The sequence below is a fragment of the Cherax quadricarinatus genome, chromosome 99 (assembly GCF_038502225.1).
Source record: "Cherax quadricarinatus isolate ZL_2023a chromosome 99, ASM3850222v1, whole genome shotgun sequence".
In the NCBI taxonomy this organism is placed as follows: domain Eukaryota; kingdom Metazoa; phylum Arthropoda; class Malacostraca; order Decapoda; family Parastacidae; genus Cherax; species Cherax quadricarinatus.
In genome coordinates this window covers 6,074,049-6,146,137 of record NC_091390.1, presented here as the reverse complement: position 1 = coordinate 6,146,137, position 72,089 = coordinate 6,074,049, and the positions used below count along the sequence as shown (strand labels likewise).

Sequence of the window (72,089 nt, the reverse complement as noted above, 5' to 3'; positions counted from 1 at the left end):
TACTGTACAATTCTACACTACACTAAACTACACTACACAAAATTGTTTCACGAAACTACTCTACACAAAACTACACAACACAAAACTACTCTACACAAAATTGCACTATTCAAAACTACACTACACAAAATTTCACTACTCAAAATTGTACTATACAAAACTACACTACACGAAACTACACTACACAAAATCACACAACACAAAACTACACTACACAATATTGTACTATTCAAAAGTACACTACTCTAAACTACACTACACAAAATTGTGTTATGCAAAACTACTCTACACAAAACTACACTACACAAAATTGTACTGAACAAAACTACACGACAGGAAACTACACTACACAAAACTACACTGCACTAAACTACACTACACAAAATTGTACTATACAAAACTACACTACACAAAACTACACTGCACAAAATTGATCTATACAAAACTACACTACACTAAATTACACTACACAAAATTGTACTATACAAAACTACACTATACAAAAGTACACTACACAAAACTACACTACACTAAACTACACTACACAAAATTGTACTATACAAAACTACACTATACAAAACTACACTACACAAAACTACACTACATTTAACTACACTACACAAAATTGTACTATACAAAACTACACTACACAAAACTACACTACACAAAATTGTGCTTCACGAAACTACACTACACAAAACTACACAACACAAAACTACTCTACACAAAATTGTACATTACAAAACTGCACTACACTAAACTACACTACACAAAATTGTACTATACAAAACTACACTACAAAAAACTACACTTCACAAAATTTGCTACACGAGACTACACTACACAAAACTACACAACACAAAACTACTCTTCACAAAATTGTACTATACAAAACTACACTACACTAAACTTCACTAATCAAAATTGTACTATACAAAACTACATTACACAAAACTACACTACACAAAATTGAACTATACAGAACTACACTACACAAAACTACACTACACAAAATTGAACTATCTGGAGTTTATCTGGAGAGAGTTCCGGGGGTCAACGCCCCCGCGGCCCGGTCTGTGACCAGGCCTCCTTAGGTCAGTGTCCCAGGATGCGACCCACACCAGTCGACTAACACCCAGGTACCCATTTTACTGATGGGGAACATAGACAACAGGTGGAAAGAAACACGTCCAATGTTTCTACTCTGGCTGGGAATCGAACCCAGGCCCTCACCGTGTGAAGCGAGAGCGTTAACCACCAGGCCACCATACAGGCCACTATACAGAACTACACTACACAAAACTACACTACACAAAATTGTACTATACAAAACTACACAACACAAAACTACACTACACAAAATTGTACTATACAAAACTACACTACACAAAGCTGCACTACACAAAATTGTACTACACGAAACTACACTACACAACACTAAACTACACTACACAAAATTTTACTATACAAAACTACACTACACAAAACTATACTACACAAAATTGTACTTTGCAAAACTACACTACACAAAACTACACTACACAAAATTGTACTGTATAAAACTACACTACACAAAACTGCACTACTCAAAATTGTACTATACAAAACTACACTACACGAAACTACACTACACAAAATTTTACTATACAAAACTACACTACACTAAACTATACTGCACAAAATTGTACTATACAAAACTACCGTTCACAAAACTACACTACACAAAACTACACTACACAAAATTGTTCTACACGAAACTACACTACACAACACTACACAACACTAATCTACACTACACAAAATTTTACTATACAAAACTACACTACACAAAACTACACTACACAAAATTGTACTATACAAAACTGCACTACACAAAACTACCCTAAACAAAATTGTACTATACAAAACTATACTACACAAAACTACACTACACAAAATTGTACTATACATAACTACACTACACTAAACTACACTACACATAATTGTACTATACAAAACTACACTTCACAAAACTACACCACACAAAATTGTACTATGCAAAACTACACTAAACAAAACTACACTACACAAATCTACACTACACTAAACTAAACTACACAAACCTCTACTATACAAAATTACACTACACTAAACTACACTACACGAAATTGTATTTACAAAAATACACTACAGAAAACTTCACTACACAAAATTGTGCTACACGAAACTACACTACACAAAACTACACAACACAAAACTACTTTACGCAAAATTGTACTATACAAAACTACGCTACACAAAATTGTACTATACAAAACTACACTACACTAAACTACACTACACAAAATTGTACTATACAAAACTACACTACACTAAACTACACTACACAAAATTGTACTATATAAAACTACACTACACTAAACTACACTACACAAAATTGTACTATACAAAACTACACTACACTAAACTACTCTAAACAAAATTGTGCTATAAAAAACTACACTACACAAAATTACACTACACAAAACTACACTACACTAAATTACACTTCACAAAATTGTACTATACAATTCTACACTACACTAAACTACACTACACAAAATTGTACTATACAAAACAACACTACACAAAACTACACTACACAAAATTATGTTTCACGAAACTACTCTACACAAAACTACACAACACAAAACTACTCTACACAAAATTGCACTATTCAAAACTACACTACACAAAATTTCACTACACAAAATTGTACTATACAAAACTACACTACACGAAACTGCACTACACAAAATCACACAACACAAAACTACACTACACAATATTGTACTATTCAAAACTACACTACTCTAAACTACACTACACAAAATTGTGTTATGCAAAACTACTCTACACAAAACTACACTACACAAAATTGTACTGAACAAAACTACACGACAGGAAACTACACTACACAAAACTACACTGCACTAAACTACACTACACAAAATTGTACTATACAAAACTACACTACACAAAACTACACTACACAAAATTGATCTGTACAAAACTACACTACACAAAACTACACTACACAAAATTGATCTATACAAAACTACACTGCACTAAACTACACTACACAAAATTGTACTATACAAAACTACACTACACAAAACTACACTGCACAAAATTGATCTATACAAAACTACACTACACTAAACTACACTACACAAAATTGTACTATACAAAACTACACTATACAAAACTACACTACACAAAACTACACTACACTTAACTACACTACACAAAATTGTACTATACAAAACTACACTACACAAAACTACACTACACAAAATTGTGCTACACGAAACTACACTACACAAAACTACACAATACAAAACTACTCTACACAAAATTGTACTATACAAAACTACACTGCACTAAACTACACTACACAAAATTGTACTGTACAAAACTATACGACACAAAACTACACTACACAAAACTACACTACACAAAACTACACTACACAAAACTACACAACACTAAACTACACTACACAAAATTGTACTATACAAAACTACACAACACAAAACTACACAACACTAAACTACACTACACAAATTTGTACTATGCAAAATTCACTACACAAAACTACACTACACGAAACTACACTACACAAAACTACACAACACTAAACTACACTACACAAAATTGTACTATATAAAACTACACAACACAAAACTACACTACACAAAATTTTACTATACAAAACTACACTACAATAAACTACACTGCACAAAATTGTATTATACAAAACTACACTACACTAAACTACACTACACAAAATTGTACTATACAAAACTACACAACACAAAACTACACTACACAAAATTGTACTATACAAAACTACACCACACAAAACTACACTACACAAAACTACACCACACAAAACTACACTACTCAAAATTGTACTATACAAAACTACACTACACAAAACTGCACTACACAAAACTACACTACACAAAACTACACTACACAAAACTGCACTACACAAAACTACACTACACAAAATTATAATATACAAAACTACACTACACAAAACTACACTACACAAAACTACACCACACAAAACTACACTACTCAAAATTGTACTATACAAAACTACACTACACAAAACTGCACTACACAAAACTACACTACACAAAACTACACTACACAAAACTGCACTACACAAAACTACACTACACAAAATTATAATATACAAAACTGCACTACACTAAACTGCACTACACAAAATTGTACTATACAAAACTACACTACACTAAACTACACTACACAAAATTGTACTATACAAAACTACACTACACTAAACTACACTACACAAAATTGTACTATACAAAACTACACTACACTAAACTACACTACACAAAATTGTACTATACAAAACTACACTACACAAAATTGTACTATACAAAACTACACTACACTAAACTACACTACACAAAATTGTACTATACAAAACTACACTACACTAAACTACACTACACAAAATTGTACTATACAAAACTACACTACACTAAACTACACTACACAAAATTGTACTATACAAAACTACACTACACTAAACTACACTACACAAAATTGTACTATACAAAACTACACTACACAAAATTGTACTATACAAAACTACACTACACTAAACTACACTACACAAAATTGTACTATACAAAACTACACTACACTAAACTACACTACACAAAATTGTACTATGCAAAACTACACTACTCTAAACTACACTACACAAAACTGCACTAAACAATGGTACGAAACAACGCTGTTTTACGTTCATTCCTGAGATCCTTTTTGAATATTTCGTCTGTCTTGAGCTCCTATTTGACTATGTATCTGAAAGTCTCTCCGAGAGTAGATGTTTTTGCAATAACATATATAGGAATTAACAATAAGTTGAATTACCTGGCCAAAAATGTAATCAGATAACAATGAAATGTTCGGTTATAGTGACCAAAAATTTAGTTAAGCTCTGAACCAAGTCGCCAGTGAGTGGGTTGAAAAGCCTCTTCCTGGGGCTTGGAGGATCCCCTATCCACTGAATATTCCACAAGCAGTGGACTATGCTCGTGCGTCTCAGCTCACTGAAGAACGCGTCGAATAAGTCTAAATAACGTAACCAACAGGTGACGTCTTGGATACCCTTATGGAAGTGACAGACGAGGGTCTTGAAGGCCAAAGTAACTCTGTTACTGATCCTCGACTAGGTCCACTGATTTATAATAATAGTCTTGTGTGTCCTAGTTGCCAGTTTACAGATTGTCCTGGTCATCAAGGTTATATTGACCTCGGAGATTATTTCTTCATTCCAGGCCAATAAAAATTTTGTAAGAAGATACTGGAAAAAATCTGTCTTTATTGCAGAGGGCCTGCATCCAGGTGTATATGGAACGCAATGCTTAAATAAAGTCGTAGAAAACTTAAGAGGGGGAAACGAAATAAAGCAAATTACAGAACCGTTATGAAGAGGATTAAAACTGGTGGTGGTTGCCACGCTGTACAACCAAAGTATAGTGTGGTGAATATTGCAAATGTTCAACTTATATAAATAAGTCACCCAATTGATGGTATATAAATAATACGCCCATCACTAATTAAAAAATACTTTGATGAAATTCCGTCCAAAACATGGTAAAACTTGAGGATGAGTAACCCATCAGATAAAATTTTTACAAGATACTTGTCCATTATAAAACCCTGTCTTAGGTACACGAAGGAGAAAGATGGAGAGCCTTCCTTACATAGTTTAACCATAAAATATAACGAAATTATTCGTATGAGAGGAAAACTTGACGATCTCGAAAAGAAAATTGACTTAGTAGAAAGTAATTTTGGAAAATTTTCTTGTATGTCGAAGTATATATGGACACTAGTAACAGAGGTCGTTCTTCCATGTCAAGTAGCGGCCCTGAAAAAGGCTCATGAAGACGAACCCAATTAATGGGTAAAACGTCGGCGTATTAAAAAACGAGCAAAAGTTTAGTACGTAGACAGCAGCAAAAGTAACGACGACGACGAGGACGATCCCCTGAGACCACATACAGGACACTTCCCCTTCCACGCAGACTCTATCTAAAATCAATCAGGTTTGGAAGTTGTGAATGAAAAGAATGGAGAATCCGAGTTATCAAATGGATACACTTATTCAGATGGAGAAAAATTTAACTCCTCTTTCTCTGATGAAGATAAATAGTCGTCCTGTAGCGAAACTGACTCAGAGAATGAGGGTTATTTCGATTTGGAGAATTTGAAAATGAAAATAGAAAAGAAAGCCGAAGATTTTTATCCTCGCAGGAACCAGGTCTATATACACATGGTAAAGTTAAGGGACGAAGTGGTGGAATAAGCGACCCAAATGATTAGGTCAAAATAAGGATTATTGCGGTAAAATCTACTGGGTAAGCGTATTAATCAGTGTGCGCGTGCAGTGTTTACAGGAGATAATACGCTTCCTCTTGGTACAGTGGGGGTTCCCAAGGAAATTGCTTCCGCTTTGTTCCGTTACGAAAACGTTTACGAAAACAATTTGGTAAGGCTTTAGAACCTACTAAATCATTATCCAGAGTTTCCCTGTGTGGTGAGTGTCACGAGGAAAAACTGTAGAATAAGGATGGAATCCGTAATTTTGAACGACTCAGATAAGCAGGTTTTCACTCTTCGTGTTGGTGATAGTGTCAAGAGACACTTAATGGATGGAGACGATGTTGCTGTGAATCGTCAACCAACCCTAGCAAAATAATCTTTTATATGTCACCGGGTATAAATTACCACTTGTAAAACTTTAAGTCTAAATATATCAATGACGGATAATTATGCCGCTGACTGTGACGGTGACGAATTAAATATTTTTGTTCCAAACGCAGATTAGTTCTCCAGAATCCTTTTTTCTGCTGCATAAAACCAGTATCTTAACAAAAACGGATAAACCGGTATCAAATTAAAACAGGATGCCCTTCGAGGGGCATATGTTTTAAGTTTAAAGAACGTTTTCATTGAAGAAAAATCATTTAGAAATATCATGCCTTGTAAATGCCCCATGCCCGTGCCAGCGATGCTTAAGCCTCAGCGGCTGTGGACAGGCAAGTAACTCCTCTCACTCGGTCTCCCAGCTGAGTTAATTGTACAGTCAAGATGTGAGACACTAGATGAGTTAATTATCCGTCACGGGCAACTCATTTCAGGAGAGTTCAATAAAACGGCATAAAATTAAATCTTATCAACATGTAAAATGTTTTTCTCAAATTCCTAAATACAAACGATTTTGAAAAAATTGCAAAAAATTGCATAAAATTATGTTGTAGAATTTGGTGCCCCAGGTAATTCTGTAGTAATGACAGATCAACCTGGGAATAAAACAAAAAGGTAATTTAAAAATAAAATAATTAAAATGATTAAACAAGCTTCAAAAATAACAAATCCGGAAGAGAAAATTGCAAACTTGCAGGAAATTTCAGCTTAAGTAGCTGAGGAATTGCAATAAATTCTACCTTGCACCAATAACTATCTGGCTTAGTTGAAGTCTGGGGCTAAAAAACGACCAGAGAAACTTGTACAGACGTCACTGGCAGTCGGCCAGCAAACTATAAAAGACAAACTTCCCCCTAAACAGTTAGACATGAAAAGGCTTTTTCCGTATCAAGATGGCGATAACCTTGGCCCAGAGGATGAGGGGTTCATTATGTCCAACTACACCGAGGGCGTCACAGAAGCAGGGACCTTCATCCTGGCACAGGTTTCCCGTGATGCTGTGTATAGGAAGCACTGTGCCACTGCTGAAAGTGGTTATATATAAAGAAGACTGGGGAAGCACCTAGAGGATCTGACCGTAAGACACGACGGAACCGTAAGAAACGGTAATGACGAAATCATTCAGATTCTCTACGGCGATGACGGGTTTAACCCCGAGCGATGTGTCCCTGTGGAACTGGACACAACCCCTTTCAACCAAGAGGAAAAAACGAAATATTAAGAATTTATCAATCAAGATAAATTTTCTGAATAAGAGAAAAAATCAATGAAAAGTGAGATTAAATAACTCGAGCGAGATAGAGAATATCTCTCGAAAAGATTTCCAAAAGGATATTCTGGGACTTTACCAGTAAATGTCCCAGCTTTACTAAATTACGTTTCTCAAAATGTTCCCCCTGAAGGAGGTTCCCTGAGTCCCATAGATATAATTACGTCTGTAAAAAATTTGTATAAACATTTTGTACAATTAGTCGAAAAACCAAGTTATCCCCAGGACTCAAAATCGAGGGAAATTTCAGAAAAATATAAAACTGAAGAAAGAGAATGTAATTATTTTTCCCCAAGGAAAGGAAAAAATAGAAAATTTAGCCTATATAATTTTAATAGGGAAGAAGATTTCGAAAATACGGAAAAAAATCCCCGTCCTTTGTTAGGTGATCCCCTAATAATATTTAAATGCTATCTAAGGTAGACATTATGCACGTTTAACGTATTACACTAATACGACATACGAAGTGCGTAGTTCGCTGCCTTGATGGAGACACTAAAACTTAAATTTTATGAGAGCAGGCAGATGGCAGGAGTTGGTGTTGGAATTTTAGCTTCTCAAGCTTTGGCCGAACCATTAATGTAACTTACACTCAATGCCTGCCATAGAGCCTCCATCAGTTCAGATGCTGGTGCCATCCCCCGTTTAAATTCACTCTTGTGTATTACTGCACAAGATTTGTTGTATGAGTACAGTATGAGAGGTCTACCATACACTAGACAATACCTCACTGAGCAAATTCAAGATATTTATGAATCTCATGGGGAAGATATAGACATAAGGCACATAAAACTGGTTGCTGATTATATGTTAAAAGATGGTGAGCTCAAAGGCTTCACCCGGTTCAACAACAATCGTTAACAAAGCTTTTTGAAAGCTTCGGCGTTCGAGCAGCCTTTAGAAAAGCTCCACGAAGCCAGGAAAAAAAATTAAATAGATTATGTGTAGGGTGTAAGTGAGAATATTCTCACTCATAAACAAGTAGCCGTAGGACCTGGAGTTTTCGAAAAAGTGTAAGTGTTCCTGGTAGATGATGTGAAAAACCTGGAAAAGAATAAAAGCTCCTCGGGGGAAACTGATCTAGAAAACAAGAAAAAGTATGTAAACGATAAAATCGAAAGTCATAAAAGAAAACGGGGAAGCGACGACATAAGGAAATCTCCTACGAAAAGAATAAAACATGAATTAGAAGATCAGGATAAGCCAAGAAAAGCTAAACGAGAAAGGGAAGATGATCAAGAAATTCGCTCTCAAAAGAAAATAAAATAGCATCTAAGTCAAACCAGACTTCAAGACGAGCCTAAAATAAATAAACGAGAGAGGAACAGCGATGAGACCAACAAGTTTAATAAAAAAATAAAATTGGACAAAACTGAGAAAAGCTAGAATGGCAACAAAATTAATAATGCTAAAAGAAAAAGAGAAAATTGCGAGACCGGTGAAAATCGTTAAAATAAAAAATGAAGTGGAGAGAGCGCTAGTTAGAACTCACATTGAGCTCTCACTGATAGCTGTTCCTCTTCTTCTCCTTGTTGATTCACTAGCTAGTTAGAACTCACATTGAGCTCTCACTGATAGCTGTTCCTCTTCTTCTTCTTGTTAATTCACCAGTATTCTCCCGGCCCGGGCCTTTCCAAGTGGTGGCCCGGCCTTGGTTCCCTGTCTAGGGAGTGTCTGAGACCTAAGTCTCCCATAGGAGGAGGCACAAGTACCCCCTCATTGTTGGGACCAACTGTCCCCAGACCTAGCCACATTCCCAGCCCTCACGGGGCTCGTTGGGAGAAGCTAGACCCCTCTGGTCTGCCATCCCCGCCCCAAGGGGGCTAATGGGAATGACAATCTTGTGAGCTGCAAGCTCTGGCTCAGGTACCTGCCCGGCCCTTAGGTAAAGATTAGCCGGTATTCTCCCGGCCCGGGCCTTGTCCAAGTGGTGGCCCGGCCTTGGCTCCCTCTTTAGGGAGTGTCTGAGACCTAAGTCTCCCATGGGAGGAGGCACAAGTACCTCCTCATCTTTGGGACCAACTGTCCCCAGGCCTAGCCACAAGCTAGGCCTCTCTGGTCTGCCATCCCCGCCCCAAGGGGGCAAGGGAATGACAGTCTTATGAGCTAAAGGCTCGGGCTCGGGCACCTACCCTACCCTAGAAGGGTTAGGCATGGTGTCGATGCCCGGCCCTTCATGGGCTGGGTATAGTACAATAGTGTCTCGCACACTGGATTACCCACGTGGGTTATTGATATATAAAATTATTATTATTATTATTATTATTATTATTATTATTAATAATAATATTTTCGTTTATTATTATTATTATTATTATTATTATTATTATTATTATTATTATTATTATTATTATTAATATTTTCGTTTATTATTATTATTTTTATTATTATTATTATTATTATTATTATTATTATTATTATTATTATTATTATTATTATTGTTATTAATAATATTTTCGTTTATTGTTATTATTATTATTATTATTTTTATTATTTTTATAATTATTATTATTATTATCTATTATTATTATTATTTTTATTATTAAAAATATTTTCGTCCATTATTATTATTATTACTATTATTATTATTATTATTATTATTATTATTATTATTATTATTATTATTATTAATTCTAATAAAATTGTCACACTATGGTATAAGAGGGCACTCCCTCAACTACCTCAAGTTATACCTCAGCAACAGAAGCCAATATGTGTACACAAATGGGGCAAACTCTTCCGCTCAACCAATTACAGTTGGTGTCCCACAGGGAAGTGTCCTTGGCCCTCTTCTCTTTCTCCTATACATAAATGACCTACCAAATGCTTCGCAATTACTCAAACCCACACTTTTTGCAGATGACACCACATACGTCTTCTCTCACCCGAGCCCAGTCACGTTAGTCAATACTGTAAACACCGAATTACAGAAAATATCTACCTGGATGAGGACTAACAAACTTACATTAAACACTGACAAAACCTACTTCATGCAGTTTGGTAACAGAGCCACAGATGTCCCTCTTAACATAACGATAAACGGATCACCTATCACAAAGCTAACAGAGGGAAAATTCTTAGGAATCCACCTTGATAATTGACTCAAATTTCATACACATATACAACAAATTTCTAAGAAAATTTCCAAGACTGTAGGCATACTATCGAAGATACGGTACTATGCTCCACAGTCAGCCCTCCTGGCCCTATATCACTCTCTTATTTACCCCTATCTCACCTATGGAATTTGTGCATGGGGCTCAACAACAACTAACCATCTCAGACCACTAATTACCCAACAAAAGGCTGCAGTTAGAATGATAACAAATTCTCACTACAGGCAGCACACTCCACCAATATTCAAAACACTCAACCTACTCACCATACAAAACATCCATACTTATTATTGCACTTATTACATACATAGAACACTTAACTCTGACATAAACCCTCCCCTCAAACATCTCCTTACCAACCTCAACAGAACACATGACCATAACACAAGACACAGATCACTCTTTGATGTTCCTCGTGTCCATCTCACACTATGCAAAAACTCAATGCACATAAAAGGCCCTAAAATCTTGAATTTATTACCTGTAAATATAAAAGAAACACTACCTGTTTATAAATTCAAGTCTCTTCTCAAAGTTCACTTACTCACTCAAAACCAAATAAATACTGAATAACTGAACCATATAAATTGTATATCCTAAATGTTACTCACAATTATATCACACAAATGTTAAACCTAACTTTGTTATTTTTTTTTAAATACACTACCTAACAGAATACTCCATTCTACTGAATGAACAGCAATGCATGCAACCATATGACCTGTCTTTGTAATACTCATTTGTGCTTTATAGTTATCTGTTTACAATAATGTCTTATCACTGATTTCACCATTGCTTAGTTAATCTTAAGTTAATTTTAAGCCAGCCCGTAATGCTATGCATATAAGTGGCTTTGCCGTGAACTGTGACTAGTGATATACCTAGTGAAACACAAACATGTTGATTTGAAGTGGCTGTAGGAGGCTACACCTTCACTCCACCTCGCCTGTCTCCCCTCCTTCCTCGATTTGGAACTCAGCCATTCGCCTCTATTTACTTATGGTCTAGAGGCGGTTTTTGCCAGACCACATAAATGCTTGAGTGCCCGTGTCAGTCCTCTGTGCAGCACTCCACTCATCTTACGAATATGTCTCCTGTGTGCCTACCTGCCTGCTACAAGCAAATATCCAAGTGGTTGACACGGGCTTAGCAAGCACATTCAAGCAAGCTTGAAAGCAGCATTCCAAGCTAGCCAGGACAAGCTAAGGCAGCCTGCAGTTACAGTTCCTGACCCCCAGCATGTCTACGTATACGTTCTACAGTGCTGCTGGCATACCAGTGTTTCCTGTAGTGGCTTAGTTAAGAACAATTTAACGAGCATTGCAGTACTAACTTTTTAAGTGGGACATGCCAGAGGTTCACCTATAAACATAGTAAGTTTGTGCTAGAAGTGTTAAGTGCTGCAGATTTGTTGTAACTATTTGCACGAGTGGATTTCACTGACTTAGGACATTGTGCTACCATCAGTACCTACGTAGGCTTAAAATGAGTGAGGAATGTCTGGCCTGCTGGGTGACCTTGAAAATTGCACTATAAGACCCGCATGCCACTTACACCCATACTGCGTGTGTCTAGTGAGGTGAATGTCCCTTCCTCGACTTTCCTATTCACCGGTATCCCTTAACTCGTCGCCATTATCTACATATGGGATAAGGGCGAGTTTAGCTGATCCAGGCTAAACAGCGCTCCAAGCCAGCCTTTGTGAACGTTCTACAGTGTTCCGGCCGTACCTTCGGTGTTGTGAGAACTAGTTCTTATGTAGTGAAAATTTGTCTGTCATTCCAAGACACGTGTGCTAGATGTGTTAAGTGCTGCGGGTTTGGAGTAATTAACAAGTAGTACAGGGTTGGTAACTCTCGAGACGACTGTGGGCCCAGTGAATGACCTTGAAAATTGCACTGCGACCTGCAGGCCACTACACCCACATTGCCTGTGTATAGCGAGGTGAATATCCCTTCCTTGTCCCTTCTCTTTCCTCGATTTGGAACTCAGCCGTTCGCCTCTATTTGCTTGTGGTCTAGAGGCGGTTTTTGCCAGACCACATGGGTGCTTGAGTGCCCGTGTCCTCTGTGCCGCACTCCGCTCATCTTGCGAGTGTCTCCTGTGTGCCTGCCTGCCTGCTGCAAGCAGGTGTCCGGGTGGTTGGTGCGGGCTTGGCGAGCACAGTCAAGCAAGCTTGAGGGCAGCACTAAAAGCTAGCCAGAACAAGCTAAGGCAGCCTGCAGTTATAGCTGTCCTAGGGCCCAGCATGTCTGTGTATACGTTCTGCAGTGCTGCTGGCATACCAGTGTTTCCTGTAGTGGCTTGAGAACAATTTGACGAGCATTGCAGTGCTGACATTTTGAGTGGGACATGCCAGAGGTTCACTTACAAACATAGTAAGTTTGTGGTGATTGGCTTGTACACAGTGAACATTCATCTGTCATACGTGTGCTAGAAGTGTTAAGTGCTGCTTTCCCCAACAGTTAATTGTCATTTGTAAGCCTGTATTAAGACTTTAAAAGGCTCAGAGTGTGCTTCGGTGTAGCAACTCCTGACATTTGATAAATCAGTGTAATACATGCTCTGCTCAGTGTAACTGAACTATTAAATACGGTTATATAATTAAGTTGCTTGTCCTAGTGTCATTGCTGTGTTTTCTAATACATTTTCTCGTTCAGACTGAAACTTTACTGCTAAATTCCCAGTAATATTTCAAATTGCAGTGTTCATCTGTGATGTGAGTGTGTAACTTATGCTTTGTATTTTTACTGTGAACAAGCTTACTGCTGCATAATGTTCAGTTTCATGAATACTTTCTTACTTGAGTAATTCGGTTACCTTTCAACTGTGTTAAGCAAGAGTCAGCCTGTTAACATCTATGTTCCTTGCCATCTCATCTAGTGGGTCTAGCGCCTAGTTAAAATTGTAATAGTAACAATTTGCAATCATTATACTTCTAGTTATACATTGTGTAAATTGTTTTAGACTATTTGATCAACTGGATTGTAGTGTTTAACTTCTGATACACCAATTTAATGACTGCAGACACGCACTGACACATAATAAACACATTAAAACGCTGGTAACTCCAGAAGCTGGGCCTAGTGTGTGACCTTGAGAAGTTCAGTGTGTTTATTATGACCAGCGGTGTACCACTCTCACCTATATTTACATCAACAAAAGTGTATTCTAAGTGATAAAGTGTACACTTGGTGTACTTGGTAACACTTGTCATACATAGTAACGCGTGTGTAAGTGAGATTGTTTAGGTACTGGTTCATCTATCTACAGCTGAGTGTGTTTTTGGTGGGGTGTGTGTCGTATTGAGTGGTGGTGGTCTGGGTTGAGTATGGTTGGAGGTGTTCATTGAACTTGAGCACTTGTGTCTTGTGACCTATTTTGGACTTCTGACTTTGTAGTGAATATTTGCTCTTGCATAATTTATAAGGGAAAGATAAGCGAGGAATTCTTGTGTTGTGAGTCTTACACCAGATATCATCACTGGCAAACATGGCAACTGTCACAGAGGAACCTATTTCTGCAGGTGATGGAAATGATGATAGCTTCCAGACCTTTAAAAGTAAACAAAAGAGAAAAAGTGAGAAAGGGCTAGAGCGTCGACGTAGTCAGACTCACTTGACTCGTACACAATGTGACACTAAACGTCCTTGGTGCACAGAGGCTGCAAGAAGTCTTTCTTCAAAGGAAGAATGTGTTAAGCTGAACTTCCCTGACAACACCCCGCTGCCTGCTAAGTGTGCATGGCTAATGGCAGCTGTAAACAAGCATCCTAACTCAAGGATCCAATTTAGGAAAAACACACACAACTTTGTGTTTGTGGAACAGAATAAAGAACTGATCAATGATCTACTTAGTACACCTTATGGGGGTATTAAGCTGCTCCGACCTCCATCAGACACTCACCACTTTAAAAAATGGGTCAGTATCATAATCTTTGGATACCCTCCCTGCATGGACCCATCCCATCTGACTCTCAGTGAGCATATCATCAAGCCTAAAAGACTTAAAGGAAAATCCCAAATTATTGCCAGTTGGGTGGGTCCTGTGCCCCTCCCCCGGAATATCTGGGTGCATGGTTTACGTTTCCTAAACATCGAAGTGTACCTACCCCCTAAACGTAGGTGTTACAAATGCCAGCACTATGGCCATGTTGCAGTAGACTGTGGAATACTACATTCTTGGTGTGGTAAGTGTGCTGGGAAACATTCCACTAGAGAATGCACAGTAGGCCCTGACAGCCAAAAATTTAAGTGTATTAACTGTAAAGAAGTTGGGGTTACAGTTTCCCACAAGGACTGCAGTCAGAACCCAAACAACCTTCGAGGTAAACCTGATAACAGTCCTTTAATGGTAACTGAGGATGGGGCCATCCAGTCTACCACAGCCAGATCTGAGACTGAACCTCTGCAAAGTGTGCAAGAACACCACCTCACTGCAAACAATTCTGGTGATACCAGAATGCCATCACACACACCAGCTGTGGAGGAGCTAGCCATCCCTGCTAGCACATATGGAACTACTGGTCTGCCACTACAGATACCTATGGCTACACCTGAATATGGGGATGAGTTTGTCATTTCTCCCAATACACACAACTACAACAGTCAGACGGACACCACACAGGTAACCCCCCTGGAAATTGGAGATGAGTCAGATGCACAGGACCTATCTGCAATGAATGATGAAACAGAGAACACTAATGTAACCATGGTACCTGTTAAGGTGATAGGTGTTAAAGGAAGCACTAACCCAGAAGTGCCATCCTCCGGAGAGGCATTGGATTCGCCTGACCTTCCTCATATTATAACAAATTTCCAGAAAAAAATTGAGCATCTTGAACAGATCCTGACAAGTTTAATAAATATGTGTAATCAGGATGATGCTCTTGAGCATGGTGGTGATGTCAAAAGTGCAGGAATCTCCGTTCAGCTTCCAGCAATTTGTGAGAAAGAAGCCCATAACTCTTGCCTTCAAGACTTGCCTTATATCTGGCTGCCAAAATGCCGAAAAATGCTTAAAAATAAAGGTCCTGAAGATAAAGACGTACAAACTATGCTATTTGCTCTTAAGTGTCTGCACACTGCAGTCAAAGCATAATAGTCTTACCATCTCATGAGCAAGAGATTGTAATAACTCACTACAATGGATACATTACAAATCTTTTCATGGAACATTGCTTCCATCAGGAAGATGCTGCCTGACTTACATCATATTAGTGCAACCAAGAATATTGATGTCATCTGTTTGCAGGAATGTAGATTGAAAGATGGAGCACCTCCACCAAACTTGCCTGGATATGCAGCTTATAACCTAAGGTCACCCAACTGTTGTGTGATGTATGTCAGAAAGAACTTGCCACATTCACTCCTTTCCTTGCAGAGTCGAGTTAACATGCAGTATCATGGTGTCAAAGTATATGCAGGCGATTTTTCCATAAACATTTTTAATCTCTATGCCCCAGCGAACCAGCTTCGACCTGATGCTTTACCAGATCGCATCAATAGTGAACCTACCATCATTCTTGGAGATTTTAATGCCAGACATAAGAATATTGGTGGGTCTATTACAAACACCAATGGAACTAAACTAGTGAGATTGCTAAATGAGCATGATAATGTTCGAATTGTGGGCACTACTGAGCCTACTCACATATATGGTGGCATACTAGATCTGTGTCTTGGATTTAATACATCATATACGATGCATGACTCTGTCATAGTTGATGATCTTCTATCTGATCACTTCCCAAGACTAACAACTGTCAATCTTGATCACATCTCCAGCAATCAAGGAGCTAAATACAGAAGGAGGAAACTTATTCTCAAACCAGAACACAGAGACAACTTTATTAACCACTTGGATCAATGGTATAAGAATTACGAGCCCATTGGCACACAAAAATTTAATGATGATTTAATTACCACTATTGAGAGTGTTCTCACAGATCAAGTGGGCAGGAATAGGAAACAAAAACCCTCCACTATAAATAACAATAAAAACCAATGTAAATACTATAATGATCCACAGCTGCGCAATCTAACACATGCAGCTAGGAGGATTGGTAAAGCATACCGTGAATGTAGAACCCCAGACCTGCTCAGAACGTTCCAAGCTGCACTAACAAATGCAAGGAATAGAAAGGAAGAACTTAGGCAACAGGAATGGGAACAGTTTGTTAGTGGATTAAATAGGTCCACCCCTTTGAGTTTGGCTTGGAAAGGTATAAATAAAATAACCAGGAAAAAGACTGGCAATGTTGCTCATCCCTTTCCTCTTGAAAAAGCAAATGACCTCATAAATGACTGGTCCAAAACATCCAGGCATAAAAGCCTTCCATCTCATATTAGAAAAAATTTAGAGAGTACTTCTGAAGAAATGTTGAAACTGATTAATTTTATGAGCCAAAATATTGATGAGAGTGATTGCCTCTTTACCGAGTATGAATTAGATAATGCATTAACCAAAGGTCGATCAACTGCTCCTGGAGAGGATGGTATAACCTATGATATTCTCAGAACTCTAAGGCACGTGCCTGATAACCCTTTGTTGGCACTGTATAATCTCAGTTACATTGAGGGCGTTCTTCCTACTTCCTGGACCAATAGTCTCATTGTGCCTATCCCTAAGCCCCAACAGCCTGATACATTTAGGCCGATCTCCTTAACTAGTTGTCTTTGTAAAACTTTTGAAAGAATGATACTTAACAGACTGTACTACAGAATCAGACACCAACTTTCCCCCTACCTCTATGGGTTCATGAAAGGTAAAAGTGTGCAGAACTGTATTTCCACCTTTCTCACTGCACACACCTCTACTAGTTTTACCACTTTTCTTGATCTAAAATCTGCATTTGATATTGCAAACAGAACCGTTATACTACATGAACTAGCCAAAATGAATATTGGTGGTAGCTTACTCTGCTGGATAATAGGATACCTGTCAAATAGAGTATCCTCTGTCCTTTACCAAGGCTTCAGAAGTGATTCTAAAGAAATGTCTTTAGGTACACCGCAGGGAGGAGTTCTTAGTCCCATGCTATTTAATATTCTGATTAATGCTCTCCTAAATGCTCTACCTGCCTCACCTAAACATATAGCTATAAGCTATGCTGATGATATCATGATCCATACAACAGGGCATAAGAAGATGAATACCATTCTTAATGAAGTTCAAGCAATTTGTAATCGACTAGGCCTCATAATATCTTCCTCTAAAACAAAAATCTTAACAAGCAAACGACATCCCCCACCCATCTATTTGCAGGGTGAAATCATTAGCTACGTTAAAACTTACAGATATCTTGGTGTAGATGTACCCTTTAACAAATCCACTATACCACAACTAAACAAGAAATGTAAAGCTAGGCTAAATGCTCTCAAAGCTGTTGCTGGCTACAATCCCAACTATGGTGCTAATGTGAGAATCGTGAGAATGATGTACATAGCCTATGTTAGGTCCTTAATTGATTATGCTGCTCCCATGTTGATATTAGCTAGAGAAAGTTCCCTCCGACCCTTGGAGTTAATGCAAAATGAAGCTCTCAGGATTATTCTTGGCTGTCCCAGATCTACAAAAGTTCTTAACATGAGGAAGGAGCTTGGTATTTCTAGTATCAGTGATAGGATTGTTGAAATTAACACTGTACTCGGTATTAGAATGTTGAGAAACGAACCAGACACTGCCACAGTGAATCTTACCAAGTGTCTAGAGGTAAATACACACAGATCTAAATGGATTGTGAAAACGTGCAATTGCATTAAGTTTTATAACCTGCATGAACTGTATCACTGTAGGCAACAAGAGCATTTCACCCCTCCATGGAAGATGTGTTCATTTAATATCACATACCTACAAGTCCCTCCCAAGAAGCTCATTGCTAGTAATCCCTTCCTTAAATCTCTTGTTAAAGCAACTGCTCAAGAAGAAATTTTTCGCCTAGCTGGTAGTAATAAGTTATCACAAGTTATATACACTGATGGATCTAAACAGGAGTCTTCTGGCAGGGCTGCATCTGCTCTTGTTGCCACCTCCCTAGTTAAGAACGATAATAAATTTGTTGAGTTAGGCATAAGAATTAACAACTGGGCGTCTACACTGCAAACTGAATTGTTTGCAATCCTAATGGCGCTAAAGCTAACCTATGACACTGAGCTTGACTCTATCATCATTACTGATTCTATGTCATCATTGAAGGCTCTTGGCTCATATAATGACTCCAACAACATGCTCATTGGAGAAGCCAGGTATAGATACTCAAACATTAGGGACAAAGGAATTAATGTACAATTGCTATGGATCCCATCACACATTGGATTACTCCTTCATGATAAAGTTGATATGTTAGCCAAGAAGAGTATCCAGAAGGAGAACGTAGAATATAACTTTGGTATAACTGTGTCTAGCATTAGGAATAATATTAGGAGAGAAGTAAATAATGAAAATGATTGTTATAGGAATGCAGTTAGAAGCCTGAGTAGATCTATAACCCACTATGATAACATGAACGTAGATAAGTATGTTTATGGAGCAACTTGCAATGTGAACAGACTGACTGATGTTGTAGTGGCCAGGCTTAGGCTTGGTTACAAGTACTTCTGGCAGTTTGGGAGACACACAGATGATGATCAAACTAAATATAAATTATGTGATCAGGCATATGGTCACTCTCTTGAACACTATGTGCTTAATTGTCCACTTATTGAGGAATACAGAGACAGACAGTATAATAACCTATGTGACATGTCAAGATATCTTATTAATGAAAATAAGATACCAGATATACTAAGCAAATTTCCTAAATTTGCTTGTAACAGATAAGTGAACTATAGATATGTAGATATAAATCCATATGTATTCCTGTTAACCCTTTGGGGCCTAGTTCCTAGGCCTTTTGTGTATCCATATGCTCTTGCGCTACCGTCCACAGGATGGATATGGGGTGCACAATAAACTAGCCACTTCGGTGGCAAAATCTAATCTAAATAAATAAATAAATAAATAAATAAATGATTCTCCCCTTAGCAAATGGAGAATCGAACCTCACTCCTTGAAACTAATCACAAGAGATATTCACAAGTCATCACATAAAATCTAATATAGATTTTTTCAATACAAATTAAGATATACACAGCAAACATAATTCAAATTTCCCACCAAGAAACGTCATCTTTGATGGTAAACTAGAGAGTCTCGTCATCTTTTATTTCAAAGATACCAGTATCCTAAACTACACCAGCACATCAAGTTTAAAAACGATCAGAGGTTGTGTCATTAATCAGCACTGAAGGGTTGAAGTCAATCGGATGAGTCATTCAGAGATAATCACAGGAAAAGCACTTTTCCAATTTTTTTTTAATTTCTTCCATTAAAAAAACGCAAACTGGGACATAGAGGCTAAAATAAATCCAAACTTTTCTTTAAAAATGACTGGCAATCATTTAATATTAAATCAGGCAAATAAAAACAATACTTGTAATATTAGTGGAGTTTGTGGTAGTAGTTTACCTGGAGAGAGTTTCGGGGGTCAACGCCCCCGCGGCCCGGTCTGTGACCAAGCCTCCTGATACAAGTGATACAAGTGGTAGAAGAAGTCAGCTTGAACATGAGTAAGAGGGTCATTAAAGCTATTTATGTATTTATTTATTTGAACGTGATACAGAGAAGTACAAGGAATACAATTGTAATCAGTATTCTCAACTGCATCAGAGACCTCTCCATCTGAATCAAGAAATTAAGTAGTTTGGACGTAACTTCCCTCTTCACGAAAGTTTCTATCACACAAGCCATAGACATTGTGCTACGTGAAGTCAAGCAGAATCTTAATCTCCCTCTACCTCCCGGAGATTTTGTTGACTTGACTGAGCTCTGTATCAATTTCAACTTTTTGTCCTTCAACCACAGGCTCTTCAAAACAACCATGGGATGGTAATGGGGTGTCCCATCAGCACCGTCTTAGCCAACTTGTATATGGAACACATAGAAACTAAACTCTTCGCCAACACCATCCTAACTGTCATGATTGTGACCAGACCTACCTGGAGTTCATTACCTTTGTAAATTGTGAGTTCATTATCTCTGTAACTTGCTCAGCTATCAAAACTTTGGAGTCCAGTCCCTGGACCCATTATGTACCTCTGTAATCTTATGACTACCGCCCACAGGATGGGTATGGGGTGCACAATGAACATATTAAACTAAAAACAACACCATCCCCACCAGTGTCACTTGGTGATGTTACGTGGACGACGTCCTCGTAATAGCTCCCAAACGTCTTAATAAGCAAATCTTCAGGCAAGACTCAATGCAGTTGAACCGGTGATCCAGTTTACACTCGAAGAAGAATCCAATGACAATCTACCTTTTCTGGACGTCATTCACATATAAAAAAACCTAAGATTTCAAGTTTGCGGGAAACCTACAAACAAAAATGATCTCACACATTTCTATTCTGGTCAAGATATTGAGACCAAAAGAGGCATCATCATCGGATTTTTCCTAAGAGTTTATTTTTTTTAGTTTAATATGTTTATTATGCACCCCATACCCATCCTGTGGGCGGTAGTCACCCCATACCCATCCTGTGGGCGGTAGTCACCCCATACCCATCCTGTGGGCGGTAGTCACCCCATACCCATCCTGTGGGCGGTAGTCACCCCATACCCATCCTGTGGGCGGTAGTCACCACATACCCATCCTGTGGGCGGTAGTCAAAAGATTACAGAGGTACATAATGGGTCCAGGGACTGGACTCCAAAGTTTTGATAGCTGAGCAAGTTACAGAGGTAATGAATTCACAATTTACAAAGGTAATGAACTCACAATTTACAAAGGTAATGAACTCCAGGTAGGTCTAGTCACAATCATGACAAGTTACAAAGGTATTTACAGATTACAGAGGTACACAATGGGTCCAGGGACCGGGCTCCAAAGTTTTGATGGCTGAACTAGGTACAAGGTAATGAACTCACAAGTTACAAAGGTAATGAATACTGTAAGAATGCATACTTACGTGTATACATGGCTGCAATCATGAACAAATTTTAGAGTAATGAGCAATTCACACTTCCACACAAGGTCACAACTGTAGTGAGTTATTGGTGCAAATGTTGATTGTTGAGTCTCTCTCTCTCTCTCTCACACACACACACACACATACAAATTCATACACACACACACATAATCACACACACACACACACACACACACACACACACACACACACACACACATACACAAACTCATACACACACACGCACACGACATGATGGAAGGGTTAGACTCAGAAGTGTCCTTGTTTGCAGATGATGTGAAGTTAATGAGGAGAATTAAATCTGATGAGGACCAGGCAGGACTTCAAAGAGACCTGGACAGACTGGACACCTGGTCCAGCAAATGGCTTCTCGAATTTAATCCTGCCAAATGCAAAGTCATGAAGATAGGGGAAGGGCACAGAAGACCACAGACCGAGTATAGGCTAGGTGGCCAAAGCCCCTCAAGGAAGGTTCCTTGATGTTGGTGAGGGGCTCTTGATTTAGGGAATTGGATCTGTGCTCCAGTTCCCCGAATTAAGCCTGGATGCCTTCCACATCCCCCCCCCCAGGCGCTGTATAATCCTCCGGGTTTAGCGCTTCCCCCTTGATTATAATAATAATAATAATAGGTGGCCAAAGACTGCAAACCTCACTCAAGGAGAAAGATCTTGGGGTGAGTATAACACCGAGCATGTCTCCGGAAGCACACATCAACCAGATAACTGCTGCAGCATATGGGCGCCTGGCAAACCTGAGAACAGCATTCCGATACCTTAGTAAGGAATCGTTCAAGACACTGTACACCGTGTATGTCAGGCCCATACTGGAGTATGCAGCACCTGTTTGGAACCCGCACTTGATAAAGCACGTCAAGAAACTAGAGAAAGTACAAAGGTTTGCGACAAGGTTAGTTCCAGAGCTAAAGGGAATGTCCTATGAAGAAAGATTAAGGAAAATCGGCCTGACGACACTGGAGGACAGGAGGGTCAGGGGAGACATGATAACGACATATAAAATACTGCGTGGAATAGACAAGGTGGACAAAGACAGGATGTTCCAGGGAGGAGACACAGAAACAAGAGGCCACAATTGGAAGTTGAAGACACAAATGAGTCAGAGAGATAGTAGGAAGTATTTCTTCAGTCATAGAGTTGTAAGGCAGTGGAATAGCCTAGAAAATGACGTAGTGGAGGCAGGAACCATACACAGTTTTAAGACGAGGTTTGATAAAGCTCATGGAGCGGGGAGAGAGAGGGCCCAGTAGCAACCGGTGAAGAGGCGGGGCCAGGAGCTAAGACTCGACCCCTGCAGCCACAAATAGGTGAGTACACACACACACACACACACACACACACACACATGGAGAAGATTATCAGGAGAAGAGTGGTGGAACACCTAGAAAGGAACGATCTCATCAACAGCAGCCAACATGGTTTCAGGGACGGGAAATCCTGTGTCACAAACCTACTGGAGTTCTATGACATGGTGACAGCAGTAAGACAAGAGAGAGAGGGGTGGGTGGATTGCATTTTCTTGGACTGCAAGAAGGCGTTTGACACAGTTCCACACAAGAGATTGGTGCAAAAACTGGAGGACCAAGCAGGGATAACAGGGAAGGCACTACAATGGACCAGGGAATACTTGACAGGAAGACAGCAGCGAGTCATGGTACGTGGCGAGGTGTCAGAGTGGGCACCTGTGACCAGCGGGGTCCCACAGGGGTCAGTCCTAGGACCAGTGCTGTTTCTGGTATTTGTGAACGACATGACGGAAGGAATAGACTCTGAGGTGTCCCTGTTGGCAGATGACGTGAAGTTGATGAGAAGAATTCACTCGATCGAAGACCAGGCAGAACTACAAAGGGATCTGGACAGGCTGCAGACCTGGTCCAGCAATTGGCTCCTGGAGTTCAATCCCACCAAGTGCAAAGTCATGAAGATTGGGGAAGGGCAAAGAAGACCGCAGACGGAGTACAGTCTAGGGGGCCAGAGACTACAAACCTCACTCAAGGAAAAAGATCTTGGGGTGAGTATAACACCAGGCACATCTCCTGAAGCGCACATCAACCAAATAACTGCTGCAGCATATGGGCGCCTAGCAAACCTCAGAACAGCATTCCGACAACTTAATAAGGAATCATTCAGGACCCTGTACACCGTGTACGTTAGGCCCATATTGGAGTATGTGGCACCAGTTTGGAACCCACACCTAGCCAAGCACGTGAAGAAACTAGAGAAAGTGCAAAGGTTTGCAACAAGACTAGTCCCAGAGTTAAGAGGTATGTCCTACGAGGAGAGGTTAAGGGAAATCAACCTGACGACACTGGAGGACAGGAGAGATAGGGGGGACATGATAACGACATACAAAATACTGAGAGGAATTGACAAGGTGGACAAAGACAGGATGTTCCAGAGATTGGACACAGTAACAAGGGGACACAGTTGGAAGCTGAAGACACAGATGAATCACAGGGATGTTAGGAAGTATTTCTTCAGCCACAGAGTAGTCAGTAAGTGGAATACTTTGGGAAGTGATGTAGTGGAGGCAGGATCCATACATAGCTTTAAGCAGAGGTATGATAAAGCTCACGGCTCAGGAAGAGTGACCTAGTAGCGATCAGTGAAGAGGCGGGGCCAGGAGCTCGGACTCGACCCCCGCAACCTCAACTAGGTGAGTACACACTCACACACTCATACACATACACACAAACACACACACACACAAACACAATGCAAATTATGGAGAAGATTATCAGGAGGAGAGTGGTGGAGCACCTGGAACGGAACAGGAGTATAAATGCCAACCAGCACGGATTCATGGAAGGCAAATCCTGTGTCACAAACCTTCTGGAGTTTTATGATAAAATAACAGAAGTAAGACACGAGAGAGAGGGGTGGGTTGATTGCATCTTCTTGGACTGCAAGAAGGCCTTTGACACAGTTCCTCACAAGAGATTAGTGCAGAAGCTAGAGCATCAGGCGCATATAACAGGAAGGGCACTGCAATGGATCAGAGAATACCTGACAGGGAGACAACAACGAGTCATGGTACGTAATGATGTATCACAGTGGGCACCTGTGACGAGCGGGGTCCCACAGGGGTCGGTCCTAGGACCAGTGCTATTTTTGGTATATGTGAACGACATGATGGAAGGGTTAGACTCAGAAGTGTCCCTGTTTGCAGATGATGTGAAGTTAATGAGGAGAATTAAATCTGATGAGGACCAGGCAGGACTTCAAAGAGACCTGGACAGACTGGACACCTGGTCCAGCAAATGGCTTCTCGAATTTAATCCTGCCAAATGCAAAGTCATGAAGATAGGGGAAGGGCACAGAAGACCACAGACCGAGTATAGGCTAGGTGGCCAAAGACTGCAAACCTCACTCAAGGAGAAAGATCTTGGGGTGAGTATAACACCGAGCATGTCTCCGGAAGCACACATCAACCAGATAACTGCTGCAGCATAGGGGCGCCTGGCAAACCTGAGAACAGCATTCCGATACCTTAGTAAGGAATCGTTCAAGACACTGTACACCGTGTATGTCAGGCCCATACTGGAGTATGCAGCACCTGTTTGGAACCCGCACTTGATAAAGCACGTCAAGAAACTAGAGAAAGTACAAAGGTTTGCGACAAGGTTAGTTCCAGAGCTAAGGGGAATGTCCTATGAAGAAAGATTAAGGGAAATCGGCCTGACGACACTGGAGGACAGGAGGGTCAGGGGAGACATGATAACGACATATAAAATACTGCGTGGAATAGACAAGGTGAACAAAGACAGGATATTCCAGGGAGGGGACACAGAAACAAGAGGCCACAATTGGAAGTTGAAGACACAAATGAGTCAGAGAGATATTAGGAAGTATTTCTTCAGTCATAGAGTTGTAAGGCAGTGGAATAGCCTAGAAAATGACGTAGTGGAGGCAGGAACCATACACAGTTTTAAGACGAGGTTTGATAAAGCTCATGGAGCGGGGAGAGAGAGGGCCCAGTAGCAACCGGTGAAGAGGCGGATAATAACAGATTCAATCTTTCCATCCGGATATCAAATCTTCAGGAAAGACAGAGGGAGGAGAGGGGGAGGAGGAGTTGCACTGCTCATTAAAAACCAGTGGGGTTTTGAGAAAATGGAAGGAATGGATGACATGGGCGAAAGGGACTACTTAGTAGGAACAATCCAGTCTGAGGGACATAAGGTGATAATTGCAGTAATGTACAACCCACCACAGAACTGCAGGAGGCCAAGAGAAGAATACGATGAGAGCAACAGAGCAATGATCAACACACTAGCCGAGGTGGCCAGGAGAGCACACATGGGGGGAGCAAAGTTACTAGTTATGGGTGATTTCAATCACAAGGAGATTGACTGGGAAAACCTGGAGCCCCATGGGGGTCCCGAAACATGGAGAGCCAAGATGATGGATGTGGTACTGGAGAACCTCATGCATCAACATGTTAGAGACACTACCAGAGAGAGAGGAGAGGATGAACCAGCAAGGTTGGACCTTGTATTCACCATGAGTAGTTCGGACATCGAGGGTATCATGTATGATAGGCCCCTGGGAGCTAGTGATCATGTGGTTCTGTGCTTCGACTACATAGTTGAGCTCCAAGTGGAGAGAGTAGCAGGAATAGGCTGGGAAAAACCAAACTACAAAAGGGGAAACTACTCAGGCATGAGGAACTTCCTTCAAGACATTCAGTGGGAGAGGGAACTGACAGGAAAACCAGTACAAGAAATGATGGAGTATGTAGCAACAAAATGCAAGGAGGCAGAGGAGAGGTTTGTTCCCAAGGGAAACAGAAATAATGGGAAGAACAGAACGAGTCCTTGGTTCACCCAAAGGTGTAGGGAGGCAAAAACTAGGTGTACTAGAGAATGGAAAAGGTACAGAAGACAGAGAACTCAGGAAAATAAAGAAATCAGCCGAAGAGCCAGAAACGAATATGCACAGATAAGAAGGGAGGCTCAGAGACAATACGAAAATGACATAGCATCAAAAGTAAAGACTGACCCGAAGCTGTTGTACAGCCACATCAGGAAGAAAACAACAGTCAAGGACCAGGTAATCAGACTGAGGAAGGGTGATGGGGAATTCACAAGAAACGACCGAGAGGTATGTCAGGAGCTCAACACAAGATTTAAAGAGGTATTTACAGTGGAAACCAGTAGGACTCCAAGAAATCAGAACAGGGGGGCACACCAGCAAGTGCTGGATGAGGTACATATAACCAAGGAGGAGGTGAAGAAGCTGCTATGCGAACTTGACACCTCAAAGGCGGTGGGACCAGACAACATCTCTCCATGGGTCCTTAAAGAGGGAGCAGAGATATTGTGTGAGCCATTAACAAAGATCTTCAACACATCATTTGAAATTGGGCAACTCCCTGAGGTATGGAAAATGGCAAATGTAGTCCCAATTTTTAAAAAGGGAGACAGACATGAGGCACTAAACTACAGACCTGTATCACTAACGTGTATAGTATGCAAGGTCATGGAGAAGATCATCAGGAGGAGAGTGGTGGGGCACCTGGAAAGAAACAAGTGTATAATTGACAACCAGCACGGTTTCAGGGAAGGAAAATCCTGTGTCACAAACCTACTAGAGTTTTATGACAAGGTGACAGAAGTAAGACAAGAGAGAGAGGGGTGGATCGACTGCGTATTTTTGGACTGCAAGAAGGCTTTCGACACAGTTCCTCACAAGAGGTTACTGCAAAAGCTAGAGGATCAGGCACACATAAAAGGAAAGGCACTGCAATGGATCAGAGAATATCTGACAGGGAGGCAACAACGAGTCATGGTACGCGACGAGGTGTCAGAGTGGGCGCCTGTGACAAGCGGGGTTCCACAGGGGTCAGTCCTAGGACCTGTGCTGTTCTTGGTATACGTGAACGACATAACGGAAGGGATAGACTCAGAAGTGTCCTTGTTTGCAGACGATGTGAAGTTAATGAGAAGAATCGAATCGGACGAGGATCAGGCAGGACTACAAAGAGACCTGGACAGGCTACAAGCCTGGTCCAGTAACTGGCTCCTTGAGTTTAACCCCTGCCAAATGCAAAGTCATGAAGATTGGGGAAGGGCAAAGAAGACCGCAGACACAATATAGTTTAGATGGCCAAAGACTGCAAACCTCACTCAAGGAAAAAGATCTGGGGGTGAGTATAACACCGAGCATATCTCCTGAGGCACACATCATTCAGATAACTGCTGCAGCATACGGGCGCCTGGCAAACCTACGGATAGCGTTCCGATACCTCAGTAAGGATTCGTTCAAGACTCTGTATACCATCTACGTCAGGCCCATACTGGAGTATGCAGCACCAGTTTGGAATCCACACCTAGTCAAGCACGTCAAGAAATTAGAGAAAGTGCAAAGGTTTGCAACAAGACTAGTCCCAGAGCTACGGGGATTGTCCTATCCTGGAGTTTACCTGGAGAGAGTTCCGGGGGTCAACGCCCCCGCGGCCCGGTCTGTGACCAGGCCTCATGGTGGATCAGAGCCTGATCAACCAGGCTGTTACTGCTGGCTGCACGCAATCCAACGTACGAGCCACTGCTCGTATGATGATGAATTCTTATATGAGCATTCACACTCATTTTTTTTGAAGATGGTATGTTTATATTATTTAGTTTTATGTCAAATAGCAACTTTGTATCTTCTGTATAATATAGCTCACTATTTTTGAATCAGAATATTGAATGCTACCTAACCAGAATTATAAGATAAGATAAGATAAGATAAGATTTCGTTCGGATTTTTAACCCCGGAGGGTTAGCCACCCAGGATAACCCAAGAAAGTCAGTGCGTCATCGTGGACTGTCTAACTTATTTCCATTGGGGTCCTTAATCTTGTCCCCCAGGATGCCACCCACACCAGTCCACTAACACCCAGGTACCTATTTGCTGCTAGGTGAACAGGACAACAGGTGTAAGGAAACGTGTCGAAATGTTTCCACCCGCCGGGAATCGAACCCGGGCCCTCCATGTGTGAAGCGGGAGCTTTAGCCACCAGGCCACCGGGCCACCTCAAACATACTAAGCAATCAAATCTTTATTCATTATCATTACTTTTTACACTTTCATGAAGTGGGAGAGAATCCGCCAGGAAATGTACATATTATTGAAACTGAATATGTTGCATATTAGATTGAATTTCCATATGGTTTTAAAGTTCAGTGCAACTGCTGAAATAAACAATCCATAAAAGTTGCAGCAGCAGTGATAAAAGCATTTAATACTCTGAATGCATGGTCTACTCACAGAATACTTTATTATTGTCATGAGTGCAGGTCAGAAACATTTAAATAATTGAAAAAATAAATATTAAAAAATATAATTCTCTAAGCACATGTCTTATGACAACATCATTTTATTTACAATAACTGAAATCTCATGCTAGACTTAAACATAAGAACATAAGAACGAAGGAACACTGCAGAAGGCCTACTGGCCCATGCGAGGCAGGTCCAAGTCCCTACCGGCTTAAGCCAATGCACCCAACCTAGTCAGGTCAGGTCACATTGACTTAAGGGAGGAACACGGCAACCGACCTGTTAGCACAAGCTATCAGGTCTAACTCACACCCACCCACATCTACTCATGTATTTATCCAACCTATTTTTAAAGCTACACAACGTTCTGGCCTCTATAACGGTACTTGGGAGTTTGTTCCACTCATCCACAACTCTATTACCAAACCAGTACTTTCCTATATCCCTCCTGAATCTGAATTTTTCCAACTTAAAACCATTGCTGCGAGTCCTGTCTAGGCTAGATATTTTCAGCACACTATTTACATCCCCTTTATTTATTCCTGTCTTCCACTTATAAACCTCAATCATATCCCCCCTAATTCTACGTCTTTCTAGAGAGTGCAGTTTCAGGGCCCTTAGTCTATCCTCATAGGGAAGGTTTCTGATACATGGGATCATCTTTGTCATCCTCCTTTGTACATTTTCCAGAGAATTTATATCCATTCTGTAATACGGTGACCAAAACTGTGCAGCATAATCTAAATGAGGCCTAACCAAGGATGTATAGAGTTGAAGAACAACCTGAGGACTCCTATTATTTATGCTTCTTGATATGAAGCCAAGGATTCTATTAGCTTTATTGCGAACACTTATGCACTGTTGTCTTGGTTTCAGATTACTGCTAACCAGAACTCCTAAATCTTTTTCGCAATCCGTAATATTAAGATCTACATTATTTAGTTTATATGTGGCATGGTTATTGTCCTGTCCAACATTTAGAACTTTGCATTTGTCTATATTAAACTGCATCTGCCACTTCTCCGACCACTGCATCAGTCTATTCAAATCTTCCTGGAGTGCTCGAATGTCCTCGTCAGAATGAATTCGACGGCCTATTTTGGTGTCATCGGCAAACTTGCCGATGTCGCTCTTTATGCCCTCATCTATGTCGTTTATGTAGATTGTGAACAGCAGGGGGCCCAACACTGACCCCTGTGGAACACCGCTCGTGACGCTTCCCCACTCTGATTTCTCCCCATTTATGCAAACTCTCTGCTGCCTATTTGTCAACCATGCCTCTATCCAGGAAAAAATTTCTCCTCCTATTCCATGTGCTTTAATTTTCCTCAATAGTCTCTGATGTGGGACCCTGTCAAAAGCCTTACTGAAGTCCATATACACAATATCATATTCATTACCATGATCTACCTCCTCAAATACCTTAGTGAAAAAAGTTAATAAATTCGTAAGGCAGGAACGCCCCTTTGTAAAACCAGGAACGCCCCTTTGAGGATGCTGACAAGTTATAAGCACCTGGCGGAATTTGTCGATAAGTTGAAGCAGAGTTGATCTTCTTAGATTAACTCTGTACATCATCTCTTCTAGATGGTGATGACCTTGGAAGTAAACACACAATTTTGAGAAAAGTTTGAGATCTTCTGGGTTGCGTGCTGCTTCCACTTTCATCACCATCTCTTTTTCTGCAGGAGATAATACAGCATCCAGACAATGGTGAACTGAATCCTCTGGTGTGGTGCCAATGTTTATTCCTGGACTAGGGCTCCTCTCATCGCTACATACTGAACCCAAATCACTCTCAGAAGCTGGCTGGCTAAGTTGCACTACTGCATGATGGAGAGCATCACGAGTTATGTCTGGATGATGATTAGACTGAGGGTGTGGTGCAAGATATGAGGTTTCATTGGAGAGAGGTGGTGGCTCATGGACAGTTGGTGTTGGAATGCTAGTACTAGCTGGAGAACTGGTCCCATGGCTTCCTGTTTGGCCTGCTCCAAGCTCTCGCCCCCTGCTCTCACTCCATCACAATCATAAGACATTGGAGGAGATAGATAGACGTAAGTATGCAGTTGCTGCAGTAGACCATGTTTCAACAGCCATAATACCTGCTGCACTTGTTCTTGCTGCTGATGAGGTGAAGTTATGGGATGACATTTATCACTGAGAGATGTTGGTAGAGAAAACTCTGCCATAACACCAAGGAGAGAGGAACCCGGAAATTGCTGACTAAAGCTCTCAGATAGTTGGCTATTTAAAATGGTGGGAGCATTTGGAGATAGAGCGTACATGTTGGTACTGCAGACAGGGTATATGATAGTAGCCTTGCCCCAGTACACTAGGTGACCCACTAGCATTAAAACCTGAGTTAGAGTAAGGTCAGCATCAGCAGCTAATGTGAAGAAGGGAGTTAGATGTGATTCTTCTACATGAAGTAATCGCCAGAGAGCTTGTGACGCATCTGGTGACAATGTATGTAGGAGTTCTGACCGCTCCACCAAAAGAAGCAATGTGTGGTATGGCTTCAAGGTTTTTAGCCCTCGAAGAAGCCCTTCACAATCAACTGGCCGACCAGTTGCTAAACTGTGATGAACTTTCTGTGGCAAACAAAAGCTAACTTCTATCCATTTGTTGAGTCGAAGTTGAACAATACCTGATCCACACAACTCTTCATAAACTTGCCTGAGGTGCCGAGCAAGCAGGCTTCGGTCCAAGATTAGCTGAAATGGTGAGACTTGACCATCCTCTGGCAGCTGCGAAGCCTCATCATGAGCTGCAAGCATAATCTTAGCTTCAGATGAGAGAAATTGGCAGCGGTACTCTTCATGACGCAGAGCCAACCCAAGCCTCATACTCAGATCATGGTAGCAATTCACAACATCATGGTTTAAGGTTGCCTTTAATGCAAAGACAATATTGAAAAGATTGATTGTTGATGACTTTCGCTTGTCTTGTGGACGACTATGTGTTGTAGAGGGGTCGAGGCGAACAGGGTGTCCAACGAATCTCACATCATTAACTTTCAATTCAAATTTACTATCGCACAATTCACTTTTCACAGCAAAAAGATTCGACATAATCTTATCACTAAAGCCAACAAGTTTGCCATTGGAGATGTTTGATGTGTGGGCTATTAGAGATGTAAGTTTGTTCACATCACTGATCAGTGAATATGGGTTAGATCGTCTATTTGTAGCTTTTGTCTCCATTTTTGTATCAACAGAGTATAGATAACGAAAAAGCAACCTGTCTCCCCTACTGCCATTCTTGATCAATATAACACACAGAGGGTTGACAGATAAGATAAGATAAGATTTCGTTCGGATTTTTAACCCCGGAGGGTTAGCTACCCAGGATAACCCAAGAAAGTCAGTGCGTCATCGAGGACTGTCTAACTTATTTCCATTGTGGTCCTCAATCTTGTCCCCCAGGATGCGACCCACACCAGTCGACTAACACCCAGGTACCTATTTGCTGCTAGGTGAACAGGACAACAGGTGTAAGGAAACGTGTCGAAATGTTTCCACCCGCCGGGAATCGAACCCGGGCCCTCCGTGTGTGAAGCGGGAGCTTTAGCCACCAGACCACCGGGCCACCGGGCCACCGGGCCACCAGGCCACCGGGCCACCAGGCCACCGGGCCACTACATCCATGTTGTAGTAGTAAAACTTTACTACGGTATTTAAACCCAGCCTCCTAAGAGTCAGGGAAAATATAGCTCCTCCCCAAAATACGAGGGGATTACATCAAGGAAGACCAGAACGCAGCGAGAACCATGATACAAAGGTTGAGGGAAATCGGCCTGACGACACTGGAGGCCAGGAGGGTCAGGGGAGACATAATAACGACATATAAAATACTGCGCGGAATAGACAAGGTGGACAAAGACGGGATGTTCCAGAGATGGGACACAGACACAAGAGGTCACAATTGGAAGTTGAAGACTCAGATGAATCAAAGGGATGTTAGGAAGTATTTCTTCAGTCATAGAGTAGTCAGGCCATGGAATAGCCTAGAAAGTGATGTAGTGGAGGCGGGAACCATACATAGTTTTAAGGCGAGGTATGATAGAGCTCATGGGGCAGGGAGAGAGAGGACCTAGTAGCAATCAGCGAAGAGGCGGGGCCAGGAGCTGTGAATCGACCCCTGCAACCACAAATAGGTGAGTACAAATAGGTGAGTACACACACACACACACACACACACACACACACACACACACACACACACACACACACACATGCACACATGTGGTAATGCTTTATTTACAGCTAGCAAAGTCAGGGTTTTTCTCCAGAATGGTCTGTAATATACCACTGTGGATAAAATACTTAGCCATTTCTTGAACACTTCTGAGTGAGTTGTTTCTAAATTCATTAATTTTATCGCACTCCAGTACATAATGACGCAGGGTGTGACGCACTCCAGTACATAATGACGCAGGGTGTGACGCACTCCAGTACATAATGACGCAGGGTGTGACGCACTCCAGTACATAATGACGCAGGGTGTGACGCACTCCAGTACATAATGACGCAGGGTGTGACGCACTCCAGTACATAATGACGCAGGGTGTGACGCACTTCAGTACATAATGACGCAGGGTGTGACGCACTCCAGTACATAATGACGCAGGGTGTGACGCACTCCAGTACATAATGACGCAGGGTGTGACGCACTTCAGTACATAATGACGCAGGGTGTGACGCACTCCAGTACATAATGACGCAGGGTGTGACGCACTCCAGTACATAATGACGCAGGGTGTGACGCACTCCAGTACATAATGACGCAGGGTGTGACGCACTTCAGTACATAATGACGCAGGGTGTGACGCACTCCAGTACATAATGACGCAGGGTGTGACGCACTCCAGTACATAATGACGCAGGGTGTGACGCACTTCAGTACATAATGACGCAGGGTGTGACGCACTCCAGTACATAATGACGCAGGGTGTGACGCACTCCAGTACATAATGACGCAGGGTGTGACGCACTCCAGTACATAATGACGCAGGGTGTGACGCACTCCAGTACATAATGATGCAGGGTGTGACGCACTCCAGTACATAATGACGCAGGGTGTGACGCACTCCAGCACATAATGACGCAGGGTGTGACGCACTCCAGTACATAATGACGCAGGGTGTGACGCACTCCAGTACATAATGACGCAGGGTTTGACGCACTCCAGTACATAATGACGCAGGGTGTGACGCACTCCAGTACATAATGACGCAGGGTGTGACGCACTCCAGTACATAATGATGCAGGGTGTGACGCACTTCAGTACATAATTTAAACGTGTATTTTCTTAACAGGCATTATTATAAACTTGATTTAATTTTATACAAGTTAAACAAAATAACTCGTTTTTTATTATCTCAGCAACTTTTCACAGAAAATGAAAAAAAGAAGCATTTATGAGTAACTTAAATATTTTGTTGCTTTTAGTAAGTAAGAAATATTATTAAAGTATACATAAATACAGTTACATAGATTATCATACATAGCAGCATATGTGTAGAGAACCTGGGATAACTCAAAAAAGTCAGACAGAGTGACTTATTTCCATTGAGGTCCTTTAATGCCTTATTATACTATAAATTAGATAATATCATATTAATATACTATAAGGCACGACATAACATATATTCCAGGTAGTAGGTTGGTAGACAGCAGCCACCCAGGGAGGTACTACCGCTCTGTGGTAGTAGGTTGGTAGACAGCAACCACCCAGGGAGGTACTACCTTTCTGTGGTAGTAGGATGGTAGACAGCAACCACCCAGGGAGGTACTACCTTTCTGTGGTAGTAGGTTGGTAGACAGCAACCACCCAGGGAGGTACTACCTTTCTGTGGTAGTAGGTTGGTAGACAGCAGCCACCCAGGGAGGTACTACCTTTCTGTGGTAGTAGGTTGGTAGACAGCAACCACCCAGGGAGGTACTACCATCCTGTGGTAGTAGGTTGGTAGACAGCAGCCACCCAGGGAGGTACTACCTTTCTGTGGTAGTAGGTTGGTAGACAACAACCACCCAGAGAGGTACTACCGTCCTGTGGTAGTAGGTTGGTAGACAGCAACCACCCAGGGAGGTACTACCTTTCTGTGGTAGTAGGTTGGTAGACAGCAACCACCCAGGGAGGTACTACCATCCTGTGGTAGTAGGTTGGTAGACAGCAGCCACCCAGGGAGGTACTACCTTTCTGTGGTAGTAGGTTGGTAGACAGCAACCACCCAGGGAGGTACTACCATCCTGTGGTAGTAGGTTGGTAGACAGCAGCCACCCAGGGAGGTAATACCTTTCTGTGGTAGTAGGTTGGTAGACAACAGCCACCCAGGGAGGTACTACCTTTCTGTGGTAGTAGGTTGGTAGACAACAGCCACCCAGGGAGGTACTACCTTTCTGTGGTAGTAGGTTGGTAGACAGCAGCCACCCAGGGAGGTACTACCTTTCTGTGGTAGTAGGTTGGTAGACAGCAACCACCCAGGGAGGTACTACCTTTCTGTGGTAGTAGGTTGGTAGACAACAGCCACCCAGGGAGGTACTACCTTTCTGTGGTAGTAGGTTGGTAGACAACAGCCACCCAGGGAGGTACTACCTTTCTGTGGTAGTAGGTTGGTAGACAGCAGCCACCCAGGGAGGTACTACCGCTCTGTGGTAGTAGGTTGGTAGACAGCAGCCACCCAGGGAGGTACTACCGCTCTGTGGTAGTAGGTTGGTAGACAGCAGCCACCCAGGGAGGTACTACTGCTCTGTGGTAGTAGGTTGGTAGACAGCAGCCACCCAGGGAGGTGCTACCTTTCTGTGGTAGTAGGCTAGTAGACAGCAGCCACCCAGGGAGGTACTACCTTTCTGTGGTAGTAGGTTGGTAGACAGCAGCCACCCAGGGAGGTACTACCTTTCTGTGGTAGTAGGCTAGTAGACAGCAGCCACCCAGGGAGGTACTACCTTTCTGTGGTAGTAGGTTGGTAGACAGCAGCCACCCAGGGAGGTACTACCTTTCTGTGGTAGTAGGTTGGTAGACAGCAGCCACCCAGGGAGGTACTACCGCTCTGTGGTAGTAGGTTGGTAGACAGCAGCCACCCAGGGAGGTACTACCTTTCTGTGGTAGTAGGTTGGTAGACAGCAGCCACCCAGGGAGGTACTACCTTTCTGTGGTAGTAGGTTGGTAGACAGCAACCACCCAGGGAGGTACTACCTTTCTGTGGTAGTAGGTTGGTAGACAGCAGCCACCCAGGGAGGTACTACCTTTCTGTGGTAGTAGGTTGGTAGACAGCAACCACCCAGGAAGGTACTACCTTTCTGTGGTAGTAGGTTGGTAGACAGCAACCACCCAGGGAGGTACTACCTTTCTGTGGTAGTAGGTTGGTAGACAGCAGCCACCCAGGGAGGTACTACCTTTCTGTGGTAGTAGGTTGGTAGACAGCAACCACCCAGGAAGGTACTACCTTTCTGTGGTAGTAGGTTGGTAGACAGCAACCACCCAGGGAGGTACTACCTTTCTGTGGTAGTAGGTTGGTAGACAGCAGCCACCCATGGAGGTACTACCGCTCTGTGGTAGTAAGTTGGTAGACAGCAGCCACCCAGGGAGGTACTACCTTTCTGTGGTAGTAGGTTGGTAGACAGCAGCCACCCAGGGAGGTACTACCGCTCTGTGGTAGTAGGTTGGTAGACAGCAGCCACCCAGGGAGGTACTACCTTTCTGTGGTAGTAGGTTGGTAGACAGCAGCCACCCAGGGAGGTACTACCTTTCTGTGGTAGTAGGTTGGTAGACAGCAGCCACCCTGGGAGGTACTACCTTTCTGTGGTAGTAGGTTGGTAGACACCAGCCACCCATGGAGGTACTACCGCTCTGTGGTAGTAGGTTGGTAGACAGCAGCCACCCAGGGAGGTACTACCGCTCTGTGGTAGTAGGTTGGTAGACAGCAGCCACCCAGGGAGGTACTACCATCCTGTGGTAGTAGATTGGTAGACAGCAGCCACCCAGGGAGGTACTACCTTTCTGTGGTAGTAGGTTGGTAGACAGCAGCCACCCAGGGAGGTACTACCTTTCTGTGGTAGTAGGTTGGTAGACAGCAACCACCCAGGGAGGTACTACCTTTCTGTGGTAGTAGGTTGGTAGACAGCAGCCACCCAGGGAGGTACTACCTTTCTGTGGTAGTAGGTTGGTAGACAGCAGCCACCCAGGGAGGTACTACCTTTCTGTGGTAGTAGGTTGGTAGACAGCAACCACCCATGGAGGTACTACCGCTCTGTGGTAGTAGGTTGGTAGACAGCAGTCACCCAGGGAGGTACTACCTTTCTGTGGTAGTAGGTTGGTAGACAACAGCCACCCAGGGAGGTACTACCGCTCTGTGGTAGTAGGTTAGTAGACAGCAGCCACCCAGGTAGGTACTACTGCTCTGTGGTAGTAGGTTGGTAGACAGCAGCCACCCAGGGAGGTACTACCTTTCTGTAGTAGTAGGTTGGTATACAGCAGCCACCCAGGGAGGTACTACCGCTCTGTGGTAGTAGGTTGGTAGACACCAGCCACCCAGGGAGGTACTACCTTTCTGTGGTAGTAGGTTGGTAGACAGCAACCACCCAGGGAGGTACTACCGCTCTGTGGTAGTAGGTTGGTAGACAGCAGCCACCCAGGGAGGTACTACCTTTCTGTATTAGTAGGTTGGTAGACAGCAGCCACCCAGGGAGGTACTACCTTTCTGTGGTAGTAGGTTGGTAGACAGCAGCCACCCAGGGAGGTACTACCTTTCTGTGGTAGTAGGCTGGTAGACAGAAGCCACCCAGGGAGGTACTACTGCTCTGTGGTAGTAGGTTGGTAGACAGCAGCCACCCGGGGAGGTACTACCTTTCTGTGGTAGTAGGCTGGTAGACAGCAGCCACCCAGGGAGGTACTATCTTTCTGTGGTAGTAGGTAGGTAGACAGCAGCCACCCAGGGAGGTACTACCTTTGTGTGGTAGTAGTTTGGTAGACAGCAGCCACCCAGGGAGGTACTACCTTTCTGTGACAGTAGGTTGGTAGACAGCAGCCACCCAGGGAGGTACTACCTTTCTGTGGTAGTAGGATGGTAGGCAGCAACCACCCAGGGTGGTACTACCTTTCTGTGGAAGTAGGTTGGTAGACAGCAATCACCGAGGGAGGTACTACCGTTCTGTGGTAGTAGGCTGGTAGACAACCACCCAGGGAGGTACTACCATCTTGTGGTAGTAAGTTGGTAGACAGCAACCACCCAGGGAGATACTACCTTCCTGTGGTAGTAGGTTGGTAGACAGCAGCCACCCAGGGAGACACTACCATCCTGTGATAGTAGGTTGGTAGACAACAACCACCCAGGGAGGTACTACCATCCTGTGATAGTAGGTTGGTAGACAACAACCACCCAGGGAGGTACTACCGTCCTTCCAAATAAGTGTGAAATGGAAACCTGTAATTGTCTTACATGATGGTAGGATTGCTGGTGTCTTTTGTCTGTCTCATAAACATGCAAGATTACAGGTACGTCTTGCTACTTCTACTTACACTTAGGTCACACTACACATACATGTACAAGCATATATATACACACCCCTCTGGGTTTTCTTCTATTTTCTTAACAGTTCTTGCTATTGTTTTTTACGTCTTATCTCCATGGGAAAATAGAACAGAATAATTCCTCTGTAAGCCATACTTGTCGTAAGAGGCGACTAAAATGCCGGGAGCAAGGGGCTAATTATTATTTTGTTACACTCTTGTAACACCCAGCGCACCATAGATTTCCAGCACATAGATTACTTCTACAAAAGGGAAGCCCACTTGGTGTCTAATGATCCCCGATACATGTATGAAACACTAGCCGCTACGTATTGGAGGCTCCACTAGGTGTAGCTGGATAAACCAGGCCAGTGTTTAACAAGATCACTCGGTGCAGAAGGTACCAGTACTGCAACACACCTTCCTGGGTAATTATGCTGCCTCAGATGTATACTTAAAGGGGTTCGATGATAGTCACCCTGACGTACAAATGTAAGGACAACACTCAACGCTCTCAGTATTTTTTTATTTAAAATTCAGTATACATTATACATGGATGCCAATATACATCAGCTAAAATCAATCAACATGTACAACAAATTTAAGTAGCACACACCTATACACAATTCATAAACGCTTAATACCCTAAATACCCCCAACAATCCAATTAATCTTCTCCAGCACACTTCCACCATGAACATTACCCTTAAGGGTGATGGACTGATTACATCGTCTTCAAGTATCTTCTGCTTCTATCAACTTTTCTGTACTTGACTGAAGAAGCCTACTGTGTAGGCGAAACGTTTCATAATAAAGATACCTAACTGTTGCATATGTGTCTTACCTAACAACCTGTCGGTATTTTATACCATTTTAATGTTCAATCTGTCAGACACTGCAACACAAGGGTATCTTGGTACAGACCTGCAATCAACTTCGACAACTTCCACTAGTGAGAGCGGCTGGATTTGAGAGGGACCTGACCTTTCAACATCTGAGTTCTTACCTCTCCTAGTGGCCTACGTCTCACCTCTTGGCGCTATAAAAAGCTCCATCCTGTCACTTCATCTCCATATTGTTTCATACTATGGAACAATGCTCTTCTCCAGACTGAGGGACTGACCACCTCAAAACTTTAAGGGTGATGGACTGATTACATCGTCTTCAAGTATCTTCTGCTTCTATCAACTTTTCTGTACTTGACTGAAGAAGCCTACTGTGTAGGCGAAACGTTTCATAATAAAGATACCTAACTGTTGCATATATGTCTTACCACACACACTTCCACCATGCGCGAAATGTTATACAAAACAGTCGAAAGGTAAAAAACCTTCACATACCATTAAACCCTATATTCCACCCCCCCAAAGGTACTTTACTAAATCATACTTATCTGCACATCAAATAAAAGGGTCCCCCCTCCTCACAGACACTACCCATCAACACCTACAAATCAGTGCACATACTACAAGACCTCCAGAACTAGTTACTCTTAGTAACATTTATGATATTTCCTTCATTACAACAGGTAACATGCCCCAGTTCTCAAAAAATGGGCCAACTACCCAAAAACCCTTTATTCACTGCCTACCATATAGCAGTAGTGATCACAAGACATACACCGCTACTCAGACTCATTTAACAACTCTGCTCCAACAAAATCTGTATCAAAATATATATTTACACTAAATAATATATTTTTATAATGCCATACGAAATATACTTAAAATAAAATTGACACATAAAATAACAAAAAGGAAACATACAAGTAGCATGTAGTTAATATATAAAACTTCCCTTCACAGACATTATCGCACAACCTGTAACCTATCATCGACACCATGCCTAACCCTTCTAGGGCAGGGTAGGTGCCTGAGCCCGAGCTTACAGCTCACAAGACTGTCATTCCCATTCGCCCCCTTGGGGTGGGGATGACAGACCAGAGAGGCCTAGCTTGTGGCTAGGCCTGGGGACAGTTGGTCCCAAAGATGAGGAGGTACTTGTGCCTCCTCCCATGGGAGACTTAAATCTCAGACACTCCCTAAAGAGGGAGCCAAGGCCGGGCCACCACTTGGAAAAGGCCCGGGCCGGGAGAATACCGGCTAATCTTTAATAATAATAATAATAACCTGTAACCTATCATCGACACCATGCCTAACCCTTCTAGGGCAGGGTAGGTGCCTGAGCCCGAGCCTTTAGCTCATAAGACTGTCATTCCCATTAGTCCCCTTGTGGCGGGGATGGCAGACCAGAGAGGCCTAGCTTGTGGCTAGGCCTGGGGACAGTTGGTCCCAAAGATGAGGAGGTACTTGTGCCTCCTCCCATGGGAGACTTAAATCTCAGACACTCCCTAGACAGGGAGCCAAGGCCGGGCCACCACTTGGAATAGGCCCGGGCTGGGAGAATACCGGCGAATCTTTAATAATAATAATGTACCCTATAATCTTAACCAGGCCTCTGAAACAATATATGCAAGGCCTTATGTACCATAATACAATGTCACAATATATAGATACATTACCACATTGCACAATGCAACTAAATACACTTGCCACCAACCCTATATACAAATCTTATGCCATACAGTCTGCGACCTACAAAAAGGATAATCCCAGGCTTGTGACACCTCGTACCAACAGATTTAAGTCATGCCGTAGTAACATCAGATTATACTATCTTTGTAAAGCACCTTTGAAGACACTCCCACAAGAACGTTCAATCATTCACAAATACTGTACGATATACCCTCACACACACCTTATATACGCACAAAATTGTAGTGCAACAAAACACTACTTACATATTTTATTTAAAACCTTCTAAAAACAATGTGAAAAAAACATGTTATACCACCACACACACCACAAATAAAGTATATTTGTTATTATAAAATATACCTCACACACTAACACCCAACCACACTTCCACACTCAAGAAACTAACCCATCACTGCCCCTTACTTTATACTTAAATCTCTTAAATCCTTCAACCGAAATCTATGATAACCCTCAGTAAATGCTGTCTCTCATCTTCCCCCATAAAGATCCCTATTGCGGCACTTAGTTCTATGTATTGTAGCCGCTAACACTTTTATCCTTTCTTCCATACCCACCTCCTTCATGGCCCAAGACGTATAAATAAAATCAGTGACCACATACGCAACCGCATTCACCACCATCTGACTCATCCCACCTATATCTAAACTTAACACCCGCAACACCTGTAACCCTTCCCCACCCACTAACCTAACTACCCTACTTAACGATACCCTCACATCTTCTAAACAATTACAAAAGTACACAGCATGAAAAATAGTTTCCGGACATCCACACGCTTTGCACTCCTCACCCTCCCTTAGTCTCTCATTAAATAACACAACCCCAGACGGCAAGATCCCATGTAAAAATCTAAACATAACCTCCCTAACACCTGGTTTTACACACAAATGCTGAAGACATTTCCATATATTCGCCCACTCATACATAGGGTATGCCCCCCTCAAATGCCACCACCACAGACCCACCCTCCGCTCTCTCAAGAACCCTCAATTTAAGGCGATCCGGGTCCCTCACCATCAGTAAGACTCACCGTCAGTAAAACTCGCAACATAGTCTCTCCAACCATTAAGTCCCTACCCCTCCAACACTGTTGCATATCCTTGCGTAGTCTTTCAAGCCCCGCCCTCGCCCCCTCCCACAAAAAAACCCATTTTAAAAACACACTCAACATACGCTTTTCAAGACAGCCAGTCCCCCCTGGCTGATGGGAAGCGACACCACCCCTCTACTTAGCCAGTCACAACCCGATCCCCATATAAATCTGAAAACCCCCAGTTGCAACCGTTGCACCTCACACCGCCGCAACGGATGTATTGCCACCACGTGCCATAGCTTGCTATACAACAGGACATTCGTGACTATAACCCTCTGATGCAACGTAAGCTGCGCCGCCCTCAAACCTCCCAATCTTTTCAAAACTCCATCCATGGTGCGCCTCGAATTTGCCGCTTGTGCATCCCTATCATTCCGCATGTACACTATCCCACATATCAACAGCTGATCTACCACACGCCACCCACCCTCAACAGTCTCACCATTATGTACGCTATCCCCTAGATCCAAATACTTGGACTTTACAACATTAATTTTCATCCCTGTAGCCTCACCAAAAACGTCTATCACCCTACCTACCTTATGTAAATCCCTCTCACCCCTCACCAAAACAGTCGTATCATCCACAAAACCCACTATACCCGCCCCACCCTCTCGTGCAGTACCAACCCTCCCTCTCACTATACTCCACCTAACCGCCTTATAAAAGGGGGCATCCTGTCGCAAACCTATTCCCATCTGTATGCTAACACCTAGTCTTCCATTAATCTGTACTCTCATAACTGCACCCAGATACAAACTTTTCGCCCAAGAAATAATTTCCCTCCTGAAACCCAGCCAATGCATGAAACTCCATAATGCATCCCTCTCTATGCTATCGTAAGCCGCTCTCCAATTCAATGCCAAAACACCCCCACCCCCACCTCCCCCAGCTGCTCTACAAAACTCCTAATAACTCCATGCCTTTCATACATTGACCTACCCGGTATTCCATATTGTCCTCTATCAATTACTTTACCTAACACCTGTTTGATTCTATCCCCTAATATCCTTGCAAATAACTTATAATCACCGCATATAAGCGATATTGCATGGTAATCCTCCACCGTGGTCTGTCCACCCTTCGGAACTAATACAACAACAGCAGTCCTTTGCTGCACACCCATTTCCCCCTCTTCCTTCATTACATTGAACAACCTGGATAAAAACCTTCTCAAAACTTCCCAATTCTTAACATAGAAATCATTAGGTAACCCATCTACACCCAGCGCTTTACCTAAACTTGCACCGGCTAAAGCTTGCCAAATCTCCTCTTCCGTGATCTGTCTTCCCAATGTCTCCCTATCTGTACCATCAAGCTCACATTGCACATAACCTCCCATTTCCCGTAAAGCAGCATCTCATATGCCCACATTTTGTGAATATGACCTAAACCATGCATCGAGATACACACTCATACCCTCAGTCGACATTAATACCTGCCCTTCTCTATACCCTTCCATCCCCACATGAACAGTTAATCTCATCATCTCTGTAGCCGCTCTTCTCTTACGCTGTCCTCTCAACACACACGCCAAAGGCCTATCACCCCATAACACCTCATCCAGCCCCGCCAAAACTCGCACACCATTGAATCTTTCATTCTGCAAATCCCTAATACTCTCCATTAATCCCTCAATATCTCCCACCGGATAACTAACACTCCCACGCTCGTAGCAAGCTCTCAACTGCCCCTCAAGATAAGATTGAAACCCATACTTTAACCTATTATATTCCCTCCCACTATGTACATAAAAATCCTTAATACTTGGTTTCGCCACCGAGTCCCACCAACTAACCAGATCACCATTCCCAGGCGCCTCCACCTCCAACCCCTCCCAAAATTGCTTAGATGACTGTCGAAACTCTTCTTCCTGCAACAGCTTTACATTTAACTTCCAATACCCCCTACATCTTCTTGGTAACCCCTCCCAACCTATATCCACCAAAACACCCCTATGATCAGAAAATACCACGTCCATAACCCTCACACTATGTATTACTACTGTTCTGGGGACGTACAAACGATCGAGCCTAGCAGCATACCCACGCCTAATAAATGTATGCTCCACTGCCCCCTTCCACAAATACCGATCAAACCCACCCCGGATAACAATTCTCCCAATATTCCCGTACAGTGCCCTGTCCCCCTTGGTTCAACATCCTTATGCCTTATCACACAGTTCAAATCACCTCCTATCACGGCTACCCCCAGCAATCCACACAAGTAATATACCAGCACATCCCTCACAAATTTATTCTTAACATGTACATCACCCTCTACCGGGCCATACACACACACACCAACGTCATCTGTACCTGATCCCATAATCCATCCAGAAGAATCACCCTTCCCTTCCCCCCTTCACAATGCCTGACAACCAATGGGCTAGTTTCCTTTACCAAAATAGCCACACCTCCTTTCAATCTGACTGCAAGCTCAACATGCACGTTATATCCATCCACCTTCAACTCATAACCTTATCCATAATTGTGCTCCTGCAAGAACACGACAACACCATGGCACACCAAATACTCCCTAAACCACTCACACTTTCTTTGCGACCTCAAGCCATTGATGTTCAATGTCAAGCACTTAAAACCAACAAAGGGGGTTTCCCTCTTGACACTACCGATTTGTCACCTGATCGCCTCATTTCTCCCCTATCCCTCCCCCCCTTTTTTGTGCACTCTTACCCAACCCCTATCCCTGAGTGCCTCTTGAACCCCTCTGCATGGCATTTGCCCATGTTTTCTTCTCAGAACGTTGTGTGGGGATAAGCACTTCGTCTGAATCATAAAGCACTGCTGCACACTTTCGCCCTCAACCTGCATCTTGTCATCCTGCTCATCACCATAATGAACCTCTACCTCCACCATTCTCACCGACAGGGCATCCTTGTCACACACCTTAGGACGAACTACCTTCGCCCCGCACTCCTCTACAGCAGACCCAAGATCCAGGTCTGTGCCATCGTCCTGACAAGGGCTCTTGTTGCCAAAATTTTCCCCTAACGTCGTCATTATCGATTCTTTCTCCTTGCTGTCATTCACTTCTGCAATGATCTCCTCCAGAGCTTGAACAACATCCAAGAAAGGGGAGGCCCCCCACTCATAACACTTGCCATCTCCTTCTCCTCCTCCTCCTCCTCCTCCTCCCTCTCAACCTCCTCCATTCCATGACACACTCTGCGAAGGCAGTGTCGAAAACAGCTGATCTTGATCCACTCTCCTCTCCTCGACGTCTCTTCGTTGTTGCTGGTCCTTGTCTCCACGTCCTCTACCACATTGCGCAGCCAATTGGTCATACGACCCACACAAACGACAAGTGCGTCGCTGCACCACGTATGTCACAAATACCTGAGTTCTAAATTCTTCCATCACCACATTCGAAGGTATAGGATGTCGTAGCGTCATCTTCACAGAGCACATACCCTCAGGTATCCCCATATATGGACAAGCTGACCGTGTGTATCGTCCCATATTTACTCATGGCGAACCGTATGTCAGATGCATCCGCCTCGAATGGCACATTCCTGATCTTCACCGAAGTGTAATAGCTTGATACATCATGCATCCTCACCGTCACAGCATGAGTCACAGGTATGGCCACTTTCTGAAACATATTCGCCACAGTCTCATACACACTCGCGGAGCTGAATTTTACAGATATTCTCTTCATACCATTCAATGCGAGTCCACAAATCTCCTCATTAGCTATGCCGTAGGTTTCTCTGATTATTGCTGGTAGAAGTAACTCAATCGACGGCCCCGTTACAGCTCCACTGGTTAATTCAATACAAACTGTATTGACACGACGCCGGCAAGCCTGTGCCATGTTGTGAAAATATTACTGCACCCAGTCAACACCAGGGGGCAGCAGCAGCACACGTCCTCTCTACTCAAGGGTTGAGAGACGAATGCTGTCAGTATTGAGCAGGTATTCTGACTCACATATGACGTCCTTGTTACTTTTAGCAAGACTGGAATAATATTGCATCAAAGGTACTTCTGGTTCTGCCAGCGAGAAGTAGAGTATGTAGGAGGGTAACTGTCCAACAGAAAATATGTTGGACGCTATCAGAGACTTGCCAGTTACGATCCAGCTCATCACCGCTGATGAGGTCATGGCACGGGAAAGTCAACCAGCTGGCACTCATCACTGTCACGGCACCTATCACGTAACCATCCAGGGAACTCCTGAAGCAGCCCATGGGAAACAAAGTTTACTGTAACTAGCAGCTGCAGAACGATTTTGTGTATGCAACCCCTGAATGGGTTACAATGATTATTATGTATATATGTAATGTATATTATCTTTTCATATAATTTTATATTGCTTATATTTGCGATAATAGCTAAATCGTAAATGTATGACTTTATATTATTATTTGACTGTTATATTGTTATTTAGCTTATGTTGTTAGGATGTATATAAAATGTGCTCAGTTAGGCTTGATTGTCAAACTACTGTAATTATCGCTTGTCGCTCGTTATACTGCCAGCTTCTGAGCTGCAGTTGTCCACGTAGCTATCACGTGATCGAGGGGGGGTGTCCTCACCTCTCGTGAAATTGTCAGTCTGCTAGAGACTCGCTTGCTGGTTGGACAGCTTGTCTGTCTGACAGTCTGCTGGAGACTCGCTTGCTGGTTGGACAGCTTGTCTGTCTGACAGTCTGCTCGAGACTCGCTTGCTGGTTGGACAGATTGTCTGTCTCATTATTCTTGTTAGTTCTGTAGAACTTTGTTCACAGAACATTGTAAAGACTTTGTGATTTTCGACGTTGTACTGAGGTTGTGTGTCGCTTAGACACTCTGAATATCTCAGGTCCTTAGCTATAGCTTCTGACCTAATTTTGTACTGGTTTCTGTGCATTGTCACAGTCGAGTTTTCCTATGCTGAACGAAGATTCAGTATTATGGGAGTTTTGTAACTTTTGTGGAGGATCTGCAGATGGTCCCTACTTAGTGTCGTTATATTATCTCCTTGTTCCTGATTCTGTGTCGCAGTCGCTTGATATTGCATTGCTATTGGGCTTAGCATTCTTTGTTGTTCAAGCAGACTGTTCGGGTTGCCAGTCGGTCAAGAAGTTAGTTTATTTGAGGACTTTGTCAGTCACTTGTTTAAGTCTTATTCGAGTCTTGAGACATAGCTAACTACTTAAGAGCACTTACACGCATACTCACACTTACTTGTACATATTTGTAATATCTTATTAAATGTTAATGTACCTGACGGTACTTAAGAATTATAAATGTGATATGTGCTTTCAGCACAATAATATTGAACTCGAGAGATTGATTTTATTTTGATTGCTGTAATTAATTTAATTTGATAATATACCTCTAGACAACTTACTACTTAATAAATTTATTAAATTTTAATTTCTCTAGTTAGTAGCCTACCAGTTGTAATCCTAAAGCACTATTGAACCATACTGAATTTTAATGGATAATTGGACAAGGATACTGACTACTTGTTACGAAAACCCAGTAACAGGCTGGATGCTAGAAGGGCAGTCCTTTCTAGTATTCACTGGAGATCTCTAAGCTTTTAGAATCGCGTTTTTTGTAACAAATGGGGGCCTGTCCGGGAGGCTCTTGATCCAAGGTGTTGGAGAAATTGTCCAGTTTGACATACTAGTACTTCTATGGTCAAACGCTTTGAGTACTTTCCTAATCTGAAGACTTTGAGTTTAGTCTTGTACAACATACCAGGTGGATGTATGTACCTGACTGAGTCTCTTGATCCAAGGAGATGGAAATACTGTTTATGAGCTCTAGCTCTAAGACAACCAACACTAAAATTCCTATCAAGATTATAGTTTCCCATAATCACTCTCTCGTAGTACAATTATTTTCGTGATGTATGCCAAAGTGAAACAGTTAATTGATACTCTGACTTTGTCTGAGTTAAGTACATTAAAACTTCAGACGTGTTGGCAAGTAGCCAAATATCTCGGTGTGACGTATAACAGGAATTACACCGCAAAAACTGTCAGAGCATTAATTAAAGATATTTTGTTTCCTGCTCAAACAGAGATGTCTGATTATGATTCAGATTCAGAAAGCCTAGTGTCACAATTAGGAAGTATGGCTCTATTTGAAGTTGAAGAAAGAGCAACTAGAGCAGAAGTGAGCCTAGTGGCTGAGCCTAGTGTAGCTCAGTTCTCGCTCACACCTTCCCGCCTCACTGACACTATAGCACAGAGTGTAGCTGGTTGGATGACACAGCCTAATACTAGTACCGTGTATACTACACCTGTATTTACTTATCCTAGACCAGATCTAGACTCTCTAGAGACGGCTGGACCAAGTGTCCGACCTAAGGACCGTCCAGACCATGTTAATTTCCCTACTCCTCCATTACCCACTGGTCCTATCTCTCAGGAACAGTTTGAGAGGTTTGAACGCCTCCTTATGTTGCAGACTGCACAAATAGAGGCACAGAGGAGATTGAACGAAGAAGATTTCCAAAGAGAAAATGTTCGTCTGTTAAGACAACAGACTGATAGATCACAGGACACATTTAATGTGCAGAAAGCTGCATCCATGGTTCCTAAGTTTTTTGAAAGTGACTTAGACACATATTTTGATGTGTTTGAGAACCAGGCTCGTGCTATGAACTGGCCACGTAAGCACTGGGCAACATTGCTTCATACTGCTTTGACAGGAAGAGCTCAAACTTGTACGGCTGCTTTGCCATTTGCCAAGTACATTAGTTATGACGCTGTCAAACAAACAATTCTAGAGACGTATAACTTGTTACCTGTAAGTTATCAAAGTTGCATTTCAGAGATGGTGTAGAGCTGCTAAATGCACCAACTACGACAGCCTTGTTCAGTTGTTACTACACGAAGAATTTAACAACTGTATGCCTCCTGACATCTCTAGAGGTATAGAGGTGCGTTTAGAAAATTCTGTGACTCTACAATCACTAGACGATTTTCTTAGTAACCTTGGGATTGTTAAAGCTGGTGATATTAAAAACATGATTTTGCATTTCCCTGAATTGTTCGGTGATGTTCCTAAACGTTGTACTCTGGGTGTACATGACGTTGATGTACAGGGAGCATCACCCATTAAGCAATCACCATATAGGATGAGTCCAACAAAGCATAAAGCATTGAGAGAAGAGGTTGATTTTCTGTTATCTCACGGACTTATTGAACGCAGTAAAAGTCCATGGGCATCTCCCTGTATTTTAGTGCCTAAACCTGACGGTAGTTTCAGGATGTGCACTGATTACAGGAAAGTGAACTCTGTCACCTTGCCTGATGGTTATCCTCTACCTCGCATTGACGACCTTATTGACCGTGTGTCAGGAGCCCAGTTTGTCAGCCGTTTAGATCTCTTACGAGGCTATTATCAAGTCCCGCTTACTGAACGTGCTCAAGAAATATCTGCTTTTACTGTTCAAGATGGATTGTTTAACTACCTCGTCACCCCCTTCGGCCTATGTAACGCGGCTTCTTCATTCCAACGTATAATGAACGAGTTGACCCACAACTTAGAAGGAGTAGAAGCCTACCTTGACGACTTAGTGGTGTACAGTGACGAGTGGGAACAGCACTTGACGCGTCTCAGAGCATTGTTTGAGAGACTGGCACACTACAACTTCACTGTTAACTTAGCTAAATGTAGTTTTGGTCAAGCCAAGATTACCTATCTAGGCTTTTGTATCGGCCAAGGTGAGGTTGCTCCTATTGAGGCTAAGGTTCGTGCAATTTCTGAATTTCCAGTGCCACAGGATAGGAAGGGAGTACAAAGATTCCTGGGTATGGCAGGATATTATCGCAGGTTCTGTCCAAACTTTTCTCAGATTGCAGCTCCTCTCACTGAGCTTACTAGTAGCAAAGTTCAGTTCATCTGGACTAGAGATTGTTCAGACTCGTTCAAAAGGTTGAAGCGCTGCTTTCCTCTGCTCCAGTGTTGAAGAGTCCTAATTTCAATCTTCCCTTCTTTTTACATATAGATGCGAGTGGCTATGCAGTGGGTGCTGTGCTGCTCCAACAGTCAACATCCACTGATATTCTCCATCCTATATGTTACTATTCATCTAAGCTTAAACGACACCAGAAAAATTATGCCACTATTGAGAAAGAGGCTCTAGCTCTTGTGGTGTCCTTGGAACATTTTGACGTGTATTTGGGCACTTCCCCATTTAAAATTAATGTTTTTTCAGACCACAATCCACTCACCTACATAAATACTATGAAAAGTAAAAATGCTAGGATCATGAGGTGGGCCCTCAGAATCCAACCTTATTCTATTAGCATAAAACACATAAGTGGTCATTGTAATGTAATTGCTGACGCTCTGTCTCGTCCTTAATAATTATCAGTTACATTAAAATTTACGTAATTTTATGCCCAAATACCTTTTGTTACTTGCTATGTCAAATTCAGTAAAGTAACTTAATCCCTCCAGCCCATATTAACTATATATACTCATGTCATGTCTAATTATTATATTTATATATTCACAGTAATGTTGTGTGAGGAGGAGACAAGCTGAGTGTTGAGTGAGTAGTGTGGTGTGGGAGATGGTACTGCGCGTGACGCAACACTGTCCTGCCGCAGACCCCCCCCTCACTACACACCTTAAGCTGTTTCATACTCAGATGTTCATACTGCCTAGCATTCCACAACCACTACTTAAGAGTGGAATGCAGTCTCCTCTACTATGATCGAGCCTCTACGTGCCCTCCTTGTCAGTGCTATCCTGTCTCTACACTGATGACCCCTCAAGGAAGGTTCCTTGATGTTGGTGAGGGGCTCTTGATTTAGGAAATTGGATCTGTGCTCCAGTTCCCCGAATTAAGCCTGAATGCCTTCCACATCCCCCCCCCAGGCGCTGTATAATCCTCCGGGTTTAGCGCTTCCCCTTGATTATAATAATAATAATAATCTACACTGATGTATATAACCACGAGTATGCAGAAATACGATACTGTGTACTGCCCTAGTTAGGGGCATATCCTAGTGACGGACGCTGTGAAATTGTAGAAGTGCTTGGCACAAGAGACTCGGATTAATATTTTATTGACATGAGTAACCAGAAATAATGTGATAGACATTCATGCAACTCCCAGTGCGACCCTCTGTCGTGTTGGGGGGGGGTGTTGCAACCCCTGAATGGGTTACAATGATTATTATGTATATATGTAATGTATATTATCTTTTCATATAATTTTATATTGCTTATATTTGCGATAATAGCTAAATCGTAAATGTATGACTTTATATTATTATTTGACTGTTATATTGTTATTTAGCTTATGTTGTTAGGATGTATATAAAATGTGCTCAGTTAGGCTTGATTGTCAAACTACTGTAATTATCGCTTGTCGCTCGTTATACTGCCGGCTTCTGAGCTGCAGTTGTCCACGTAGCTATCACGTGATCGAGGGGGGGGTGTCCTCACCTCTCGTGAAATTGTCAGTCTGCTAGAGACTCGCTTGCTGGTTGGACAGCTTGTCTGTCTGACAGTCTGCTGGAGACTCGCTTGCTGGTTGGACAGCTTGTCTGTCTGACAGTCTGCTGGAGACTCGCTTGCTGGTTGGACAGATTGTCTGTCTCATTATTCTTGTTAGTTCTGTAGAACTTTGTTCACAGAACATTGTAAAGACTTTGTGATTTTCGACGTTGTACTGAGGTTGTGTGTCGCTTAGACACTCTGAATATCTCAGGTCCTTAGCTATAGCTTCTGACCTAATTTTGTACTGGTTTCTGTGCATTGTCACAGTCGAGTTTTCCTATGCTGAACGAAGATTCAGTATTATGGGAGTTTTGTAACTTTTGTGGAGGATCTGCAGATGGTCCCTACTTAGTGTCGTTATATTATCTCCTTGTTCCTGATTCTGTGTCGCAGTCGCTTGATATTGCATTGCTATTGGGCTTAGCATTCTTTGTTGTTCAAGCAGACTGTTCGGGTTGCCAGTCGGTCAAGAAGTTAGTTTATTTGAGGACTTTGTCAGTCACTTGTTTAAGTCTTATTCGAGTCTTGAGACATAGCTAACTACTTAAGAGCACTTACACGCATACTCACACTTACTTGTACATATTTGTAATATCTTATTAAATGTTAATGTACCTGACGGTACTTAAGAATTATAAATGTGATATGTGCTTTCAGCACAATAATATTGAACTCGAGAGATTGATTTTATTTTGATTGCTGTAATTAATTTAATTTGATAATATACCTCTAGACAACTTACTACTTAATAAATTTATTAAATTTTAATTTCTCTAGTTAGTAGCCTACCAGTTGTAATCCTAAAGCACTATTGAACCATACTGAATTTTAATGGATAATTGGACAAGGATACTGACTACTTGTTACGAAAACCCAGTAACAGGCTGGATGCTAGAAGGGCAGTCCTCTCTAGTATTCACTGGAGATCTCTAAGCTTTTAGAATCGCGTTTTTTGTAACAAAGGAACACCAACTGTCAGCTTGCAAGGGACGGACTAGTTTATAATGAAAATTCCCAGCGTCAGTCACTGACTGGAACAGTGAAAGTATTGGATTTGTTGTCTTGGACCATTTATTATCTTGGGCCATTTGTTGTCTTGGACCATTTACTGCTCACATATTCTGACTCGGTAATGACCTACATCTGACCGAAACGTCACTGTAAGTGTCTTACATGCGGGTAATTTGTATTGTTCCAGTCACGGTATTGTGATTTTTTATTCATCTCAGATCAAGAAGGGAATTGTGCCACCTGGTGATCTCAGAGGCACTGCAGCATCAGGTTGCAGCCAACAGGCACCAGTGTCACCGGGTGATCTCAGAGGCACTGTAACATCAGGTGGCACCCAACAGGTACTTGTCACCAGGAAGTGCCAGGCATTTGTACATGTCGTCAATTAAACTTTTAGCTCTGGAACACATAGGTGCGTACAAGTACGCACCTATGTGTCTGTCTTACGTTCAGCAGACGGAGGATCAAGCCTCCACCACGTCTTGTGCTGAATCACCCGCATGGGTTTAACACTTAACATAAACAAATCGCCTTAACTGTTTTTCGTAAAACTGAACAAAATTGGGGGAATTATTTCGCATTAAATCACATATACTAAAAACATAAGATTTTTTCCAAAATTATGAACAATAATAAACAATTTAACAAACAAGGACAACACATCGACACAATGCCTAACCCTTCTAGGGCAGGGTAGGTGCCTGAGCCCGAGCCTTTAGCTCATAAGACTGTCATTCCCATTTGCCCCCTTGGGGAGAGGAATGCCAGACCAGAGAGGCCTAGCTTGTGGCTAGGCCTGGGGACAGTTGGTCCCAAAGATGAGGAGGTACTTGTGCCTCCTCCCATGGGAGACTTAGGTCTCAGACACTCCCTAGAGAGGGAGCCAAGGCCGGGCCACCACTTGGAAAAGGCCCGGGCCGCGAGAATACCGGCTAATATTTAATATTAATAACAAGGACAACACAGTTTACGTAGCTTCATTCACTAAATATTCCTTGGCTCTGTAGATAATAAATTTAATTTAGAGTATACCTAAGTACAAAATTGTTTATTATTTCTTCGAGTAGTTAGGTACACTATGAGCCAAGAAATTGTTTAAGACTAGTAAATATTAATGTAAGAATTTATATGTAGCGGAGAGGCAATTGTGAGGTGACTGACTCCCAGTGTGTTGGTAGAGGCGACACAGTTGTTTAGGTAGAGGCGAAGCAGTTGTTTAGGTAGAGGCGATACAGTTGTTTAGGTAGAGGCGACACTGTTGTTTAGGTAGAGGCGACACAGTTGTTTAGATAGAGGCGACACAGTTGTTTAGATAGAGGCGACACAGTTGTTTAGGTAGAGGCGACACAGTTGTTTAGGTAGAGGCGACACAGTTGTTTAGGTAGAGGCGACACAGTTGTTTAGGTAGAGGCGACACAGTTGTTTAGGTAGAGGCGACACAGTTGTTTAGGTAGAGGCGACACAGTTGTTTAGATAGAGGCGACACAGTTGTTTAGATAGAGGCGACACAGTTGTTTAGGTAGAGGCGACACAGTTGTTTAGGTAGAGGCGACACAGTTGTTTAGGTAGAGGCGACACAGTTGTTTAGGTAGAGGCGACACAGTTGTTTAGGTAGAGGCGACACTGTTGTTTAGGTAGAGGCGACACAGTTGTTTAGATAGAGGCGACACAGTTGTTTAGGTAGAGGCGACACAGTTGTTTAGGTAGAGGCGACACAGTTGTTTAGGTAGAGGCGACACAGTTGTTTAGGTAGAGGCGACACAGTTGTTTAGGTAGAGGCGACACAGTTGTTTAGGTAGAGGCGACACAGTTGTTTAGATAGAGGCGACACAGTTGTTTAGATAGAGGCGACACAGTTGTTTAGGTAGAGGCGACACAGTTGTTTAGGTAGAGGCGACACAGTTGTTTAGGTAGAGGCGACACAGTTGTTTAGGTAGAAGCGACACAGTTGTTTAGGTAGAGGCGACACAGTTGTTTACGTAGAGGCGACACAGTTGTTTAGGTAGAGGCGACACTGTTGTTTAGGTAGAGGCGAAGCAGTTGTTTAGGTAGAGGCGATACAGTTGTTTAGGTAGAGGCGACACAGTTGTTTACGTAGAAGCGACACAGTTGTTTAGGTAGAGGCGAAGCAGTTGTTTAGGTAGAGGCGATACAGTTGTTTAGGTAGAGGCGACACTGTTGTTTAGGTAGAGGCGAAGCAGTTGTTTAGGTAGAGGCGACACAGTTGTTTACGTAGAAGCGACACAGTTGTTTAGGTAGAGGCGAAGCAGTTGTTTAGGTAGAGGCGATACAGTTGTTTAGGTAGAGGCGACACTGTTGTTTAGGTAGAGGCGACACAGTTGTTTAGATAGAGGCGACACAGTTGTTTAGGTAGAGGCGACACAGTTGTTTAGGTAGAGGCGACACAGTTGTTTAGGTAGAGGCGACACAGTTGTTTAGGTAGAGGCGACACAGTTGTTTAGGTAGAGGCGACACAGTTGTTTAGGTAGAGGCGACACAGTTGTTTAGATAGAGGCGACACAGTTGTTTAGATAGAGGCGACACAGTTGTTTAGGTAGAGGCGACACAGTTGTTTAGGTAGAGGCGACACAGTTGTTTAGGTAGAGGCGACACAGTTGTTTAGGTAGAAGCGACACAGTTGTTTAGGTAGAGGCGACACAGTTGTTTACGTAGAGGCGACACAGTTGTTTAGGTAGAGGCGACACAGTTGTTTAGGTAGAGGCGACACAGTTGTTTAGGTAGAGGCGACACAGTTGTTTAGGTAGAGGCGACACAGTTGTTTAGGTAGAGGCGACACAGTTGTTTAGGTAGAGGCGACACAGTTGTTTAGGTAGAGGCGACACAGTTGTTTAGGTAGAGGCGACACAGTTGTTTAGGTAGAGGCGACACAGTTGTTTAGGTAGAGGCGACACAGTTGTTTAGGTAGAGGCGACACAGTTGTTTAGGTAGAGGCGACACAGTTGTTTAGGTAGAGGCGACACAGTTGTTTAGGTAGAGGCGACGCACCTCAATAACCAGTGCGGTGCTCACGACAGTGTTTGTGTCATAAACGTTGCTAATTAACAAGTGAGTTACATAGATGTGATGGTGAAAATTAGCAATAAATTGTAATGATAAAATATAACACAAAATTAAATAATCGTTGTTGAAATGAGTTGTGAACGTGCGTGTCGCTTGAGAAATGCTGAGTGAAGAGTCCAGGGTGAACTGCTGAATAATGCTGAGTGAAGAGTCCAGGGTAAACTGCTGAATAATGCTGAGTGAAGAGTCCAGGGTGAACTGCTGAATAATGCTGAGTGAAGAGTCCAGGGTAAACTGCTGAATAATGCTGAGTGAAGAGTCCAGGGTGAACTGCTGAATAATGCTGAGTGAAGAGTCCAGGGTAAACTGCTGAATAATGCTGAGGGCAGAGCCCAGGGTAAACTGCTGAATAATGCTGAGTGAAGAGTCCAGGGTAAACTGCTGAATAATGCTGAGTGAAGAGTCCAGGGTAAACTGCTGAATAATGCTGAGGGCAGAGCCCAGGGTAAACTGCTGAATAATGCTGAGTGAAGAGTCCAGGGTAAACTGCTGAATAATGCTGAGGGCAGAGCCCAGGGTAAACTGCTGAATAATGCTGAGTGAAGAGTCCAGGGTAAACTGCTGAATAATGCTGAGGGCAGAGCCCAGGGTAAACTGCTGAATAATGCTGAGTGAAGAGTCCAGGGTAAACTGCTGAATAATGCTGAGGGCAGAGCCCAGGGTGAACTGCTGAATAATGCTGAGTGAAGAGTCCAGGGTGAACTGCTGAATAATGCTGAGTGAAGAGCCCAGGGTAAACCGCTGAATAATGCTGAGTGAAGAGTCCAGGGTAAACTGCTGAATAATGCTGAGGGCAGAGCCCAGGGTAAACTGCTGAATAATGCTGAGTGAAGAGTCCAGGGTAAACTGCTGAATAATGCTGAGGGCAGAGCCCAGGGTAAACTGCTGAATAATGCTGAGTGAAGAGTCCAGGGTAAACTGCTGAATAATGCTGAGGGCAGAGCCCAGGGTGAACTGCTGAATAATGCTGAGTGAAGAGTCCAGGGTGAACTGCTGAATAATGCTGAGTGAAGAGCCCAGGGTAAACCGCTGAATAATGCTGAGTGAAGAGTCCAGGGTGAACTGCTGAATAATGCTGAGTGAAGAGTCCAGGGTGAACTGCTGAATAATGCTGAGTGAAGAGTCCAGGGTAAACCGCTGAATAATGCTGAGTGAAGAATCCAGGGTAAACTGCTGAATAATGCTGAGTGAAGAGTCCAGGGTGAACTGCTGAATAATGCTGAGTGAAGAGTCCAGGGTGAACTGCTGAATAATGCTGAGTGAAGAGTCCAGGGTGAACTGCTGAATAATGCTGAGTGAAGAGTCCAGGGTGAACTGCTGAATAATGCTGAGTGAAGAGTCCAGGGTAAACTGCTGAATAATGCTGAGGGCAGAGCCCAGGGTAAACTGCTGAATAATGCTGAGTGAAGAGCCCAGGGTGAACTGCTGAATAATGCTGAGTGAAGAGTCCAGGGTGAACTGCTGAATAATGCTGAGTGAAGAGTCCAGGGTGAACTGCTGAATAATGCTGAGTGAAGAGTCCAGGGTGAACTGCTGAATAATGCTGAGTGAAGAGCCCAGGGTGAACTGCTGAATAATGCTGAGTGAAGAACCCAGGGTAAACTGCTGAATAATGCTGAGTGAAGAGTCCAGGGTGAACTGCTGAATAATGCTGAGTGAAGAGCCCAGGGTGAACTGCTGAATAATGCTGAGTGAAGAGCCCAGGGTGAACTGCTGAATAATGCTGAGTGAAGAGTCCAGGGTGAACTGCTGAATAATGCTGAGGGCAGAGCCCAGGGTGAACTGCTGAATAATGCTGAGTGAAGAGTCCAGGGTAAACTGCTGAATAATGCTGAGTGAAGAGCCCAGGGTAAACTGCTGAATAATGCTGAGGGCAGAGCCCAGGGTGAACTGCTGAATAATGCTGAGTGAAGAGCCCAGGGTGAACTGCTGAATAATGCTGAGGGCAGAGCCCAGGGTAAACTGCTGAATAATGCTGAGTGAAGAGCCCAGGGTAAACTGCTGAATAATGCTGAGGGCAGAGCCCAGGGTAAACTGCTGAATAATGCTGAGGGAAGAGCCCAGGGTAAACTGCTGAATAATGCTGAGGGTAGAGCCCAGGGTGAACTGCTGAATAATGCTGAGGGCAGAGCCCTGGAGTACCTGGAGTTTACCTGGAGAGAGTTTCGGGGGTCAACGCCCCCGCGGCCCGGTCTGTGACCAGGCCTCCTGGTGGATCAGCGCCTGATCAACCAGGCTGTTGCTGCTGGCTGCACGCAAACCAACGTACGAGCCACAGCCCGGCTGATCAGGAACTGACTTTAGGTGCTTGTCCAGTGCCAGCTTGAAGACTGCCAGGGGTCTGTTGGTAATCCCCCTTATGTGTGCTGGGAGGCAGTTGAACAGTCTCGGTCCCCTGACACTTATTGTATGGTCTCTTAACGTGCTAGTGACACCCCTGCTTTTCATTGGGGGGATGGTGCATCGTCTGCCAAGTCTTTTGCTTTCGTAGTGAGTGATTTTCGTGTGCAAGTTCGGTACTAGTCCCTCTAGGATTTTCCAGGTGTATATAATCATGTATCTCTCCCTCCTGCGTTCCAGGGAATACAGGTTTAGAAACCTCAAGCGCTCCCAGTAATTGAGGTGTTTTATCTCCGTTATGCGCGCCGTGAAAGTTCTCTGTACATTTTCTAGGTCGGCAATTTCACCTGCCTTGAAAGGTGCTGTTAGAGTGCAGCAATATTCCAGCCTAGATAGAACAAGTGACCTGAAGAGTGTCATCATGGGCTTGGCCTCCCTAGTTTTGAAGGTTCTCATTATCCATCCTGTCATTTTTCTAGCAGATGCGATTGATACAATGTTATGGTCCTTGAAGGTGAGATCCTCCGACATAATCACTCCCAGGTCTTTGACGTTGGTGTTTCGCTCTATTTTGTGGCCAGAATTTGTTTTGTACTCTGATGAAGATTTAATTTCCTCATGTTTACCATATCTGAGTAATTGAAATTTCTCATCGTTGAACTTCATATTGTTTTCTGCAGCCCACTGAAAGATTTGGTTGATGTCCGCCTGGAGCCTTGCAGTGTCTGCAATGGAAGACACTGTCATGCAGATTCGGGTGTCATCTGCAAAGGAAGACACGGTGCTGTGGCTGACATCCTTGTCTATGTCGGATATGAGGATGAGGAACAAGATGGGAGCTAGTACTGTGCCTTGTGGAACAGAGCTTTTCACCGTAGCTGCCTCGGACTTTCCTCTGTTGACGACTACTCTCTGTGTTCTGTTAGTGAGGAAATTATAGATCCATCGACCAACTTTTCCTGTTATTCCTTTAGCGCGCATTTTGTGCGCTATTACGCCATGGTCACACTTGTCGAAGGCTTTTGCAAAGTCTGTATATATTACATCTGCATTCTTTTTGTCTTCTAGTGCATTTAGGACCTTGTCGTAGTGATCCAGTAGTTGAGACAGACAGGAGCGACCTGTTCTAAACCCATGTTGCCCTGGGTTGTGTAACTGATGGGTTTCTAGATGGGTGGTGATCTTGCTTCTTAGGACCCTTTCAAAGATTTTTATGATATGGGATGTTAGTGCTATTGGTCTGTAGTTCTTTGCTGTTGCTTTACTGCCCCCTTTGTGGAGTGGGGCTATGTCTGTTGTTTTTAGTAACTGAGGGACGACCCCCGTGTCCATGCTCCCTCTCCATAGGATGGAAAAGGCTCGTGATAGGGGCTTCTTGCAGTTCTTGATGAACACAGAGTTCCATGAGTCTGGCCCTGGGGCAGAGTGCATGGGCATGTCATTTATCGCCTGTTCGAAGTCATTTGGCGTCAGGATAACATCGGATAGGCTTGTGTTAATCAAATTTTGTGGCTCTCTCATAAAAAATTCATTTTGATCTTCGACTCTCAGTCTGGTTAGCGGCTTGCTAAAAACTGAGTCATATTGGGACTTGAGTAGCTCACTCATTTCCTTGCTGTCATCTGTGTAGGACCCATCTTGTTTAAGTAGGGGCCCAATACTGGACGTTGTTCTCGATTTTGATTTGGCATAGGAGAAGAAATACTTTGGGTTTCTTTCGATTTCATTTATGGCTTTTAGTTCTTCCCGCGATTCCTGACTCCTAAAGGATTCTTTTAGCTTAAGTTCGATGCTTGCTATTTCTCTGACCAGTGTCTCCCTGCGCATTTCTGATATATTGACCTCTTTTAGCCGCTCTGTTATTCTTTTCCGTCGCCTGTAAAGGGAGCGCCTGTCTCTTTCTATTTTACATCTACTCCTCCTTTTTCTTAGAGGAATAAGCCTTGTGCATACATCGAGTGCCACCGAGTTAATCTGTTCTAGGCATAAGTTTGGGTCTGTGTTGCTTAGTATATCTTCCCAGCTTATATCGGTTAGGACTTGGTTTACTTGGTCCCACTTTATGTTTTTGTTATTGAAGTTGAATTTGGTGAATGCTCCCTCGTGACTAGTCTCATTTTGTCGGTCTGGGGCTCCACGCATACATGTCTGAACCTCAATTATGTTGTGATCTGAGTATATTGTTTTTGATATGGTGACATTTCTTATCAGATCATCATTGTTAGTGAAGATGAGGTCTAGTGTATTCTCCAGTCTAGTAGGCTCTATTATTTGCTGGTTTAAATTGAATTTTGTGCAGAGATTTAAAAGCTCGTGTGAGTGTGAGTTTTCATCAGAGCTGCCTCCTGGTGTTATTACTGCAACAATATTATTTGCTATATTCCTCCATTTTAGGTGCCTTAAGTTGAAATCCCCCAGGAGCAAGATGTTGGGTGCAGGAGCTGGAAGATTTTCCAGACAGTGGTCAATTTTTAACAGCTGTTCCTGGAATTGCTGGGATGTTGCATCCGGAGGCTTGTAGACTACCACAATGACTAGGTTTTGGTTCTCGACCTTTACTGCTAAAACTTCCACTACGTCATTTGAGGCATTAAGCAGTTCTGTGCAAACAAGTGACTCTGCAATGTACAGGCCAACCCCCCCCTTTTGCCTGTTCACTCTGTCACATCTGTATAGGTTGTAACCTGGGATCCATATTTCGTTGTCCAAGTGATCCTTTATGTGGGTCTCAGTGAAAGCCGCGAACATTGCCTTTGCCTCTGCAAGCAGTCCACGGATGAAAGGTATTTTGTTGTTTATTGCTGGCTTTAGACCCTGTATATTTGCAAAGAAGAATGTTATCGGACTGGTGGTATTGTTGGTACTGGGGGGGGATTTTTTTTCCGGCATTAGTATCTGTATCTGTTGGTTTGGAGTGGAGGCCATCGACTGTGGTTCCACTCCAGGAATGACTGGATTTGGTGTACGATTTCTGCCATTTCCTGCCAGTTTTTTTTCCTTCCTGGCACTAAAAAACCTCTCCCTCTTGAGTGGCTGTGGCTACCCAGGTTTTCCCATGGCCTGGATGTTTTGTATCTTTTTGTCCCCTTTAGATGGTATGCCTGGCAATTTAAGTTATAGCACAGTCTTTCCTGTACTGAAGAGGTACACATTTCAGGGTGAAAAAGCTTACAGGAAGGGAGTTTGCATTTTCCTGTTGTCATATGGGCATGACATTTTCTAGGGTGGTCATAGTTGCATGTCCCATCTGTTTTTCCAGATTTCCCATGCCAGCAGATACCAAGTGCATAGTATGTGCACAGGCTTGGTTTCCGTTTGCCTTGGGTTTCTGTGACTGTATTCCCTGTTGGTGCATGTTTCCCTGTCTTATTCCTATCCTCCTTAGCACCAACAATGGAGCTCCCACCAGTTGTTTTTGGTAATTTATCCTCACTATTGCTATTGGAGTCCTCTTGTTTGCTATTTCCTGCGGTATTTCTGGTTTGCAATATTGGTTTTATCTTATCTTTGACTACACTTGTTTCCCTACTATGGCTCCTGTCCTCTATGAGGTCATTTATATGTATTCCTTCCTGCGTATAATTCCCGACTACCTGGACAAAATCTCCAGCTTCACCATTACTGTCTCCCAGGACAATATCTCCAACTTCACCATTTCTGTCTCCCAGGACAGCACCTCCAGCTTCACCATTACTGTCTCCCAGGACAGCACTATCAGCCCCACATTTACTGACTACCAGGACATCACCTCCAGCCTTACAGTTTGTGACTACATGGCCAGTATCAAGGGCAGTACCATTCAGCCCGGACTTTTTATGTTCCCATCTGTTGTAGAAAGCTTCCAGGTTTTCTATGAAAGCAGCTTTGATGTTATCCTCTTTTAATACCCTTGTGATTTTAGTCCACAGATTTTCCTCATTTGGGCATACCCAAAAACACTTCTCTGTTTTAATACTGCTTGTAGCTAGTTCTGGGATATCTGCACAAGGAGCGTGACACCAATTTCCACAAAAATGACAATTTATCCATGTGGTAGCCCGTTTGTTTGACTGACCACAGACTACACACAGCTTCATAATGATTTGAATGGTTGATTTACTGCAAGTCTACTAGCAACCTCTTGAATATTATATTAATAACCTTAAATGAAGCTCTAGCTATTTGTATTTCTGTTTCTAACTCTTTTTGTATATTGGACAGCTTACCGTCACGTTCCTGATTTTTAATGTTTGTGTTTATAAGGGCGCCTACAAACCCATCCGTTTACAGTCTGCTTTATTGTCCAACGAAACTGTTTGAAACCAGTCAAGGGTTCGGACCAGTCAAGGGTTCGGACCAGTCAAGGGTTCGGACCAGTCGATCTGCTCTGATCAGTGGGTCACTTATTTAAAACATACTGGTCGGTGATTTGAGCTAACACATGAAGGATCTACTGGAAATTATCTACCCGAGTAATATGTGATTTGACTGATACAAAAGTATAACTTGCGTGTTGAAGAGCCGGTGATATCTGGCAGCTCCTACAATGACGTACAGTCGACCTCTTTGTTTATCAATCGCTGTATCTGGCTTTTCTATTTTTGTTTTTCCGTCTCCACCACAATAAATGCTATATTATCACTATAGTTGACTGGTGCAAATTTTGGAGGAAGGACGCTTTTTCTGTAGTAATAATTGCTTCTCGTTGTGTATATTGCGACCGCTGGTAACTACAGGTTATATGAAATTCACAGTAACGTCTCGTATTTCAAGAAAAAGAAACTAATGAAAGTCACTCCACTCCACTAAGTACCATTATAATACTGGTTAGTTGCTACTACAACACTGTATTCTGCTATTCACTGGTATCACTAGATTATATGCGAGTACACTAGCAGGCCAGGAAGATTATTAAAAACAGCTGACCTGTGGTAAGTTTCTGGCGACTTCTGGCACCTGCCTCTATAGGCTTATCACTTCATTTACAAATTCACCTGTTTTCAAATGACACTTTAGCCTTTATCATCAATATACTAGGGAGCCACTGTAGTATACACTATACACTATGTATACTCAATGCTTTCAGGGAGACTTTCTTTCCTCTGACACAACGTTCAATTATTATTATTTTTTTCACACGGGAAACAGGCCTATGATTCCCCTCTGGCAGTAAACTCTGCTAGGTAATGCACACTAATTCTCCTTTTTTGACTCAGTATATAATGTTTTCCGCCCAAGATTGGTTCCAGGCGCTAGAGGGATGTATCGTATAGGATTGATGACACAAATTAAAGTTCTAGCACGTAAGAGCGACCGTGAAAACACCAGAAAGCCGGGAGCACAACAAGGCACGCTGACGGTAACTATGTAGCTCCTACTCCTACCCAGGGTAAACTGCTGAATAATGCTGAGGGCAGAGCCCAGGGTGAACTGCTGAATAATGCTGAGGGCAGAGCCCAGGGTAAACTGCTGAATAATGCTGAGGGTAGAGCCCAGGGTGAACTGCTGAATAATGCTGAGGGCAGAGCCCAGGGTAAACTGCTGAATAATGCTGAGGGCAGAGCCCAGGGTGAACTGCTGAATAATGCTGAGGGCAGAGCCCAGGGTAAACTGCTGAATAATGCTGAGGGCAGAGCCCAGGGTGAACTGCTGAATAATGCTGAGGGCAGAGCCCAGGGTAAACTGCTGAATAATGCTGAGGGCAGAGCCCAGGGTGAACTGCTGAATAATGCTGAGGGCAGAGCCCAGGGTAAACTGCTGAATAATGCTGAGGGCAGAGCCCAGGGTAAACTGCTGAATAATGCTGAGGGCAGAGCCCAGGGTGAACTGCTGAATAAGAGTTACGGAAGACAGAAGTGGGCGGAAACCAGGTGTGTTTGGAGAGGTACTCAGTGTCTTAAGGAGAAACATCGTGTATCAGCTAGCACCCAACATTATCAAACATCTACAGTACGAGGAAGGTAAGTGTGGAGGCGTGTGACTGGTCTACACTTCACAAAACATCGACACAGTGTTGCTGGGATGTTGTCGTTCTGGTAAGGTTTTGTTTGTATGTGACCACTAGTGTACTTAAGCTGGTAATTTTCCTGCTGTGACTTGTTCTCCACATTGTTTATATTAGGAGTAACTTGACTGTTCGTTCTTTACTCCTATATGAGTATTCATATGGAAACTAATTATTCAGTGAGTTAACCCTTGGGATTCGGGAGCACTTGATGGTTAATTAGGTACCTTTGTGTGGAAAATTACATAACCAGTGGAAGACATATAATATTATGACCTATGAACTACCGGATCAGTTGAAGTGCAATAATCAGATTAGTATTCTCAGTAGTAGTAACCAGTTACCAGTAACCAGTGTACCAGTAGTTGACTCATTACCAACCGTCTCTGCCTGAGTCACTGTCTGAACTCATATTGTGCTGACCATAGCACTATTCAAAGACCCCCTCACATATGGGTACTGTGGGCGGCCAGTCAGTTTACGAGAGTGAGCAAGAGAGATAGGTACGGCTGTAAGGGCGCTCCCCACATTATCTGTAATTATACGTACTACCAGCCTACGTGAGTATTACTTTACCCAATCCACGTGTTCGAACTCCCACATGATAGTATTACCCAGCTATGTTACTCTGTAATGTTGTAATATACTCACAAAGACTATTTTAAATTATCTTATACAACAACTGTTGTATAATGTAATAAGTATTTGATGCCTGGTTACCTGTAGGAAATATGCAGCTTTAATGGTAGTAGAGAGGCGGTAAACCAGAGGAAAAGACAATGTGTTATTTAAAGGGATGGACCGGCAAGCCAGCGGAAGGCCTCGGTAAGATGGCTGAAAGCTCTTGGCTTGGTAGCGTCCTCAGCTCACACACTGAGGGACCGCGGTTCGCTCCCCAGCACGGGTGAAACGTTGAGCATGACTGATTGAGGATAAGAGGAAAAAGTTATTTTAAATCCCGAAATATCGTAAATCATAGTTATAAGGTTAGTTAATTGGATAATTGGGTTGGACTGGTCTCAGACCGAGCCGCGGGGGCGTTGACCCCCGAAACCCTCTCCAGGTAAACTCCAGGTAAACTCCAGGTTTCAAGCTTAAACTCCACAAGGCTCATTAAGGCTTCGTGTGACCTTTTCATGACCAGAGAAGAAAGGTTTAATTTCTGGGAAATATGGATTAAAGCAAATCCACAGCATATATCCGCTGAGAGAAATACATTCCCCAGGGTATATATTCTGTGAGAAATACACCCTTCAGGGGTATATATGCAGTTCTTGATAATATATACTAAAGCTTTCAATTAAGTTTATTTAGGTACATTTGCAGTCAGGCAAGTTTAGGAGACTGCAGTTATAATTCAGTAATATATGCAATAAGATCAGAGTAAACAGGTGATATCACAAAGTGCAAAATAACCACGAGTTATACTAGGTATTAGAGTCGATTGTCTTACAGCTAAGATAAGATAAGATAAGATAAGATTTCGTTCGGATTTTTAACCCCGGAGGGTTAGCCACCCAGGATAACCCAAGAAAGTCAGTGCGTCATCGAGGACTGTCTAACTTATTTCCATTGTGGTCCTTAATCTTGTCCCCCAGGATGCCACCCACACCAGTCCACTAACACCCAGGTACCTATTTGCTGCTAGGTGAACAGGACAACAGGTGTAAGGAAACGTGTCGAAATGTTTCCACCCGCCGGGAATCGAACCCGGGCCCTCCGTGTGTGAAGCGGGAGCTTTAGCCACCAGGCCACCGGGCCACCGGGCCACCAGCCCACCGGGCCACCGGGCCACCGGGCCACCGGGCCACCGGGCCACCGGGCCACCGGGCCACCAGGCCACCGGCTCATTAACAGTATTTCCATTTCCTAGTATCAGGAGACTCGGAGAAGTACATACATCCACCTATTAAGTCACATGTGCGGCGTCTGGTTGTCTTTGTTGTGGACGTTTCGCCATCCAGTGGCTGGCTGGATGGCGAAACGTCTACGGTGGGGATGCCCGGGTGTTGTGCATGTGTCTTGGTTTCATCCTGTCGGTATTATATACAATTCTTGTACTACTACTACTACTACTACTACTACTACTACTACTACTACTACTACTACTACTACTACCTCCACCTCTTCCTGCCTATATATAGCCGTCCTGCTCCACCTCTGTTAGTGTGACTGGTGTGGGTCACATCCTGGGTGTTAGTGGACTGTTGTGGGTCACATCCTGGGTGTTAGTGGACTGGTGTGGGTCACATCCTGGGTGTTAGTGGACTGGTGTGGGTCACATCCTGGGTGTTAGTGGACTGGTGTGGGTCACATCCTGGGTGTTAGTGGACTGTTGTGGGTCACATCCTGGGTGTTAGTGGACTGTTGTGGGTCACATCCTGGGTGTTAGTGGACTGGTGTGGGTCACATCCTGGGTGTTAGTGGACTGTTGTGGGTCACATCCTGGGTGTTAGTGGACTGTTGTGGGTCACATCCTGGGTGTTAGTGGACTGTTGTGGGTCACATCCTGGGTGTTAGTGGACTGTTGTGGGTCACATCCTGGGTGTTAGTGGACTGTTGTGGGTCACATCCTGGGTGTTAGTGGACTGTTGTGGGTCACATCCTGGGTGTTAGTGGACTGTTGTTGGTCACATCCTGGGTGTTAGTGGACTGGTGTGGGTCACATCCTGGGTGTTAGTGGACTGGTGTGGGTCACATCCTGGGTGTTAGTGGACTGGTGTGGATCACATCCTGGGTGTTAGTGGACTTGTGTGGGTCACATCCTGGGTGTTAGTGGACTGGTGTGGGTCACATCCTGGGTGTTAGTGGACTGGTGTGGATCACATCCTGGGTGTTAGTGGACTGGTGTGGGTCACATCCTGGGACAAAAGTGACCAAATTTGCGGGAAATGCTCAGCATAACAAGCGACTTACTATATAGTAGTATGTCACTGATGTCAGCTATGATCTGTATACCTTGTACATGTACTTGTATACCTTGTACATGTACTTGTATACCTTGTACATGTACTTGTATACCTTGTACATGTACTTGTATACCTTGTACATGTACTTGTATACCTTGTACATGTACTTGTGTACCTTGTACATGTACTTGTATACCTTGTACATGTACTTGTATACCTTGTACATGTACCTGTATACCTTGTACATGTACTTGTATACCTTGTACATGTACTTGTATACCTTGTACATGTACTTGTATACCTTGTACATGTACTTGTATACCTTGTACATGTACTTGTATACCTTGTACATGTACTTGTATACCTTGTACATGTACTTGTGTACCTTGTACATGTACTTGTATACCTTGTACATGTACTTGTATACCTTGTACATGTACCTGTATACCTTGTACATGTTTACCTGGAGTTTACCTGGAGAGAGTTTCGGGGGTCAACGCCCCCGCGGCCCGGTCTGTGACCAGGCCTCCTGGTGGATCAGCGCCTGATCAACCAGGCTGTTGCTGCTGGCTGCACGCAAACCAACGTACGAGCCACAGCCCGGCTGATCAGGAACTGACTTTAGGTGCTTGTCCAGTGCCAGCTTGAAGACTGCCAGGGGTCTGTTGGTAATCCCCCTTATGTGTGCTGGGAGGCAGTTGAACAGTCTCGGTCCCCTGACACTTATTGTATGGTCTCTTAACGTGCTAGTGACACCCCTGCTTTTCATTGGGGGGATGGTGCATCGTCTGCCAAGTCTTTTGCTTTCGTAGTGAGTGATTTTCGTGTGCAAGTTCGGTACTAGTCCCTCTAGGATTTTCCAGGTGTATATAATCATGTATCTCTCCCTCCTGCGTTCCAGGGAATACAGGTTTAGAAACCTCAAGCGCTCCCAGTAATTGAGGTGTTTTATCTCCGTTATGCGCGCCGTGAAAGTTCTCTGTACATTTTCTAGGTCGGCAATTTCACCTGCCTTGAAAGGTGCTGTTAGAGTGCAGCAATATTCCAGCCTAGATAGAACAAGTGACCTGAAGAGTGTCATCATGGGCTTGGCCTCCCTAGTTTTGAAGGTTCTCATTATCCATCCTGTCATTTTTCTAGCAGATGCGATTGATACAATGTTATGGTCCTTGAAGGTGAGATCCTCCGACATAATCACTCCCAGGTCTTTGACGTTGGTGTTTCGCTCTATTTTGTGGCCAGAATTTGTTTTGTACTCTGATGAAGATTTAATTTCCTCATGTTTACCATATCTGAGTAATTGAAATTTCTCATCGTTGAACTTCATATTGTTTTCTGCAGCCCACTGAAAGATTTGGTTGATGTCCGCCTGGAGCCTTGCAGTGTCTGCAATGGAAGACACTGTCATGCAGATTCGGGTGTCATCTGCAAAGGAAGACACGGTGCTGTGGCTGACATCCTTGTCTATGTCGGATATGAGGATGAGGAACAAGATGGGAGCTAGTACTGTGCCTTGTGGAACAGAGCTTTTCACCGTAGCTGCCTCGGACTTTACTCTGTTGACGACTACTCTCTGTGTTCTGTTAGTGAGGAAATTATAGATCCATCGACCAACTTTTCCTGTTATTCCTTTAGCGCGCATTTTGTGCGCTATTACGCCATGGTCACACTTGTCGAAGGCTTTTGCAAAGTCTGTATATATTACATCTGCATTCTTTTTGTCTTCTAGTGCATTTAGGACTTTGTCGTAGTGATCCAGTAGTTGAGACAGACAGGAGCGACCTGTTCTAAACCCATGTTGCCCTGGGTTGTGTAACTGATGGGTTTCTAGATGGGTGGTGATTTTGCTTCTTAGGACCCTTTCAAAGATTTTTATGATATGGGATGTTAGTGCTATTGGTCTGTAGTTCTTTGCTGTTGCTTTACTGCCCCCTTTGTGGAGTGGGGCTATGTCTGTTGTTTTTAGTAACTGAGGGACGACCCCCGTGTCCATGCTCCCTCTCCATAGGATGGAAAAGGCTCGTGATAGGGGCTTCTTGCAGTTCTTGATGAACACAGAGTTCCATGAGTCTGGCCCTGGGGCAGAGTGCATGGGCATGTCATTTATCGCCTGTTCGAAGTCATTTGGCGTCAGGATAACATCGGATAGGCTTGTGTTAATCAAATTTTGTGGCTCTCTCATAAAAAATTCATTTTGATCTTCGACTCTCAGTCTGGTTAGCGGCTTGCTAAAAACTGAGTCATATTGGGACTTGAGTAGCTCACTCATTTCCTTGCTGTCATCTGTGTAGGACCCATCTTGTTTAAGTAGGGGCCCAATACTGGACGTTGTTCTCGATTTTGATTTGGCATAGGAGAAGAAATACTTTGGGTTTCTTTCGATTTCATTTATGGCTTTTAGTTCTTCCCGCGATTCCTGACTCCTAAAGGATTCTTTTAGCTTAAGTTCGATGCTTGCTATTTCTCTGACCAGTGTCTCCCTGCGCATTTCTGATATATTGACCTCTTTTAGCCGCTCTGTTATTCTTTTCCGTCGCCTGTAAAGGGAGCGCCTGTCTCTTTCTATTTTACATCTACTCCTCCTTTTTCTTAGAGGAATAAGCCTTGTGCATACATCGAGTGCCACCGAGTTAATCTGTTCTAGGCATAAGTTTGGGTCTGTGTTGCTTAGTATATCTTCCCAGCTTATATCGGTTAGGACTTGGTTTACTTGGTCCCACTTTATGTTTTTGTTATTGAAGTTGAATTTGGTGAATGCTCCCTCGTGACTAGTCTCATTTTGTCGGTCTGGGGCTCCACGCATACATGTCTGAACCTCAATTATGTTGTGATCTGAGTATATTGTTTTTGATATGGTGACATTTCTTGTACTTGTATACCTTGTACATGTACTTGTATACCTTGTACATGTACTTGTATACCTTGTACATGTACTTGTATACCTTGTACATGTACTTGTATACCTTGTACATGTACTTGTATACCTTGTACATGTACTTGTATACCTTGTACATGTACTTGTATACCTTGTACATGTACTTGTATACCTTGTACATGTACTTGTATACCTTGTACATGTACTTGTATACCTTGTACATGTACTTGTATACCTTGTACATGTACTTGTATACCTTGTACATGTACTTGTATACCTTGTACATGTACTTGTATACCTTGTACATGTACTTGTATACCTTGTACATGTACTTGTGTACCTTGTACATGTACTTGTATACCTTGTACATGTACTTGTATACCTTGTACATGTACCTGTACACCTTGTACATGTACTTGTACACCTTGTACATGTACTTGTACACCTTGTACATGTACTTGTACACCTTGTACATGTACTTGTATACCTTGTACATGTACTTGTATACCTTGTACATGTACTTGTATACCTTGTACATGTACTTGTATACCTTGTACATGTACTTGTATACCTTGTACATGTACTTGTGTACCTTGTACATGTACTTGTATACCTTGTACATGTACTTGTGTACCTTGTACATGTACTTGTATACCTTGTACATGTACTTGTGTACCTTGTACATGTACTTGTATACCTTGTACATGTACTTGTATACCTTGTACATGTACTTGTGTACCTTGTACATGTACTTGTATACCTTGTACATGTACTTGTGTACCTTGTACATGTACTTGTATACCTTGTACATGTACTTGTGTACCTTGTACATGTACTTGTATACCTTGTACATGTACTTGTATACCTTGTACATGTACTTGTAGAAATAAAGATATCATTACGTATTATATTCTTCTTATTGACACAAGAAATAAGCAAGTTACACAAAAAGTTACGTTTTCTATGACAAATAAGTTATAGAAGAAAATGGAATTTGTAAAAAAACGTCTGAGGGTTAACTCATGTATACAACGATTGTGAGACACTCGACTGTCAGAGGTTTTCGTAGTGGTGCTCCATGACACACACCCTTCTGCTGGCCTCTTAGGACATAAAAACATAAGAATGGAGGAACACTACAGTAGGCCTACCAGTCCATATAAGGCAGGTCCTTATCAAAACCACCTCTTCCCAAAACTACTAAGAATTTACTTCAGTACCCAGGCCTCGGGAGGGGCTGGGTTTGATTGATAACAAACCCAGCCCCTCCCGAGGCCTGCCAGCCCTCCACATACTAGGGCCTTACAGGTAAAATTGTGAGATTATAGAAACAATCAAATAATCCATGGAGTAAACTTACCCAAAATACAATATCTAACTGTAGAAAGTTTTACGATATTCTTATAAGATAAGATAAGATAAGATTTCGTTCGGATTTTTAACCCCGGAGGGTTAGCCACCCAGGATAACCCAAGAAAGTCAGTGCGTCATCGAGGACTGTCTAACTTATTTCCATTGTGGTCCTTAATCTTGTCCCCCAGGATGCGACCCACACCAGTCGACTAACACCCAGGTACCTATTTGCTGCTAGGTGAACAGGACAACAGGTGTAAGGAAACGTGTCGAAATGTTTCCACCCGCCGGGAATCGAACCCGGGCCCTCCGTGTGTGAAGCGGGAGCTTTAGCCACCAGGCCACCGGGCCACGTTCTGGTGTCTCACAGATAAGGTTGATAAAGTTCATTACCTTTCTTGTAAGAAAAAAAAAATA

General features: G+C 42.9%; 1 pseudogene; it reads right to left on the bottom strand.

The window, feature by feature from the left end:
• Positions 1–28,882: 28,882 nt before the first annotated feature.
• Positions 28,883–45,665, bottom strand: LOC128698420 (GATOR1 complex protein NPRL3 pseudogene; annotated as a pseudogene).
• Between the last annotated feature and the right edge of the window lie 26,424 nt (positions 45,666–72,089).